Raw genomic sequence first — 72,089 nt, 5'->3', positions numbered from 1 at the left:
AATTGAGTCCGAGGTTCATCGGGCCGTATGAAATATCCGAACGAGTTGGGCTGGTCGCATACAGATTGATTTTACCCCCCGAGTTTGAAAAGATTCACAATGTTTTTTATGTTTCGATGCTTCGACGTTATAAATCCAATCCATCGTACATAATTAATCCATCAGAGGTCGTGATTCAGTCTGATTTGAGTTACGAAGAAGAACCGATTCGTATTTTGGCTCGTAAGGTAAAAGAATTACGAAATAAGAAAATCTCATTAGTGAAGGTACTGTGGCTTAAGCATGGGGTTGAAGAAGCTACTTGGGAACTTGAAGACTCTATGAAGGATCGATATCCTAACTTATTTATCGGTAAGATTTTCGGGGACGAAAATTCTTTATGTGGGGGAGAGTTGTGACAGCCCTAATTTGACCCTAGTCGAAAAGTGGTTTCGGGACCACAAAACCGAGTCACAAAAATAATTAACCGTTATATTATATACTTATTCTATGTGTAAATGCATGTGTGAAAGTTTTATGCTTTGATTTTTGTCATATGTATGTGAAATTTATTAAATAGGACTTATATGAGACATTTTTGAAATGTGATAGTTTAATGTGTAATGGTCTATTAATGCACGTTATAAAAGTAGGGACTTGCATGTCAAATATCCCTTTTTGTTATTAGTGGCCGGCCATGGTGATGCTTTATATAAAAATATATATATTAATTATCACTTAAAATGGCTTTATATTTTATATTATTAATGAATAAAAATAAAGGAAAAATGGGAGATGAAAACAAAGCTTTATCTTTGTTCTTGGCCGAAACGAAAGAGAGGAAAGGGGAGAAAACTCCATTCGGTCACCTTAGGCTTGAATCAAGGTAAGAATTCATATTAATTCTTAAAATTATAGTTAATTTTAAGTTAGTTACCAAGTTCTTTATTTAACTCATGTTAAAATTTTGGTTTTGGAGAGGATTTGAGTTCTCGGCCATGGTAGAAAATGAAAGGGATACATGGTTGTCTTCAAGTTTAATGAATAATTACAAATGAATGATGTTTGAGATAGTTTAAGGTGCTTGTAAGTAGTTTAGATGAATGAACAAAAAAAATAAAAATAAATCATCTTGTGTATTGGTGTAATTGCCGAATTTGAACTAGGGATATTTTTGAGTAATGTTTGTATTTTAAATGATGGAATAGAGTAAATGCTTGGAATGTGTTATGCATAAATTATAAGTTGGATTAAAGGTTGTTATATTGCCTTGTCATTTCTGAAAATGTGCTTTGTTAAAGAAATTGGGTGTTGGATGTGTAAGTGATGTAAGTATATGTATATTCGGCTTGTAGTTATGTAAGTGTAGTATGAGAAAATAACTCATAATTAAATGCAATGTATGTTTCGGTAAAATTGGTCTTGTTGGCTATTCATGTATGTATATATATATGCAATACTACATAGTGATTTCTTAGCTTATGTGTAAAAGTATATACAAGCATGATTATAATAAAATTGTGGTTTTTGAGAAGTTGAATATTAATATACTCAAATAGTCAGGTGAGTATTCGGCCAAGTAAATAAAAATGCAATTACGTGTATATATATATATATGTGCATTCAACATGGGTAAAACAAAGTGGCTGGTAAGTTGATTTAAAAATAGACAATGAGTGTATTTGATTATTCGGCCAAGATGATGATTAAGTGTAAATGTATTTATGTGGATGTACTTATAAGTATAACTTGAGATTAAATGGTATTTAGTCACTATAAATAACCATACTTGTAGAATTTATTAAATACATAATTGGTCTTATGTAGATATGCATATAATTATAAAGTTGTTAATGCATAGTAAGGTGTTTGGTTGTGCATGACTAGGGAATATATATATGCATATGGTGTTTGATAGTTAATTATTAAGCCATATGTACCTTAACCTTATAATATACATGTATTATATTAAATTGCCTATTTGATAAGAAATTAAATAAATTCAATTGTTTAAATCAATCTCAAGAGCAAAAGGGAACTAGATCATATAAGGGAAAGGAGAAATCAATTGAATAACCGCCACTGTTCAAAAATATCTGAGGTAAGTTTTGAGTAATTACAGTTGTTAGATAATTGATGTAATGAGATAAGTATGATAAATGAATTGCGACCTATTGTCTCTACTTGAATAAGGTAGTTTAATAAATAACTTGAGTATATGGCATGGAACCGAATGGATATTAGGAGTTAAGCTGAGATAGTGAAATGGTTATGTGTTCTTGCGTAAAAGTGTTGAACCGAAAGTTATATTGAAAGTGTGTTTTCTTTGTGTGCTTATACACGAATGAAGAAATTGAAGTACAAACGTGATATGTTATGTGAGCCGAGTTATCATGTGGGTAAATACGCTTAGCACTCGATATATTATATATCCGGGTTAAATCCCGCAGGCTTCGTGCTGGTAATATATATATATCCGGGTTAAATCCCGCAGGCTTAGTGCTGGTACTATATCCGGGCTTAAAGTTCCGCTGGCTTTGAGCTAGTGACTGGATTCGGGTTTTGAAACCTACCAAGCTTAACGTCGGTGATTGGAATGAGATTACAAATTCAAATGTTCAAAGCAAACTATTATTGATTATGTATGATACATGGTAATGACCAAGTACGTATTATGTATTTATATGTGAATTGATTGCAAGGTAAGTCATTAGTATCAAATAACAATAAAATTGTGTGGATGATTAATATATCTATGAATAAGAGAAATGACCTATTCGGTCGATGTCTGTCATTATATGAAAATATGTGAAGTAAATTTGTTGTATGAGCCATAAAGTAAAGTGAAGCATGTGCTAAAAATTTCTTTGTGTATTTATATTCGGCCAATAGGCTTTATATGTGGTATACTTGTGTATATTCGGCTGAGTGATTGTAATTAGAATACGAGTTTTGTGATATTTAATGTTCGTTTTATATGATACGTTTTGATTGTTTGAAATGCTTAAAACTTACTAAGCATAGTAATGCTTACTTTGTTGCCTTCTCTGTTTTATAGATCTTGTTCGTCAGCTACGGTCTCGGGAATCTCAAAGTCGAAGTCGTCCACACTATCTAAGCCTCTTGGTACTCTAGTAGTTAAATTTCGATAATGGCATGTATAGGCTTGACATTTTGTTGTTAAATAATTATCTTTTTGATGATGTATATATGTATAGCCATGCGAAAATGGCTTGATAAGTTACTATATCTGTTTCAAATGGTTAATGTGAATATGTGGTTGAGATTTGATTAATGTTTTCAATGTTTGATGTAAATTGAACTTAAGAATGAATCACTATACCTAATTATCTTAATATGACTCTTTTGTATAAGGTAATACTCTTTAACCCTCCGGCGACGGGTACGGGTTAGGGGTGTTACAAAATTGCTATTTTGATGGTAAAATGAAGTGTTATGAGATGTTATATTGTATTTTTGGTATTGATGAAATGTTACTATCGTGCTTATAGGATTCTTAATGAAAATGACTGAATTGTAAAGAATTCAAAAGTATGTAATGTTGAATATCAACACTAACTTATTGGAAAATAAGTGTAAAGTGTTTTGTTAGTAGGGACTGAATCTCACATTACCTAGGAACAAAAGAAAAGAGGGATTATGAGTCTACATAAAACCCATATCCCATATTTCTTAGTGATTTTTTGTAATTTGATACATTAAATAAGGTTCTCCATTTCACTTAAGGAGCTTATTCTCAAGTAATTTAAGTGTCTTTTATATGTTTTTGTTTATTTTTAGTTTTGTTGTTAATAGATTGTTTTTATTAGTTTTAAGCCATTTTTTGAGACCAAATTAGTCAATCTTGCCATTGGAACCTAACAAGCTGATTAAGTGTTGTAAGGAGTCGACAATGGCCTGAACGTGAAGGAAACATCAGCTAGAAGGGGAGTATCGCGATATCAAAGCATGAAAGTCATAGATACCCCAAATAGTGCTGAAATGAGGAGAATAGAGGCCACCTATAATGGTATTGCGATACTAAGGATTGGTATCGCGATACTGAGGATGGGTCTCGCGATACTGAGACCCTAAGTCTCCCAATTTTCGATACTGACTTGGGTATCACGACATCCAACCCCGAATATCATAATATCCTGCCTAACACGATAGAAAAATGATTGCAAGGGTTTTTTTTATTTCAATCAAAATTAGGGTTTGGGGGCATTTTGGTCCAAAAGTTAGGGTTGAAATAATCTATTTAAAGCTACTTTTGGCTGAATGAAAAGGAGAGAACTTTCACTTTTGTTTCCATCATCTTTTCTCCTTAGTTTTAGGTTAGGGTTAGGGTTTTTCTTTTCATTTTTAGTTTAGGTTTTCTATTTTCTTTTTAGGTTAGATTTTAGTTTTGTTGTTTACTTTCTTCCTTATTTTAAAGATTTTGTAAACAATGTTGGACAAACTTTTGGGCTTTAATGGAACTTCATCAAGTGAATGAGCATTTTCTTAAACCATTTGCTTTCATTTTATGCTTAAAATATGTTTAATAAAATGCTTATTTGGAATTTGAGTTTGAATATGTTGTAAATTTTTTGGATGGTTGATTGTTTGGTTGTTTGTTAGCTTAAATTGATGTCTATTCCTGATTGGTTGGTTGTTCTTTTATATCAAAATGCTTAATACACTAGAATTGACGCCTCTAGTGGAAAACTTAGATAAATGAGACCAATAGGAGAGTTTATCCTTAGATAGTTTGATATAATCGTGTCGAGTAGTGAGATCGAGAGGTAATCTATATGCCTAGGTGAGACTGAGAGGTAATCTTAGGTGGTGTCTTTTAGTCTAGGATGAGAACAATAGGATGTTTCTAACTAAGAGTGGCAACCAATATAATCGATATAGGTTCATTAGTTTAATTAGCACTCAACTAATCAATCGACTATCGTTTAATCATTTATATTATCTAAAACATTAGGAAGAAAGTTTAGCTTAGTTAGTTTAGTTAATAGTTTAATTTTAGTTTATAAAAAAATTATTTGGATTTTCACTAATAATTTTCGACTAGATTAGATTAGTAATTGCTTAAATTATATTAACTTGATAAACACATTTACCCACTTGGCAATCCTTTGGATTTGACCCTTTGGAATACTCTGGTATCCCATCTGGCACTATATGTAACACCCGCATTTCTAATAACCCAAAAAATTGAAATAATTGGAGGATTAAATTGAAAGATACTGCAAGTTGGCAGCCTCTATTGAAAAATCAAGAAAAGTTAGAAATCGAATTAGACATGGTTGAGATCCAATTCTGGTTCAGTTAGAATGGAACTAGCTGATTCCTTGGTGGGAGACATAATAATTAGTAATAGATGGTTCTCATAAGGTTGGTAATAACATGAGAAGGGTTATAAATAGTTGGGAAATGGCTTCCCAGGGATGATTTCCTTCCTGAATCTGTTTCATTTTCTTTTCTTCTTCATCTTCTTCGATAGATTGAGGAAGGAATAGCCATGGAAGGTTCTTCATGGGGCAGACTTCATGAGGATGTAGGTGGAAAAGTAGGGAAACCAACAAGCTGTATGGTTCTAAGCCCTTCTATGTGTGTAAGAATAGGTAAATAAAGTTATAGACCTTCGTAACCATTTTAGGGGTTCTACATGCTTATGAAAGTTTAAGCTTTTAAGATGAAGTGCAAGTTTAACTAGTAGATTTTTTGTTGTAATGCTCAGCTTCCAAGAGAATGGAAGCTTTGGTGTTTGAGAAAGCTATGCTTTGGAAATGAGGAAGCTTCAGGTGAGTTTCTAAAGCTCTAATTAAGGATGTTATGATCTATGTTGTCTGAGTATGCCATGTTTTCATAAACATGAAATATGATGATATGTGCGTGCATTACATGGCTATGGGAAAAACCTCTATTGGATAGATGAAATTAGGAAAGGAAATGGGGAGTGACCCTATTAGATTCCATGACGGGTGAAGCTCCGGGCCTTACGAAGGGAACACTGTAGTTTTTGAGCATCAAGGTTAGGTGGTGTAAAGGAGATAATGGGAGGAGGAGTCAGGAAATAAGAACCATGGAAATGTATTTACTGTGACGACGGTGTCGATTGGTCCTTCGAAATGAATGTGTGATGACGGTATATGACATAAGACCATAGATGAAAGACGCTATGGCAATCTAGTATAAGGTACGTAGTGTAAGACCCATGATAAAAGATACCATGGCAGCATGGTACAAGGTATAAGGTATACGGTGTAAGACCATAAATGAAAAAGGCTATGGCATCATATGATAGTACGCTAGTATGGTCTCGTTCATTCATGGTCATCGCTCCGTTACTCTATGGGTTATCTTGTACCTTGTACAAGGGAAATGAAAGAGTCTTTCATCTATGGTAAAAGGGAAATGAGATGAGAAGGATGTAAGACCATAGCTCAATTATGACAACCCATATAGTCTGCCAAGAAACCAATGTGGAAAACACTAGGACCTCAAGCGTGGGGCATAATGGTAAGGATAGATGTGAAAGCCGACAATGCATGGACGAAGACCTAACAAGAATGAGAGGAAGATAGACTGTGCAGGAACTAGTTTAATTTTGGAAATGTAAGAGGGGAAATTATCAAAGGATCACAAGAAAGGATCCAAAGTCAAGAGCCACCGGGAAGTGCTCAATAAAGATGTACATAAGAAGCAAATATCATGGGAGGGATGGGAATTCCACTTTCAAGATAAGGATTTTGTCCAAGGGACAATATGTCTGTCAAGACTATTCTTCCTTGAGGAAGGTCTATTGCCGGTACATTCACCATGACATTAGTGCCTTAAGGAGGAAACAAGCAAGTCAGGTGAGAGGCTCATGTAGTTACATGGACGATAACAAGTTGTTTTGGTAAATCAGACTGACCTTCATTTATGGGATGGGTGAGTTCTCAGGAATAAGAATGGGTTCACCAGAGTGGCGAGGCTTGTTGGAAGTTAGCACAATAAGGAAATGTGAACAAGTCCTTAAGGACTAGTGTGTGGGAAAAGGGAGTCCGTGATAAGTCGTAATTTATACATATTTTATCCCATGCTTAAGAACATTTTTGGATGAATTATCATTAAATTTATGGAATTTGATGCTCCTAATCCTTTAATTTCATGTCTTATACTTAGGTGAGCATAGAAGAGTAAAAAGAACGAGAAACAGGCCAAAAACGAAGAAAATGGGTCAACGTGGGAAATCAACACGGCCTGGACTTCCTCACACGGGTAGACCATACGGCCGTGCCTATTTAACAGACTCTAAACACGGCCTAAGCCACCCCATACAGGCATGCCACACGGGCGTGTCCCTGTCGAGCCCAAGTCTAATTCTATTCAGAAAAGGCCACTCTTGAGGGTTTTGAAGCATTCTAAAGCCTATACAAACACCCCAGGAGGTACCTAGAAAGGACACATGGAGTAGGAGGCAAGGAATTACTCGAAGAAAGCCAATTGATCCATCTCAGAAGCCGGATTCTTCTTCAAGACTTAAGATTTCCCTTCAATTTCCTTCAGAGGTTTTTGGGTTTTCTTTATGTTTTGTTATCATTATTCTTCTGAGATGTTTTCTTTTACATATATGAACTAAATCCCCTAAATACCTAGGGGGAATGAAACCTAAGACGGATCTTGTTATTATTTTCTGAATTATATGATAAATACTTGATTTCTTCTTAATTATGTGTTCTTAATTCTTGCTTTAATATTCCAGGATATTGATTTAAGTATTGATGTGCTTATTCAGAGGAGCAAAAGTCCCAATCTAAGAGTAGATCTAGCAAAATTAAGCAGATTTGATTGCACCCCTAGACATAGGGAAACATAAATCTGTCGGATTAGGGTCAAACCTAATAAAGGAATCCATATTTGAGTTAATGCAACACTAAGGGTTTTAATTAGAAAGAGATTTCAATTAATCAACCTAGGGTTAGATGTTGTTAGTTTCGAGAGAGATAATAATATAAATTAGGGATTTCTACAGATCAAGACAAGTGAATAAATCGTCTAATTCAAAGTCAAATAACAAGTGAAGTCTAGGTGGAATTTCCCTTGGGTATTGTCTAAATCAATCAGTTTTCCCAAAAGTATTTCCCCAATTTACTTCCTGTGCATTCTTAGTTTAGTTAATTAGTTTAGATAAAACAAATCCTCTTATTTTTAGGCTAGATAATAAAAAGAAAGTTAATACTAGTACTTTTAATTCTTGTGGGTTCGACATTTCGATCTTGCTATAAACTATACTACTGTTCGATAGGTGCGCTTGCCTTCATCGTGATAATAGTTAGTTTTCAAGTACGATCAATCACAAATATAAAACTTATCATGCATATATCAAGTTTTTGGCACCGTTGCCGGGGAACTAAAATATTAGGAACGCTTAATTTTTATTACTTTAGCCATTCATTTTATTGCAATTTAAATTTTATCTTAGTTTTGTTAATTTTACTAAATTTTGTTTTGTTTTGTTCTAATAGGTTTTTTATAGTTTATGACTAGAAGAAACCCGTCAGGACCATTACTCTTTGTCAGTGAGATTGAAAGCACAGCTCACAGAAATCAAAGAGAAATAAGGCGAAACCTAGGAAACATAGAGGAAGGACAAGAGGAAGATATTGATAAACCATAAATTATACATATTTTTACCCCATGTTTAATGCATTTTATGGATGATTTTCCATTAGAATTGGTGAATTCGATGCTTCTAATGCTTTAATTTCATGTTTTACACTTAGGAGAGCATAAGAGAGTGAAAGGAACGAGAAACGGGCCAAAAACGGAGAAAATGGGCCACAGTAAGAAATCAACACGGCCTGGACCTCTTCACACAGACAAACCACATGACCGTGTCAATTTGGCAGACTCGAACACGGCCTGAAGTAATCGAACACGGGCGTGTGCCACGGGCTTGTCCCTGCCGAGCCGAAGTTGAGTCCAATTCAGAAAAGGCCAATTTTGAGGGTTTTTAAGCATTCCAAATCCTATAAATATACCCTAGAGGAGGAGGAAAAAGGGGGTGGAGAATAGGGAGTAAGGAATTACTCCAAGGAAGCCGATCGATCCATCTCAGAAGTCGAATTCATCATCAAGACTAAAGATCTCTCCTCAATTTCCCTTCAGGAGTTTTGGGTTTTCTTTATGTTTTGTATTTTTTATTCTTCTGAGATGTTTTCTTATTTAGTTATGAACTAAAACCCCTAAATACCTAAGGGGAATGAAACCTAAGATGAATCTTGTTATTATTTTCTGAATCGTATGATAAATATTTAACTTGTTCTTAATTATGTGTTCTTAATTCTTGTTTTGATATCCCAGGATACTGATTCAAGACATGCTCTTATTCAGAGGAGGAATAGACCCTGTCTAAGAGTACATTTGTCATAATTAATCGGAGTTGATTGTGGGCCTAGACATAGGGTGACAAGATTTTGTCGGATTAGGGTGAAACCTGATAAGGGGATCCATAGATCGAGTTAATGTAACCCTAGAGTGTTAATTAAAGAAAAGTCTCGGTTATTCAATCTAGGGATTAGACGTTATTAGTTTTGAATAGGGATAATAACGTAACTTAGGGATCTCTACAGAACAAGTTGAATGAATAAATCGTCCGATTCGGAGCCAGAATAACAAGTAAAGTCTAGGTGAATTTTTCCTTAGGTATTGTCTTAAGTCAATCGATTTTTCTCAAAAGCAATTCCCTAATTCTTTTCTCCGTGCGTTCTTAGTTTAGATAATTAGTCAATTAACACAAAACCTCTTTATTCTTAGGCTAGATAATAAAAAGACAGTCATTACTAGTACTTTTAGTTCCTTTGGGTTCGACAATCCGGTCTTGCTACAACTATACTACTGTTCGATAGGTACACTTGCCTACATCGCGATAATAGTTAGTTCAAGAACGAGTAATTATAAATATTTAAAACCTATCACGAAATCATGCGATCAAGTTTTTAGCGCCGTTGTCGGGGAACTAAGATATTAGGAACGCTCAGTTTTACTACTTTAGCCATTTATTTTTCTTGCAATTTAATTTTATTTAATTATTATTATTTATTAACCTACTTTTTCTTTCTCTTGGCAGGATTTTATAGTTTATGACTAGAAGAAACCCATCGGGATCATTACTTTTTGACGAAGAAATCGATCGTACAGTTCGTAGAAACCAAAGAGAAATAAGGCGCAGCTTAATATACACGGAGAACGAGCAAGAAGACGATACTTAAGAGATGGCTGAAAACCGAGGCAATTAGCTACCTCCTGCAATTGCAGTTAATCAGAATCCTGCTCCACTCACTATGTATGATTATGCTAGACCTTCTTTAACAGGAACTGAATCTAGCATAGTTAGACCTGCTATAGCTGCAAATACTTTTGAATTAAAACCTAACACTATTCAAGTGATACAGCAATTTGTTCAGTTTGATGGTTTGCAGGATGAAGATCCCAACGCTCAATACATTTAAAATTAATGGCATTTCTGATGATGCCATACGTCTTTGGTTGTTTCCCTTTTCATTGAGGAACAAAGCTAAACAGTGGTTGAACTCGTTACCACGAGGGTCAATTACTACTTGGGAACAAATGACCTAGAAATTTTTACTAAAATATTTTTCACCGGCTAAAATGGCTAAATTACGTAATGATGTCTCTTCTTTTGTGCAGATGGATTTAGAAACACTCTACGATGAATGGGAGAGATACAAGGACCTTTTGAGAAGATTCTCCCACCACGGGTTACCACTTTGGCTCCAAGTTCAAACATTCCACAATGGTCTGAATCCTTCGACTTGGCAAATGGTTGACGTAGCTGCTGGCGGAACTATCAACAATAAAACAACGGAAGATAACTATGAGTTTATAGAGGAGATGTCACTGAATAACTAACAGTGGCAAGTCATGGGGAAAAATGAAAACAGCTGGCGTTTATAACGTCGATTCGGTCACCATGCTCTCTAATCAGGTAGAACTCTTAAATAAAAAGATTGATGGTTTTCTTAATTCTTTACAGGTTCACCCAGTAATGCAGTCCGAAGCAAGTAGCGGTGGAACAAACTATTCGGAATACCAACCTTATTGCCACAGCATGGATAACGAGCAATTAAACTACATGGGTAATAATCCTTGACCTCAAAACAATCCATATAGTAACACTTATAATGCAGGTTGGAGGAACCACCCTAATTTCTCGTGGGGTGGTAAAGGAAATCAAAGACCACAACATCCTCCGGGCTACCAACAACCACCCTACCAACAGGAAAAGAATCCAAACCTTGAAGAGATGCTCTCAAAGTTTATATCAGTGTCAGAAACCTATTTTCAGAACACTGAGATAGCACTTAAGAATCAACAAGCATCAATCCAAGGGCTCGAAACTCAGATAAGCTAGCTATCCAAACTGATCTCAGAAAGACCACTAGGAAGTTTAGTTAGGAACACCAAATCAAGAGAGCATGTCAAAGCAGTTATACTAAATAGTGGGAAAGCGTTAGCGGAATCTGAAAAGAAGTTAGCACAAGAAGCTGTGGAAAGAGAAATGAGGGAAAAAACCCGAAAATAGTGACAAACCAGTACCGGAGGAATATAAACCACCAGTTCCATATCTAGACAAAATTGAAAAAAGATCGCATTGATGCACAATTCAGTAAGTTTCTTGAACTTTTTAAGCAATTACATATCAAATTACCTTTTGTTGAAGCCATCTCGTAGATGCCTACCTATGCAAAATTTGTGAAGGAGTTTCTAACAAATAAAAGGAAGTTTGAGGACTTATCTACAGTAGATCTCAACAAGGAGTGCTCAGCCATACTCTAAAACAAGCTGCCAAACAAACTGAAAGATCTAGGAAGTTTTTCTATCCCTTGCTTAATTGGTAGTCTGAATGTTGAAAAAGCACTAGATGATTTAGGTACTAGCATTAATTTGATGCCATATAAAATGTTCAAACAACTTGGTCTTGGGGAACCTAAACCTACTAGGATGAGTATTCAATTAGCTGATAGATCTGTTAAATATCCTAGGGGTATTATAGAAGTTGTACTCGTAAAAGTAGATAAATTTATATTCTCTGTTGATTTTGTTGTGCTTGACATGGATGAAGATGTGGAAGTACCCTTAATTTTAGGATGCCCATTTCTAGCCACTGCTAGAGCTGTAATCGACGTGGGTGACGGTAAATTGGTACTTAGAGTAGGTGACGAGGAGATTATCTTTAAAATTTATGATGCTATGAGATTCTATAGGGAACAAGATGATTCATGTTATTTTATTGACTCTATTGATCATATTACTCAAGATTCTTTTCAGGAAATTGTACAAGAGGAGACAATGGAATCGTATCCAGCTCAAGGCGAGGAGACAGGTGAGGAACCTAATGACCATTCATCAAGACAAGTAGAATATGAGGGCATTATGATAAACGATAAACTTAAGCAAAAACCCTCTATGGAGGAGCCTCCCAGACTGGAACTTAAACAATTACCAAACCACTTAGAATACGCATTCCTTGGAAATAATTCTACATTACCAGTTATTATTGCTTCTAACTTGCAACCCAACGAGAAAGAGGAATTAATCCAAGTATTAAAAGAACATAAAAAGGCCATAGCTTGGAAAATTTCTAACATTAAAGGAATCAGCCCTTCTTTTTGCAACCCCAAAATTTTGATGGAAGATGAATACAAACCGTGTGTGCAAGCTCAAAGACGTCTGAACCCTAACATGAAGGAAGTTGTAAAGGCCGAGGTAATTAAACTTCTAGATGCTGGAATTATTTATCCTGTTTCTGACAGTTCTTGGGTAAGTCCAGTGCAGGTTGTCTCCAAGAAAGGAGGCATGATGGTTGTGACCAACGAGAAGAATGAATTAATCCCAACAAGAACAGTCACATGATGGAGAGTTTGCATAGACTACAGGAAACTGAATGATCCCACAAGAAAAGATCATTTCCCCTTGCCATTCATTGACCAAATGTTGCAAAGATTATCTGGACACATGTATTACTACTTTCTAGACGGACTCTCTGGTTACTTTCAAATCCCAATAGCTCCTGAAGATCAAGAAAAGACGACATTCACATGCCCATATGGTATGTTCGCTTATCGTAGAATGCCTTTTGGATTATGTAATGCTCCTGCCACTTTTCAGCACTGTATGATGGCCATATTCGACAAACTCGTAGAAGATATCATGGAACTATTTATGGATGATTTTTCGGTATTCGGTAACTCTTTCCATCTCTGCCTTAAAAATTTAAAACGAGTTTTAATAAGATGTGAGGAAACAAACCTTGTGCTTAACTGGGAGAAATGTCACTTCATGGTCCAAGAAGGTATTGTATTAGGGCATAAAATTTCTAGTAAAGGGATTGAGGTGGATAAATCTAAAATAGAAACAATTGAAAAATTACCACCTCCTAGTTCGGTTAAAGCTATTAGAAGCTTTTTAGGACATGCTAGTTTTTATAGAAGATTTATTGAGGATTTTTCTAAAATAGCTAAGCCTTTGACTAAATTGCTAGAAAAAGATATACCTATTAACTTCGATCAGGAATGTTTAAGAGCATTTAATACTTTAAAGGATAAATTAATTAATGCTCCAATCATTATTGCACCTGATTGAAATTGCCATTTGAACTAATGTGTGATGCGAGTAACTTTGCAGTAGGTACAGTATTGGGACAGCGACGAGACAAGCATTTTCAACCTATCTATTACGCCAGCAAAACCTTAACGGCTGCACAAGAAAATTATACTACTATGGAGAAAGAGTTGCTAGCTGTGTTTTTTGCATTTGATAAATTTCGATCATATCTCCTATTGTCTAAAGTTGTTGTTTACACTATCCATTCCGCGCTTCGCTACCTTTTAACTAAAACTGATGCAAAACCTCGACTCATTCGATGGATTTTCCTATTGTAGGAATTCGACTTGGAGATTCAGGATCAGAAAGGAGCTAAAAATCTCGCAGCTGATCACCTGTCCAGGCTCGAGAAATCCAATGCCAGAGAACTAGATGACGTTGAAATAAATGATTCGTTCCCTGAAGAATAATTTTTTGCTATATCTGACTCCGAGGTATGTTGGTTTGCAGACATCGCAAATTTTTTAGCTGCTAACATTATCCTAAAAGGGTTAACACACCAGCAAAAGAAGCGATTCTTTAATAATGTGAAAAACTACTTTTGGGACGACCCATTTCTGTTTCGCAGATGTGTAGATCAAGTCATTAGAAGATGCGTTACAAGATCAGAAACATCAAAAATGTTGGAACACTACCACTCAGGGCCAACCGGAGGACACTATAGTGGAACTAAGACCGCACACAAAATACTTGAATCAAATTTTTATTGGCCTTCATTATTCAAAGACGCTATCAGGTATGTTACTTCATGTGACAAATGCCAACGGACAGGTAACATATCTAAATGTCATGAAATGCCTCAAAACTATATGCTTTCATGTGAAATATTTGACGTTTGGGGTATCGATTTCATAGGCCCATTCCCCAGTTCATTTGGGAATAAATACATCTTAGTAGCAGTTGACTACATGTCCAAATGGGTAGAAGCCCAAGCCCTACCTACTAATGATGCTAGAGTGGTAGTATGTTTCCTTAAAAAACTCTTCTCGAGATTCGGAACACCTAGAGCAATTATCAGCAATAGGGGCACTCATTTTTGTAATACCCAATTTGAAAAAACCCTTAAGAAATACGGAGTTCATCATAGAACAACCACCCCATACCATCCTCAAACTAATGGACAAGTTGAAGTAGCAAACTGAGAAATCAAATGGATCCTTGAAAAAATAGTAGAATCAAACAGAAAAGACTGGGCAACGAAAGTAGACGATGCCTTATGAACTTACAGAACTGCTTTTAAGACTCCCATCGGGACATCACCTTACAGACTTGTTTATGGAAAAAGTTGTCATCTACCATTCGAACTAGAGCATAAAGCTTTTTGGGCTATTAAATTTCTAAACCTTGATCCTGAACTTGCAGGAAAAAACAGGTTGATGCAGCTGAACAAGCTTGATGAATGGCAAGCCAATGCATACGAAAATTCACGCCTATATAAGGAAGCAACAAAGCAGTGCCATGACGTTCGTTTAAAGCAACGAAAACAATTTGAAGTTGGAGATCTCGTCTTACTATACAACTTAAGACTCAAATTGTTTCCCGGTAAACTAAAATCACGATGGTTAGGACCCTTCGTAATTCAATCTGTTCTTCCATATGGCACAATAGAGGTAAGTCACCCATCATATGGTACTTTCAAAGTAAATGGACACAGTCTTAAACTTTATAATGGTGAGAATCTTAAAGTCAATGGAGAGGAGCTACGACTCCACAAACCGCCCTGAACAAACCAACAAGGTAACAGTCGAGCTCATGACTATAAACAAGCGCTTATCGGGAGGCAACTCGAATACTAACAGTTTTGAATTATTTACATTTCAAGTTTTAAACATTTAGGTCACTAACAGAGTACTTAAAGCACAGGTTCCCAACTCCACACGGCCTAGCACACGACCGTACTTAAGGCCGTGTAACAAACATGGATAGAAACACGATCGTGCAATATGGCCATGTAGAAATAGGGTAGAAGATTTCCCTAAACACAGGCTGCGATAAAACGCCACGACCGTGCGACATGGTCGTGGTCGAATCTTCCAAATAAATACGGGCGTGTGACACGCCCGTGTCTAACACCCGTGGACAACACTGTCAGAATGAAACAGGCGTTCAAAAACCTACACGACCGTGGGAGAAGCGAACCACGCCAGACACGACTGTACGACACGATCTTGTAGCCACACGGCCTATACACACGGGCGTGCGAGAAGGCCGTGTGACGACATCACAACTCGCGACAAACACGGACGGGACACGAACCACAGGGGCGTGTGCACCGGCCATGCCACTTGAAAAATTAGAATAATTATCTTATTTTATTTTTCTTTCATTAAGTTTTTAAGATTCAATTGTTTTTAAGATTCATTTGTTTTCCTTTTCAAAACGGCTTACCTTCAGAGTCAAGCTTGCCATCCAGGGTTATCTCTGATACTCGATCTCGTCAATCCAAAAATATCATCCATTCTTAATATAGAAAGTTTCACTTCTCTCCCTATCTTAATTTTATATACTCTAATATCTATCTTTGTACATTGAGGGCAATGTACGTCTTAAGTGTGGAGGAATATTTATCAAAAAAATCCCCGAATGATTGCCTTGTTCTCTTGAAAAGCTTTCATATCATATTTAGGATAAATTTTAATTGAATTAAGATTTTGATTGATATATCTTGAATTAAAACATAGGCATTTATGCATTGATTATTTCAACTTTAAGACATTAGAGAATCAAGCATGATAAGTTGATTTTTAAGAATTCAAAATCTTAGGATGTTTCCCCAAGTCTAAACATCAAAAAGCCATAATTTTTGTGAGATTTTTGAGCCTTTTGAGCATCTATTAATTCTTTCATACTCACTTTTATTATTGCTTTGAGTGCGTTAGTAATGAACTGTTATTCTAGAACTTGCTTGATTATGCATGTCGAGACCACACCATTTGATTTGATATATCAAAATGATTAAGGCACTTAGGATTAACCCACTCATGCCATGAAAAGCCTACCTCCATGGTTAACCCCTAGTAAACCCCTTTGAGCCTAACAAGCCATTCCTTATACTAACCTCAATATGAACCCTTAACCTATTATTGTTGAAATCCCCTAAATTAATCCCTATTTTTGTCGAGATTTGAGTTGAATGGATTGCTTGGCTATGTTTTGTTCTTAATAGTTAGTCTATATTATTTTAACTTGTTCTAAAAAAAAAGTGTATACACATTAGTAGTTATCTTCTGTTTGTAATCTTCAAAAGTTAAATTCCATAGTCTGAGAAGAAGCTCTGTTTTACGCAAGTAATAATTAACTCTTTTTCTAGTTAGGCAAATTTTCAATTCAATCTCGATTCTAACCCTTTCTTTCAGCTTGTGACCACACCCTCCTAACCAAGCCTCACTACAACCCTCTAAAGACCTTTTGATTGATGTATCTTCTTAAATTATAGTGGTAGAGATTTGATTTTCATACAAGCTTATGGTAATGACTTTTCATTATTGATTGTTGAGTGCTTCATTTATTGTCTTTAAACACCTCGAGTGATTTGAATGAATCTTTAGTAAGGATGTGAAACTGTAACACCCCTAACTCGTACCCGTCGCCGGAGGGTTAAAGAGTATTACCTTATACAAAAGAGTCATATCAAGATAATTAGGTATAGTGATTCATTCTTAAGTTCAATTCACATCAAACATTGAAAACATTAATCAAATCTCAACCACACATTCACATTAACCATTTGGGACACATATAGTAACTTATCAAGCCATTTTCTCATGGCTATACATATATACATCATCAAAAAGATAATTATTTAACAACAAAAAGTCAAGCCTATACATGCCATTATCGAAATTTAACTACTAGAGTACCAAAAGGCTTAGATAGTGTGGACGACTTCGACTTTGAGATTCCCGAGACCGTAGCTGACGAACAAGATCTATAGAATAAAGAATTAAGGCAACAAAGTAAGCATTACAATGCTTAGTAAGTTTTAAGCATTTCAAACAATCAAAACATATCATATAAAACGAACATTAAATATCACAAAACCCGTATTCTAATTACAATCACTCAGCCGAATATACACAAGTATACCACATATAAAGCCTATTGGCCGAATATAAATACACAAAGAAATTTTTAGCACATGCTTCACTTTACTTTATGGCTCATACAACTAATTTAATTCACATATTTTCATATAATGACAGACATTGACTGAATAGGTCATTTCTATTATTCATAGATATATTAATTATCCACACAATTTTATCGTTATTTGATACTAATGACTCACTTTGCAATCAATTCACATATAAATACATAATACGTACCTGGTCATTACCATGTATCATACATAATCAATAATAGTTTGCTTTGAACATTTGAATTTGTAATCTCATTCCAATCACCGGCGTTAAGCCTGCTAGGTTTCAAAACCCGAATCTTGTCACTAGCTCAAAGCCTACAGAACTTTAAGCCCGGATATAGTACCGGGACTAAGCCTGCGGGATTTAACCCGTATATATATATTACCAGCACGAAGCCTACGGGATTTAACCCGGATATATATATTACCAGCACGAAGCCTGCGGGATTTAACCCGGATATATAATATATCGAGTGCTAAGCATATTTACCCACATGATAACTCGGCTCACATAACATATCACATTTGTACTTCAATTTCTTCATTCGAGTATAAGCACACAAAGAAAACACACTTTCAATATAACTTTCGGTTCAACACTTTTACGCAAGAACACATAACCATTTCACTATCTCAGCTTAACTCCTAATATCCATTCGGTTACATGCCATATACTCAAGTTATTTATTAAACAACCTTATTCAAGTAGAGACAATAGGTCGCAATTCATTTATCATACTTATCTCATTACATCAATTATCTAACAACTGTAATTACTCAAAACTTACCTCGGATATTTTTGAACAGTGGCGGATAGGCTATTCAATTGCTTTCTCCTTTCCCTTATATGATCTAGTTCCCCTTTGCTCTTGAGCTTGATTTAAACAATTGAATTTATTTAATTTCTTATCAAATAGGCAATTTAATATAATACATGTATATTATAAGGTTAAGGTACATATGGCTTAATAATTAACTATCAAACACCATATGCATATATATATATTCCCTAGTCATGCACAACCAAACACGTTACTAGGCGTTAACAACTTTATAATTATATCCATATCTACATAAAACCAATTATGTATTTAATAAATTCTACAAGTATGGTTATTTATAGTGACTAAATACCATTTAATCTCTAGTTATACTTATAAGTACATCCACATAAATACATTCGCACTTAATCATCATCTTGGCCGAATAATCAAATACACTCATTGTCTATTTTTAAATCAACTTAGCAGCCACTTTGTTTTACCCATGCCGAATGCACATATATATATATACGTAATTGCATTTTTATTTACTTGGCCGAATACTCACCTGACTATTTGCTTGGCCGAATACTCACCTGACTATTTGAGTATATTAATATTCAACTTCTCAAAAACCACAATTTTATTATAATCATGCTTGTATATACTTTTACACATAAGCTAAGAAATCACTATGTAGTATTGCATATATATATACATACATGAATAGCCAACAAGACCAATTTTACCGAAACATACATTGCATTTAATTATGAGTTATTTTCTCATACTACAATTATATAACTACAAGCCGAATATACATATACTAACATCACTTAAACATCCAACACCCAATTTTTTTAACAAAGCACATTTTTGGAAATGACAAGGCAATATAACAACCTTTAATCCAACTTATAATTTATGCATAACACATTCCAAGCATTTACTCTATTCCATCATTTAAAATACAAACATTACTCAAAAATATCCCTAGTTCAAATTCGGCAATTACACCAATACACAAGATGATTTATTTTTATTTTTTTTGTTCATTCATCTAAACTACTTACAAGTACCTTAAACTATCTCAAACATCATTCATTTTTAATTATTCATTAAACTTGAAGACAACCATGTATCCCTTTCATTTTCTACCATGGTCGAGAACTCAAATCCTCCCCAAAACCAAAATTTTAACATGGGTTAAATAAAGAACTTGGTAACTAACTTAAAATTAACTACAATTTTAAGAATTAATATGAATTCTTACCTTGATTCAAGCCTAAGGTGACCGAATGGATTTTTCTCCCCTTTCCTCTCTTTCGTTTCGGCCAAGAAAAAAGATAAAGCTTTGTTTTCATCACCCATTTTTCCTTTACTTTTATTCATTACTAATATAAAATATAAAGCCATTTTAAGTGATAATTAATATATATATTTTTATATAAAGCATCATCATGGCAGGCCACTAATAATAAAAAGGGATATTTGACATGCAAGTCCCTACTTTTATAACATGCATTAATAGACCATTACACATTAAACTATCACATTTCAAAAATGTCTCATATAAGTCCTATTTAATAAATTTCACATACATATGACAAAAATCAAAGCATAAAACTTTCACACATGCATTTACACATAGAATAAGTATATAATATAACGGTTAATTATTTTTGTGACTCGATTTTGTGGTCCCAAAACCACTTTCCGACTAGGGTCAAATTAGGGCTGTCACAGAAACTCTGTGATATTCTTAATCAAAGGTAATTACTTAAATGAGGGGAGACACTTATGTTTGCATGATTAAAATGCTCAACTTGGAATGTTTGAAACTTTTATGTTCTTTTAGTTGAATTCTCAATGTATGATTACTTATGGATTAATGTGAGATATTATCGATAGGAATTATAAGTTGAGAAGAATTTATTTTGATTATGAGTTGAGAATTTTGCTCGAGGACAAGCAAATGCTTAAGTGTGGGGGTATTTGATAAACCATAAATTATACATATTTTTACCCCATGTTTAATGCATTTTATGGATTATTTTCCATTAAAGTTGGTGAATTTGATGCTCCTAATGCTTTAATTTCATGTTTTACACTTAGGAGAGCATAGAAGAGTGAAAGGAACGAGAAACGGCCCAAAAATGGAGAAAGTAGGCCAAAGTACGAAATCAACATGGCCTGGACCTCTTCACACGGGCAAACCACATGGCCGTGTCAATTTGGCAGACTCGAACACGGCCTGAAGTAATTGAACACGGGCGTGTGCCACAGGCATGTCCCTACCGAGCCCAAGTTAAGTCCAACTCGAAAAAGGCCAATTTTGAGGGTTTTTAGGCATTCCAAAACTTATAAGTACACCCTAGAGGAGGAGGAAAAGGAGGGCAGAGAATAGGGAGTAAGGAATTACTCCAAAGAAGCCGATTGATCCATCTCAGAAGCCGGATTCATCATCAAGACTGAAGATCTCTCCTCAATTTCCCTTCAGGAGTTTTGGGTTTTCTTTATGTTTTGTATTCTTTATTCTTCTGAAATGTTTTCTTATTTAGTTATGAACTAAAACCCCTAAATACCTAAGGGGAATGAAACCTAAGACGAATCTTGTTATTATTTTCTGAATTGTATGATAAATATTTAACTTGTTCTTAATTATGTGTTCTTAATTCTTATTTTGATATCCCAGGATACTGATTCAAGACATGCTCTTATTCAGAAGAGGAATAGACCCTGTCTAAGAGTACATTTGTCATAATTAAGCGGAGTTGATTGCACGCCTAGACATAGGATGACAAGATTTTGTCGGATTAGGGTGAAACCTAATAAGGGGATCCATGATCGAATTAATGCAACCCTAGAGTGTTAATTAGAGAAAAGTCTCGGTTATTCAATCTAGGGATTAGACGTTATTAGTCTTGAATAGGGATAATAACATAACTTAGGGATATCTACGGAACAAGTTGAATGAATAAATCGTCTGATTCGGAGCCAGAATAACAAGTAAAGTCTAGGTGGATTTTTCCTTAGGTATTATCTTAAGTCAATCGATTTTTCCCAAAAGCAATTCCCCAATTCTTTTCTCAGTGCGTTTTTAGTTTAGATAATTAGTCAATTAAAACAAAACCTCTTTATTCTTAAGCTAGATAATAAAAAGACAGTCATTACTAGTACTTTTACTTCCTTTGGGTTCGACAATCCGGTCTTGCTACAATTATACTACTGTCGATAGGTACACTTGCCTACATCGCGATAATAGTTAGTTTAAGAACGAGTAATTATAAATATTTAAAACCTATCACGAAATCACGCGATCAGATATCTATAATACAACCGAGGAGATGGTTGAAAATCAGAATAATCAGCTTCCTCCTGTGGTTGCTGCAGATCCAATAAATCAGAATCTTGCTCCTTGTACTATGTATGGTTATGCTAAACCTAATTTAACAGGAACTAAATCGAGTATAGTTAGACCTGCTGTTGCTGCAAATAATTTTGAACTAAAATCTAACACGATTCAAAATATACAACAATTTGTTCAGTTTGATGGTTTGCAGGATGAGGATCTAAACGCTCATTTGGCAAATTTTCTGGAGTTTTGCGACACTTTTAAGATCAATGGCATTTCTGATGATGCCATTCACCTTCGGTTGTTTCCCTTTTCGTTGAGGAATAAGGCTAAACAATGGTTGAACTCGTTGCCACGAGGATCGATCACCACTTGGGAACAAATGACTGAAAATTTTTTGCTTAAATACTTTCTGCCGGCTAAAACGGCTAAATTAAGGAATGATATTTCTTCTTTTGTGCAGATGGATTTAGAAACACTCTATGATTCATGGGATAGATACAAGGATCTATTGAGAATGTGCCCTCACCATAGGTTACTCCTTTGGCTACAGGTTCAAACTTTTCACAACGGCTTGAATCCTTTGACTAGACAGATGATTGACGCAGCTGCTGGTGGAACTATCAATAATAAGACACCTGAAGAGGCTTATGAATTTATAGAAGAGTGTCACTAAATAATTATCAGTGGCAAGTCATGAGGACAAAACTAACAAAACTAGCCGGTGTTTTCATCCTCGACGCAGTCACTATGCTATCTAACCAGGTAGAACTTTTAAATAAAAAGATTAACGGTTTATATGATTCTACTCAGGTACATCTAGTGATGAGGTGCGATGCAAATGGAGGAGGAGTGCGCATAGAATATCAATATTTCAACCCTAGCACCGAGGAGGAAAAAGTTCAGTATATAGGTAGTAATAATCCTCGACCTCAAAATAACCCATACAGTAACACTTATAATGCAGGTTGGAGGAACCATCCCAACTTCTCGTGGGTTGGCCAAGGAAATCAAAGGCCACAACATCCCCCAGGCTTTCAACAACCATCTTACCAGCAGGAAAAGAAACCGAACCTTGAGAAGATGCTAATGAAATTTATCTCGGTGTCAGAAACTCATTTTTAGAATACCGAGACAGCACTTAAGAATCAACAAGCGTTGATCCAAGGGCTCGAAACCCAGATAGGCCAACTTGCCAAACTGATCTTTGAACGACCACAAGGTAGCTTGCCAAGTAATACTGAATCAAACCCAAGGGAACAACTCAATGTGATTACCGTTCGAGATAAGGAAGGGTTAGCTGAACCTGAACCAGAATCGAGGCAAGAAATTGTGGTAAGTAAAGGTAAAGGTAAGGTGGACCACAATGAGCAAAAATCGGTAAGTAGAGAGTACAAACCTCGTGTGCCATACCCCAGTGCGACAAGGAAAGACCACACGGATAAACAATTTGGTAAATTCCTTAAATTATTAAAGAAATTACATATTAATTTACTGTTTATTGAAGCTCTTTCGCAGATGCCAAACACAGTTAAATTTTTAAGGGAGCTTTTATCAAATAAATGGAAGTTGGATGAGGCGTCACATGTAGAGTTGAATGCAGTTTGCTCAGCCATTCTACAGAATAAGCTACCCAACAAGTTGAAAGATCTAGGGAGTTTTACGATTCCTTGTTTAATTAGTAGCCTAGATGTTAATAATGCATTGACTGATTTAAGGGCTAGTATTAATGTCATGTCCTATAAAATGTTTAAACAACTAGGTCTTGGGAAACCCAAACAAACTAGGATGAGCATTCAATTGGCTGATAAAACCATTAGATTTCCTAGGGGTATCATTGAAGATGTTCTTGTAAAAATCGATAAATTTATATACCCAGTAGACTTTGTTGTTATAGATATGGAAGAGGAAAGTAACATACCTTTGATTTTAGGACGACCCTTTTTAACAACTGCTAGAACCATTATTGATGTTGGTACAGGTGAACTCACACTTCGTGTGGGTGATGAAACAATCACTCTTCAAGCTCGTAATTTGAGTAACACATCGAATATTGAGGGTGGTTGTATAAATCATGCTACTAATACTAATCATATGGTGCAACCTTTTTTGCAGGAAACACGTTCGAAGAGCATGCATGAGCCATGTTCAAGTAACAACAAAGGACCCATCTATGAACAACGAAGACTTTAGATCGATGAACTAGATGAATGACGAACATCTGTCAAGGAAAAACTAAAAGCACACGAAAAATTGACGCGACACCAAGATGAGCATAGGGATGAAACAAAGAAAATTAAAGTTGGGGACAAAGTATTGTTAGATGAAAATGACCCCCGAATTGCTACTTCAGAGCACAATACGAATAGAGCGACTCCCTTCACAGTAATGAACATCTTCCCACATGGTACAATCGAGGTAACACATACTGTAGTCGGAACTTTTAAGGTAAATAAAACTCGACTCAGACCTTATTTTGATCAAATTGATTGTAGAGGTGAGGAGTTTCAACTCTTTAATCCACCGTAATCACACGAAAGTGAGGTAAGTCAAGCTTGGACTATAAATAAGCGTTTCTCGAGAGGCAATTCGAGCACTAACAATGTAGATTTCTTTAAAATTTTAGTTTTTAACATCTAAATCATTAACTGAGTCCTTGAACACAGGTTTTTCCAAATCCACACGGCCAGACACATGGTCGTACTTTAGGCCGTGCTCATGCCACTGGCAGTGACACGGCGGTGCGATATGGCCGTGTGAAAACAAAGTAATTTTTTCCCAAAACACGGGATTCGATACATTGCCACGGCTGTACAACATGGCCGTGGGCAATCCTGCCAAATCAACACGGGCGTGCGACACGCCTGTATCTATAAGCTGTGGTAGAAACTGAGAAATTAACACAGGCGCGCGACACACCCTTGCCCAACACTCGTGGTTGAAACTGTCAACATAACACATGCGTGTGCACATATACACAGGTGTGGGAGAAGCGAACGAAGCAGGACACGACCGTGTGACACGGCTGTGTGCACCAACACGCCCAAGGAACACGGACGTGGGCCGAATTCTAGACACGCCCAAATTTGAAAATCACGAAACACACGGGCTGAAATAAGGGCACATGGGCATGCCACATGGCTGTGTACCCCCAAAATCTATATAAGCCCCCACTATTCATCATCCCCTTCCCTAAAAAACCCTAACCCTAGCCGTCGTAATCTTTCTCCCCACCTACCGGCCACCCCTAACTCCCCTTTGTTCTTCCATTTGCTCCCCTCTCTTGCCTCTCTTTCCCCTTTTCTCACCCTTGCGCACCCTCACTGCGAAGAACATGGCCTCACTACCCACGCCCGTGGCTGTCGCACTAGCTCCACCACCGCTGCCATCCTCTGCACACCTCCTCCGTCAAGCACCACCATCGTTCATTCGTTGTTTGTTTTCCTTCCACCCGATTATATTTTACTTCTTTCTAATTCTTAACTTATACTTGTTTTATTCTTAGTAATTTGCATGCTTAATAATTCTTATTTATGTTTCATTGTTTTATTCATCAAGTTTTTAGTAATCACTATTTCTAGTATTAGCTACTATAACTTCATTGATCTTTTAGCATTCTCTTGGTTTAGCTTGAACACTCTATCCATCTTATATTTAGCCCATTGATATCACCATGTTTTTAGCGTGCTTGAATGTGTACCTATATTATCTTACTAGCAAGTCATTATTGTGGGAATTATTGTTGACTTAATCTTTTCTTCTTGCAGGTATACCATGTCAAATCCACATGGTAAGAAAATCGCCATCCCCGCCTCGAAGAAGCGAAAAGGAGCAGCATCCTCCTCGGGTCCTACCACCGAGATCTGACACCTATTCCTCCAATTTCCACCGGGACCACAGAAAGAACTATTTCAGATATTACGGGCCCAACCCCTAGGTGTGGGCCGTTGCATTGATTGGACCGCCCTAGAGTAGATCTAACTTGCTGATGCAGTCCAAGCTCTCCTAACTACTAAACCGTAGGGGCTCTTCTTCGAGATTATTGAGCGATGTACCTCAAGCTCACACTCGAACTTTGTTCAACCTTCCACCTTTAAGTCGTTATGACAGAGTTTGATGATCCCGGAACAGTCCAGTTTCGTGTTGGCAGTTTAGTTCGCCAGTTGAGCATGCCTGAGTTCGGTATCGCCTTAGGACTATACACAAAGAAGTTCATGGACGACGACGACTTCGACAGCCTCCATCGCCACATCCACTATTCGCCTTCAAATTACTAGAAGGCCCTAGTCCATGCTTCGGCCACTTATGACCCTAGTTGCTCCAAGGCATCGGCTCTCGCCCCATCCCTGAGATACTTACACGCCATTCTAGCCCATACCCTGATAGGACAGCGGGAGAGTACCGATGTCGTCAACACTAATGACGCCTTTTTTTTTATAGAGCATGACGCATGGGCACGTATTTGACCTCGCTTATTTCATCGCCCTCGCCATTCACCATAAGATAGAGCGGCATAGGAAAGGAGTCATTTCCATTGGCCTTTATGTGACTCGCCTGGCACAGTACTTCAATCTCCTCAACACGACAGCGCAAGCATCTTTCCTCACCCTCATCGGTCAAATGTCCCCACAGGGCATCTCGGCTATGCTCCATATGAGGATGATCGAGCGACGATGTGGATTTGATCCTCCTTAGTACCGCCTCGTCCAGTCAGCCGAGCAGGAGGACCTAGAGGACATTACTGATGATGTCCCTCCACCTCACGAGGATCTACCATCTCAGACACCACCTATTCATTGTCTAGTTCATGCGGCTATTTCAATCTTTGACATCTCTGAGTGCCTCACTCGATTCGAGCAGCAATGTTTTTAGTGCTTCGATCATATTGATGCAATAATACATCAGATTTGTCAGCACCTTCACATCTCATTGCCACCCCCACCTTGCGAACCATCCGGCGATGAAGATTTTTAAAGACTTTACTTTATTTTTATTTTTATTTGTTTACTTTTATCTTTATTTATCTTTTTAAATTACTTTTTATTTTTAAGACCATTTTTACTTCATCTTTAGGTTTTATAATTTATATTAAGTAATTTATATTTTCGGCCATTTCTTTACGAGTAATCATGCTACTTTATATTTCCTAAAGAGTTAATGATTCTATCGCAGTTATGAAGAGCTCCAAAGCTCACTATTACTTAGGAATCTGTAACTCCACTGGAAAAGGTCCTCCACGACTACCATGCCCTGCTCGACCACGACCATAGCTACCACTAGTTATAATATTCTTTTGGCGCAATACTTGTGGACTACCAACCTCTACCACCACCGGAGTATCCTCCTCCAAATCTCACCCTTGCCTTAGCCGATTACTTTCTATTTCAAGGATTCTATTTAACATTTAGGAAGTTTCACTTCTCTCCCTATCTTGTGATCCTATATCTATATTTTTTAGTAAATCTCTCTTTGTATATTGAGGACAATGTACATCTTAAGTGTGGGGGGATATTTATATCATTATCAGAAAAATCCCTGAATTTTGTCTTATTCTCATGTGACTCACTCATATCACTATTATAATGAATTTTGATTAATTTATGATTTTTATTGATATGTCTTGAATTAAAACATAAGAATTTATGCATTGATTATTTAAAATTTAAGTAATTAAAGAATCAAGCATGATAAGTTGATTTTTGAGAATTAAAAATTTTTTAGGTTGTTTCCCCAAGTTTAGGTATTATCTTGAGTTGAAATTCATAGGTTTAACATCAAAAAGCCATAATTTTTGTGAGATCTTGAGCCTTTAGAGCATATATTATTTCTCTCATGCTCACTTTTATTGTTGCTATGAATGCATCAATATTGATTTTTTATTCTAGAACATGCTTCAATTATGCATGTCAAGACCACACTATTTGATTTGATATGTCGAGATGATAAAGACACTTAGGTTTAAGCCACTTACTCCATAAAAGTATACCCTCATAATTAACCCTTAGTGAATCCCCTTGAGCCTAACAAGCCATTCATTGATTTACCCTCAATATTAACCCATAACCCATTATTGTTGAAATCCCCTCATTTGATCCCTATTTTTTGTTGAGATTTGATTTGAATAAATTGCTTAGCTATGTTTTATTTTTGATAGTTAGCAAAGTTCTATGTTATTTTGATTTTTTCTTAATATATATACATACATACATATTAGTAGTAATTCTTTGTTTTTGAGCTTAGGTATTTAATTCTATATTCCATGAAGAAAAGCTCAATTCTAGGATCTTCTAATTAGGAATGTAATTTGTCAGTTTTAGTATTTTTCTAGTTAGGTAAATTTTCAATTCAATCTCGATTCTAACCTTTTCTTTCAGCTTGTGACCATACGCCCTAACCAAAGCCACATTACAACCCTCTAAAGACCTTTTGATTGATGTATCATCTCAATATATAGTGGTAGAGATTTGATTTTCACGCAAGCCTATGGTAATAACTTTTCATATTGACTATTGAGTGTTTAATTTCTTGTTCTTAAACACCTCGAGTGATTAGAGTGAATCTTTAGTGAGGATGTGAAACTCTATGATAGTTTGAATCAAGTGTGATTACTTATATGAGGGGAGACACCTATGTTTTCATGAGAAAATGCTCAACTTGGAATGTTTGAAACTTTGATGTTCTTCGAGTTGAATTTTCAATGTATGATTACTTATGGATTATTTTGAAATACTATTGATGAGAATTACAAGTTGAGAAGAATTTATTTTGATTGTAAGTTGAGGATTTTGCTTGAGGAAAAGCAAATGCTTAAGTGTGGGGGTATTTGATAAGTCGTAATTTATACATATTTTATCCTATGCTTAAGCACATTTTTGGATGAATTATCATTAAATTTGTGGAATTTGATGCTCCTAATCCTTTAATGTCATGTCTTATACTTAGGTGAGCATAGGAGAGTAAAAAGAATGAGAATTGGGCCAAAAACGGAGAAAATGGGTCAACGTGGGAAATTAACACGGCCTGGCTTCCTCACATGGGTAGACCACACGGCTGTGTCTATTTAACAGACTCTAAACACGACCTAAGCCACCCCACACGGGCGTGCCACACGAGTGTGTCCCTGTTGAGCCCAATCTAGTTCTATTCAAAAAATGCCACTCTTGAGGGTTTTGAAGCATTCTAAAGCCTATATAAACACCCCAGGAGGTACCTAGAAAGGACACACAGAGTAGGAGGCAAGGAATTACTTGAAGAAAGACGATTGACCCATCTCAGAAGCTGGATTCTTCTTCAAGATTGAAGATCTCCCTTCAATTTCCTTCAGAGGTTTTTGGGTTTTCTTTATGTTTTGTTATCATTATTCTTTTGAGATGTTTTCTTTTACATATATGAACTAAATCCCCTAAATACCTAAGGGGAATGAAACCTAAGACGAATCTTGTTATTATTTTCTGAATTTATAATAAATACTTGATTTTTTCTTAATTATGTGTTCTTAATTCTTGCTTTAATATTCCAGGATATTGATTTTAGTATTGATGTGCTTATTTAGAGGAGCAAAAGTCCCTGTCTAAGAGTAGATCTAGCATAATTAAGCGGAGTTGATTGCACCCCTAGACATAGGGCGACATAAATCTGCCGGATTAGGGTCAAACCTAATAAGGGAATCTATAGATCGAGTTAATGCAACACTAGGGATTTTAATTAGAAAGAGATTTCAATTAATCAACCTAGGGTTAGACGTTGTTAGTCTCGAGAGATATAATAATATAAATTAGGGATTTCTACGGATCAAGTCAAGTGAATAAATCATCTAATTCAAAGTCAAATAACAAGTGAAGTCTAGGTGGAATTTCCCTTAGGTATTGTCTAAATCAATCAGTTTTCCCAAAAGTATTTCCCCAATTTACTTCCTGTGCATTCTTAGCTTAGTTAATTAGTTTAGATAAAACAAATCCTCTTATTTTTAGGCTAGATAATAAAAATAAAGTTAATACAAGTACTTTTAGTTCCAGTGGGTTTGACATTACAGTTTTACTATAAACTATACTACTATTCGATAGGTGTGCTTGCCTTCATCGTGATAATAGTTAGTTTTCAAGTATGATCAATCATAACTATAAAACTTATCATGCATACATCAGTCCGCCAAGGGCTGGTCCGACCAAGGAAGTCTGCTAAGAAAGGTATGTCCTAAGAGCCTTTAGGCGAAAAGTCGAGAAAGCAAATACAGAGGTATAGTATTCGAAAATAGACATACAACCAAGAAAGTTAGAGATCATCGAATACCTTGTATGTGGGGTGTATGAAAGAAAGTAAAGATGAGAGTTAAGAATAAGACTTGATGATATGGCGAAGTGTCTAGATTACAGGCAAATAGAGAGTTCGACTAGAGGAAGGTCTTATAATAAGTCGAGTAGCTTAGAGGATCGGGTGGAGTCCGCTACCATGATAAAGAACGCTCACTTTGAACATGTAGAGAGTTAAATTATATTTAGTTTATTTTACATTTGTTAGCCGTGTGTGACTGGGTTTGAATTATGGTGTAGTGAAAGAACTCACTAAGTTTACTTGAACTTACAAAGTTGTCTGATGTTCGCAGGACCTGGGAGGTTGATCAATTACTCAGAGGAGGGGTCCAACCTATCAGTGATAAGATCGGGGATCCCTGTTGGATCAAAGTCATGCACAGAGGAAGGGGGTACCATCAGAGGCTTCGCCTTAGGAATTGTTATGTTGTATCCAAATAAGTCCCTTAGAATCTAGGTAATGGGATAGTTTGCCTTGACAAGAGTTGTAAGAGTTTCATTGTAAACAAAGAGTCTGATAAGAGATAGAAGCCGTGAAGATTTAAACATTCAGTGGCTTGAAATCTTTGCTATTAGAATTATTATTAGCTTTCTTTTAGTCTGTTTTATAGTAGTTAATTCAGCCAAAATTAAGGATATGTGAACCCGGCCCATTATGACACTCCTTACTTAGATCCGATCGATGGGTCAGTTAGGGGTGTTACACTCTAAATGTTAAAACTAACATTGTCTACTTTCAATTAATACCACTCAAAAATAGTTTTTCCAAAATCATTTGTTTTAACGTGCACATGGACGAGTAGTCACTTAGAAAACTAATGGTAGTAGGACCTTGGGTCTATATAAAAGACATATTGTTATGTGCACCAAACCAAATATTGAATCTTCTGTTTGATTCTTTAAATCCCTTCTTTATTTTATTATTTTGGAGTTTTAGGAGGTGTAGCCAAATTTTAGTTTAGTGGTGTCGTGGGTCCCTTCCTCGAGAAACTGTTTATGCCCACTGTCAGCCAGTTGATTTTCAAGTTGCCTTGAAGCAGTATAAACGACTAAAAATGGAGTATGTGCTTGAGCTAGTGGAAGTTGTTATAGTTAGAAATGTCTTCTAGTATTGCCTGCAAGACCTGAGTCTAAATGGTCTTCAAGTGACTAACCTTTTAATCTAGTTGGACAACTTTAATATCCCTTCATCTTTAGAAACGTGGCCTCACAATGCCACTAGTAATTTAGCACAAGTTTTAACAGGGCGAAAAATGGCGCCTTCCTTTTTCTTCTATGATGTTTGTGGAATCTCTTCTCACAATTGGATTATCACAACTCTTGGTGCTCTTTCTTTTTATTCTTTGAGTCGGGCTAATTCTCATATTGATGGTGCAAGATCTTATTCGAATTCTCATTCTACACCTGATTCAGCACCAAACATGGATATCACAGCTCTCTTGAGTAAGGCCCGTGCAAAGGAAAGAGCTATTATTGTTCCCTCAAGAAAACCAAAAGTGAAGAAAAATCAAAAGAGGCCCAGAGTAGATGAGAGTACTCAATAGACCAAAGAAAGTGAATGCCCACAACTATAGCGGCATAGACTTAGGAAGGGGCTCCCTACTCCTGAAACTCCTACCTCTCTAATTCCTACACTTCTTGTAGTACTTGTAGTTCCAGTGGAGTCTGCTCCCTCCATAGACTCTCCAGTTCACAATACTGATCCTCCACTTACTGAGGTCCCAACAAAAACATTGCACCCAGAGCAACCAGTGGTTCCTTCAAGTTCTCAGCCCCAACTGGTTTCTTCCAATGAAATAGATGAGTTCTTTCTATGGCGTGATCCATTAAAATCAGGGCCATCATCTATTTCTTTAAGCTCTATTTTTTAGTAGCAAAATAATATGATACCTCATTAGATAAAGGAAGCTATCCAATCTTATCTCTTCCCTCCGGAGTCATATCTTCTTACACTTATGGTGAAGTCTTCACAAGCTCAATGTAACACCCCGTACCCGAGACCGTTGCCGGAGTCGAACACGAGGTGCTAACAGACATAATACATTTATTTTCACAGTCCATTTGAAAATTTTCCAGACAAGCTGGTTACTGCATCACTGTCGTCTTAAAAATCATATCTTGATTTTCAAAACTCGAAAACCAGTTTCGTAAATTTTTCCTGAAACTAGACTCACATGTTCATCTACAAATTTTTTTCTAGAATTTTTGGTCAAGTAAATTAGCACATTTTATTAGTTAAAGTCCCCCATGTTTCAGGGTTCGACTACACTGACCTTTGCGCATTACGACTTGGATATCTCCCTGTACAGGGCTTCAATACTGATGCTGTTTGTTTCTAATGCAACTAGACTCAACAAGGAATCTATACATGTAAGGAATGACTTCTAATTATCTCTGGTTAATTTATAATTAATTTCCAAAGTCGGAACAGAGAATCCAGAAACCGTTCTGGCCCTGTTTCATGAAAACTTTAACATCTCATAATATACTGTTCATATGACCATTCTGTTACTTTCCTATGAAAATAGATTCATCAAGGTTCGACTACATAATTTATTCGCTATTTAATTCCATTCCTACTATTTTTAGTGAATTTTCACATCCACATCACTGCTGCTGCCAGCATCAGCCTTTAGGGTAAACTTTACCTATTACGTAGTTTCCATGATTCAACTAGCCCTTTAGCATATATAGCACAAAATATGATCATGATTAACCATTCCAATGGCTAATCGTTCCCAAAAATTTCCATACCTCTTAATGAACATCATACAAGACGATTATAATATTAACCTCAAAGTGTATGTAAGCCATTTTCGCATGGCTATCCAAATTTATACAAAACCAAAGGGTCCATGATCAACAACAAAAAGGGTAGTCCTATACATGCCATTTCAAAGTTCAACCAAAAGTGTACCAAAAAGGGGCTTTGATAGTGTGGGAGACTTCGACTTCAATAATCCCGAGTCCGATAGCTGACGAACCCAAAATCTATAAAACAGAGAATCAAAGAAACGAGTAAGCATTTAATGCTTAGTAAGTTTGAGCCATGAAATTAGACACAACCAAAGTATAGCAATCATATGGCTAAACAGATAATCTCATATGCGCAAATTCTCAATATCATATTTACTTCACATTACCAACCTTTATATTCATACACAAAAGATCAACTTAGCCAAGGCCGGAAGCTCATTAATTTACTGAGCGAATATTATTTAAACGGAATCACCACCCTAATGCATATACGAAACGTACCTCATCGTTGGGTTTTACGAGCGTATCAATTTAAATTATTACAGCAAGATCACTCGTTCCCAAACCAAGTACCTTCGGAGTTTAGCCGGATATAGCCACTAGCTCAAATGCCTTCGGGACTTAGCCCGGTTATAGTAACTTGCACAAATGCCTTCGGGACTTAGCCCGGTATAATAACTCGCACAAATGCCTTCGGGACTTAGCCCGGATATAGTAGCTCGCACGAATGCCTTCGGGACTTAGCCCGGAATTAGCCACTAGCTCAAATGCTCTCGGGACTTACCCCGGTTATCATCCAAACATTCATGCACATATCAATAAATCATGACACATCTAATTTCATTTTCTTAATTAGAGTTCAAACACAAGTCACGTATTAAGCATTCCCATTTCGGCTCACTAGCCACATACAAACAGCATGGTGTAGTTTGCTTTATAACACGATCTCTATGCACATACATTATGACTTAATCAAATCATAAACTAAGTCTCATTGCTCGAAAACTTACCTTGGATGTGGTCGAACGTTTTCAGCGGCTATTCGATAACTTTTTCCTTTCCCTTATCCAACTGTGGTCCTCTAAGCTCTTGAGCTAATTCAAACAAATTTAACTTATTAAAGTCTCATTATGCTAGCTTATGGCCGAATATGACAAGGAGCTTGTTAGGTCATATGGCCACCTTTTAGCTCAAATACACAATGGTCATGCGCTTTTTTAATCACATTAAGCAATTTAACACAATTCATTTGAACATCAAAAGAGAACCTCAAGGTACTTAGCCCATATATACATTAGGCATTAAAGTCACATATATATATGGAAATCATGAATCAAACTCAACATTTTAGCCCACACTCTCTTTTAGCCGATTATCTAAGCCAAGATAAAAGCATCAATATGTTTGCCTCTAACCGAACACATGCAACACCAACCTATCTCATGTGGCCGAATATACATATCTAGGTTGAGGCCGAGTATATGCTTAATACTTCCTACACATATGGTTACTTGTATTGACTACATACCATTTTGTTTCAAATTCAAAACTCGGCTAATACACATATACACACTAGTAAATCAAACACTAACATTTGCACTTCACCTTACTACCATTTCTCATCTAAATAACGTGAACAACAACCACATTTCTCTTCTACTTCCTACCATGGCCGAATGCATCACAACACCATACCATTTCAATTTTGGTCATGGTTAAACAAAGAACTTAATGTCTCACTCAAAAATGCTAAAAAGAAGATTCAAGAGTCATCAATCCACCATCACATGCATCATTACAAAGCTTCACTTTTAGCATGGAAATGACATCAACACCAATCCACCTTAGCCGAATATCATCTCCATGACATAGCAAAGATTTGAACCATGGGCTAGTTAGAACTCAAGCTAACAACTAAAAACATGCATGAGTCTCATGGCACAACATCAAACATACCTTATCCTAGACACAAATATGGCCGAACCTCCTCCTAATCCTCTTCCAAGCCAAACATGAAGCAAGAGCTCCTTCCTTCTTCCTTAGAACTTTCGGCCAAAAGAAATGAAAAAGGATGGACACTTTTTTTTTCTTTGTTTTCATCATATTCCCTTTCATTATTTTATTACCATGCTCCTTATTTTATTTTTCCTAACATACATCACTAATATAACATGTTTGTGACATGTTTCCACCCATAGCATGGCCGGCCACTATGCTTTAATTTGGCTAATTTGACATGCAAGGACAAGCACTTTCCCACATATATTAATAGGCCTCTTTAACACTTGCCTAGCATATTTCTAAATTGTCTCACATAAGTCCCTACTAATAAATTTCACATACACTGACCAAATTAAAGTATGGAACTATCACACAAGCATTTACGCACATCATAAACACAGAATATAACCTTTAATTATTTATAAAACTCGATTTCGTGGTCCCGAAACCACTTTCCGACTAGGGTCAATTTAGGGCTGTCACAACTCTCCCCCACTTAAGAAATTTTCGTCCCCGAAAATCTTACCGATAAATAGGTTTGGGTATCGTTCTTTCATGGCATTCTCGGTTTCCCAAGTAGCTTCTTCGATCCCGTGTTTGAGCCATAACACTTTCACTAACGAAACCCTTTTGTTTCGTAACTCTTTCACTTCACGAGCCAGGATACGAATCGGTTCTTCTTCATAACTCATATCAGGTTGAATTTCCACCTCTGATGGATTAATTATGTGCGATGGATCAAATCTATAACGTCGAAGCATCGAAACATGAAAGACGTCGTGAATCTTTTCAAGTTCAGGGGGCAAAATCAATCTATACACAACTGGACCAACTCGTTCTGATATTTCATACAGCCCAATGAATCTCGGACTCAATTTGCCCTTACAGCCAAATCTGAGTATCTTTTTCCAAGGTGAAACCTTAAGAAACACTTTGTCTCCCACCTGATACTCAATGTCTTTTCGTTTCAAATCCGCGTACGACTTCTGGCGATCTGTGGCTACCTTCAGACTTTCACGGATTACTTTTACCTTCCGTTCAGCATCTTTAATCAAATCAACTCTGAAAATTTTACTTTCACCGAGCTCGGTCCGAAACAATGGTGTACGGTATTTACGCCCGTACAAAGCCTCGTAAGGTGCCATCTTAATACTTGATTGAAAACTATTGTTGTAAGCGAATTCAATCAAAGGTAAATACCGCTCCCACGAGCCACTAAACTCGAGGATGCAACATCTCAACATATCCTCAAGTATCTGAATTATCCGCTCGGATTGACCATCGGTTTGTAGATGAAAAGCGGTGCTAAAATGCAGCTTGGTACCCAAAGCTTCTTGCAATTTCTTCCAAAATCGCGAGGTGAATCTCGGATCTCTATCCGACACAATAGAAATCGGTACCCCGTGTAATCTCACAATCTGAGAAACAGACAATTCAGCTAGTTTATCCAATGAAAAATCCGTATGTACGGGGATAAAATGAGCCGACTTAGTCAGTCTATCAACAACAACCCAAATCGCATCTTTCTTACTTGTCGACAATGGCAACCCAGACACAAAATCCATCGTGATTCTATCCCATTTCCATTCAGGTATCATGATCGGCTGAAGTAAACCTGTGGGCACTTGATGTTCCGCCTTCACTTCGAGATATTGGAAATGTCTATGCCATGCCACCAAAACTGACGTCTCAGATCGTTGTACATTTTCGTACTCCCCGGGTGAATTAACATTCGGCTACAATGAGCTTCGTTCAGAATCATCGAAATGAGTTCTGAATTTCTTGGAACACACAACCGACTTCTAAACCTCAAACAATCGTCATCATCAATTTGAAACTCTGATTCCATATTCGGAACACATTCAGCCCGTTTTGCAACCAATTCATCATCGACTTTCTGAGCTTCACGAATTTGATGAATCAACAATGGTTTGGCCTTTAATTCCGTCACTAACACATTGTCGGATAGAACAGACAAGTGTACATTCATCGCTCGTAAAGCAAATAGTGATTTACGGCTTAAGGCATCCGTAACCACATTAGCCTTTCTCGGGTGATAGTCAATGACAAGCTCATAATCTTTTAACAACTCGAGCCAACGTCTTTGTCGTAGATTTAAGTCTCTTTGAGTCATCAAATATTTGAGACTTTTGTGATCCGAAAATACATGGCACTTCTCACCAAATAAGTAATGTCGCCATATTTTCAAGGCGAACACAATGGCAGCTATTTCAATATCATGGGTCGGATAATTTTTCTCATGTGGCTTTAATTGTCTCGACGCATAGGCCACAACTCGACCTTCTTGCATCAATACGCAACCCAACCCAAGTAGGGATGCATCACTATAAATGACGAACTCCTTGCCTGATTCGGGCTGCACTAGAATTGGAGCTTCAGTCAAATAAGTTTTCAGTTGATCAAAACTTTTCTGACATTTTTTCGTCCATTCGAACTTAACATCTTTCTGAAGTAGTTTCATCATCGGTGTGGCTATCATCGAGAAACCTTTTACAAACCGTCGGTAGTAACTGGCAAGTCCCAAAAAGCTCCGAACCTTAGTAATATTTCTCGGAGGCTTTTAGTTAAGTATGGCTGAAATTTTGCTCGGATCAACTCGAATACCCGATGCGGATACCACATGACCCAAGAAGCTAACCTCTCTTAACCAGAACTCACACTTACTGAACTTAGCATATAACTGCTAATCCCGTAAAATTCGCAACACTAATCTCAGGTGCTCAGCATGTTCGGTCTTATCTCTTGAATAGACCAAGATGTCATCAATGAACACAACTACGAACCGGTCCAAATACTGTTTGAAGATCCGATTCATCAAATCCATAAATACCGCAGGGCATTAGTGAGCCCAAACGGCATCACTAAGAACTCGTAGTGACCGTATCTCGTTCTGAAAGCAGTTTTGGGTATATCCGAATCTCGAATTCGCAACTGGTAATAACTCGATCTCAAATTTATCTTTGAAAACACCGAGGCTCCCTTTAGTTGATCAAACAAATCGTCAATACGCGGTAACGGATATTTATTCTTTATTGTCACTCTATTCGGCTGACGATAGTCGATTCACAACCTCATGGTTCCGTCCTTCTTTTTCACAAACAATACTGGTGCACCCCAAGGAGAGAAACTTGGTCGAGCGAAACCTCTATCCGTCAATTCTTTCAACTGAGCTTTCAACTCTTTTAACTCGGTTGGTGCCATACGATACGGAGCTATTGAAATCGGCGTAGTCCCAGGTACAAGCTCAATACCAAACTCTACCTCCCGAACAGGTGGTAAACCTGATAATTCCTCGGGAAAAACATCCGGGTATTCACAAACCACCGGCACAGAGGGTTTCTTTTCTAACTCTTTGTCATCAAGTACATACGCAAGGTATGCTTCGCACCCCTTTCTTACATATTTCTGGGCCAACGTTGATGATATTACAGCTGGCAACCCCTTTAAGTCCGTAGACTCCACTCGGATTATCTCGTTTTTTGCGCACCTCAATTCAATAGTCTTGCTTTTGCAATTCACAACCGCATCATGCACGGTCAACCAATCTAAACCGAGGATAACATCAAATTCATCAAACGGAAAAAGCATCAAGTCCGCCAGAAAACAGGAACCTCGAATTACTAGAAGACATTTCTTATACACTTTGTCGACAAGCACGTAACGACCCAAGGGATTTGACACCCGAATTACGAACTCAGTAGACTCAATAGGTAAAGTCTTATTGGATGCTAAGGTTTCACATATATAAGAATGAGTAGAACCGGGGTCAATCAAAGCAATCACATTAGAATCAAAGAGAGTAAAAGTACCGGTAATAACGTCTGGCGAGGAAGCATCCTCGCGTGCGCGTATAGCATAAGCTCTAGCAGGAGCACGAGCCTCAGATCTGGTCGTTGCATCTCTAGATCCTCTCTGACCACCACTAGCATTGCCCGTATTTCTAGATGGTCTACCTCGAGCAGTGGTAGCACCCGGTTTCCCACTCTGATTTACATTCTGTTCAGACAACCTCGGGCAATCTTTAATAAAGTGGTCAACTGACCCGCACTTGTAACAGGAGCGGTCATGGAATCTACAACTCTCCGAATGCCATTTACCACAATACTGGCACTCCGCTCTGTCTCGATGATCAGTTCCAACACTGGCGACCGAAGTGACTCGTGCACTCACAGGGGGTCGATCGCGATCTCGTCTAGAAAAGCCCGAAGTGTTTCCAGATCAGCCTAAATCATCTCTAAATTTCTTCGATGACTGTTGAAAGGGCCTCCCCGAAGACCTCTTATGAAACTCCTTTGCTCCCATATCAGCTTTTCTTTTCTCTATACTGAGCTCCTCAGCTTTGCAAGCTCGCTCGACGAGTACCACAAATTCTCAGATTTCTAAAATGCCAACACACAGCTTTATATCATCATTCAGTCCATCCTCGAAATGTTTACACATCACGGCCTCTGAAGAAATGCATTCTCGCGTGTATCGGCTAAGCCTCACAAATTTTCGTTCATAGTCGGTAACCGACATGGAACCTTGTTTGAGTTCAAGAAATTCCTTTCGTTTTTGGTCGATGAATCTCTGACTGATATACTTCTTTCGAAACTCGGTTTGGAAGAACTCCCAAGTTACTTGCTCTCTGGGCACAACAGAAGTCAACGTATTCCACCAATAGTAGGCAGAATCACGTAGCAAGGAGATAGTACACTTTAGGCACTCATCGGGTGTGCAAGATAGCTCATCGAGTACCCGAATAGTGTTGTCCAACCAAAATTCAGCTTGCTCGGCATCATCGCTATCCGTAGCCTTAAATTCAGTAGCCCCGTGTTTTCGGATTCTGTCAACTGGGGGCTTATTTGACCTTATTTGGTCAGTTGCTAGAGGTATTGTAGGTGCGGGGGTGGCATTAGTCGGGAATGGAGGTTGTGGAACAGCCGTATTAGTTCGAATGTATTGGTTGAACCAATCATTCATCACGCTATAGAAAGCTTGTCTAGCTTCATCATTCGGATTACTAGCAATAGGTTGAGAGTCAAACGGAGTTGTCCCTTGTGCGGGAGCAGGCGCTACACTCTCAAGATCATTAACTACCGCTCGGTCAGGATCGGGATCCATTACTATAAATACACACATTTGCAAATGTCAGAAATCACCACACTATCAAATAATCACATAATGGCATGTATAGCTAGACCCAAACGTAGTACGGTAGTCCTAGAATCGACTAAACCGTAGCTCTGATACCAATTTAATTGTAACACCCCATACCCGAGACCGTTGCCGGAGTCGAACACGAGGTGCTAACAGACATAATACATTTATTTTCACAGTCCATTTGAAAATTTTCCAGACAAGCTGGTTACTGCATCACTGTCGCCTTAAAAATCATATCTTGAGTTTCAAAACTCGAAAACCAGTTTCGTAAATTTTTCCTGAAACTAGACTCATATGTTCATCTACAAATTTTTTTATAGAATTTTTGGTCGAGCCAATTAGTACAGTTTATGAGTTAAAGTCCCCCCTGTTTCAGGGTTCGACTACACTGACCTTTGCACATTACGACTTGGATATCTCCCTGTACAGGGCTTCAATACTGATACCGTTTGTTTCTAATGAAACTAGACTCAACAAGGAATCTATACATGTAAGGCATGACTTCTAATTATCTCTGGTTAATTTATAATTAATTTCCAAAGTCGGAACAGGGAATCCAGAAACCGTTCTGGCCCTGTTTCACGAAAACTTTAACATCTCATAATATACTGTTCATATGACCGTTCCGTTACTTTCCTATGAAAATAGATTCATCAAGGTTCGATTACATAATTTATTCACTATTTAATTCCATTCCTACTATTTTTAGTGATTTTTCACATCCACATCACTGCTGCTGCCAGCATCAGCCTTTAGGGTAAACTTTACCTATTACATAGTTTCCATGATTCAACTAGCCCTTTAGCATATATAGCACAAAATATGATCATGATTAACCATTCCAATGGCTAATCGTTCCCAAGCATTTCCATACCTCTTAATGAACATCATACAAGACGATTATAATATTAACCTCAAAGTGTATGTAAGCCATTTTCGCATGGCTATCCAAATTTATACAAAACCAAAGGGTCCATGACCAACAACAAAAAGGGTAGTCCTATACATGCCATTTCAAAGTTCAACCAAAAGTGTACCAAAAAGGGGCTTTGATAGTGTGGGAGACTTCGACTTCAACAATCCCGAGTCCGATAGCTGACGAACCCTAAATCTATAAAATAGAGAATCAAAGAAACGAGTAAGCATTTAATGCTTAGTAAGTTTGAGCCATGAAATTAGACACAACCAAAGTATAGTAATCATATGGCTAAACGGATAATCTCATATGCACAAATTCTCAAATCATACTTACTTCACATTACCAACCCTTATATTCATACACAAAAGATCAACTTAGCCAAGGCCGGAAGCTCATTAATTTACTGAGCGAATATTATTTAAACGGAATCACCACCCTAATGCATATACGAAACGTACCTCATCGTTGGGTTTTACGAGCGTATCAATTTAAATTATTACAGCAAGATCACTCGTTCCCAAACCAAGTACCTTCGGAGTTTAGCCGGATATAGCCACTAGCTCAAATGCCTTCGGGACTTAGCCCGGTTATAGTAACTTGCACAAATGCCTTCGGGACTTAGCCCGGTATAATAACTCGCACAAATGCCTTCGGGACTTAGCCCGGATATAGTAGCTCGCACGAATGCCTTCGGGACTTAGCCCGGAATTAGCCACTAGCTCAAATACTCTCAGGACTTAGCCCGGTTATCATCCGAACATTCATATTTACGCACATAAGTCCCTACTAATAAATTTCACATACACTGACCAAATTAAAGTATGGAACTATCACACAAGCATTTACGCACATCATAAACACAAAATATAACCTTTAATTATTTATAAGACTCGGTTTTGTGGTCCCGAAACCACTTTCCGACTGGGGTCAATTTAGGGCTGTCACACTCTATCTGTGGAGTATCGGTTGTGGAGTTGGCTACTCCAAGAAACTAGTGATTCTTATTCTACCAAAGTTGTAAGCTTATAAAAGGCAGTCAAAGTTGGTGAATAGACAATATCCCAACTATGCCATACTCATTAGTTGGATGCAAACAAGATTGAACAAATTGACTCCTGTGTTTTTATTTGGGAGGCTAAATACAAAGATACACAAATTAAGTGCACACAACTCAAAGAGGAGATAAGATCACTGAAGGAAATAGAATCCTCTCTAGAGGAGTAACTCAAGGCTCAGGAGCAATGTCACAAAGCCTTTAGAAAATATATAAAAGGCACCACAAGGAATTAGACTAAGGCCTTGCCCGAGTAAATGCATAACATGGTTTTTCATACTCAAGTAGTTGTTGGCCCATTGGATCTAAGTCAGATAGACTTCAACTTTTTTCACGATATCTCTACTGAATCTTTGAACTTTAACATTTATCACCCCAAGGGAAAAAATTGGGAAGACTTTCAAAAGAAGTGGAAATAAATAGTTGGTTTCTTCTTTCGAATATGCCTAAAGTAGAGAAAAAAAGAGGAGAATTCAGAAGATTTTATTGACTTGGAGAAAGCTCTAGAGGATTGTCCATAAACAGAATAAGTCCCTGTTGAACCTATATACCATCATGCTGAAGGAGGAAACTAAAATTTTCTTGTTGTTCTGGCTTGTACCTTTTTCTTTCAATTACTTATGTAGTAATTTCCAGACATCATTAATGAAACTATCCTTTGTTCCCCTACTGCCTCACTTATCACAATATTACATACTAGCATAATAAACATCTTTCACACAAACATAAATTTCAACAGACTTGAGGGACTAAGCCAGACTCGATGTAATATGCATAAGGGCCGACTCACTTATCTTTCAGAGGATCAAAAAAATAGATAGCTTTAATACCAACTTGTAACTTCCTCAACTCAACTCGATTCACCAGGTCCGGATCTCTGGTGTTACTGCACATACCAGTTAACAAAATTTCAAAATAGTTGACAAATACTTCTTACTTGAAACATTTTTCTTATTATTTTATTTAAAGACTCAACTTCAGGGAATCAAAAGAAAGTATTTAGAAACTAAATATTAAATACTACGTCAATTTTCCACTATATGCATAATATCCCAATTTGCCTCTTTTTTGACGTATTCCTGGAGTTGTCCCTCTTGGTGCACTCAAACAGATGGCCACACCTGAAATAAGAACAAACTTTGTAAGTTCAAGGAACTTAGTAAGCTTAAAAATAGCATACCTTGGTGGGTGCTTTTATAAAATGTGTTGAACATCTATACGCTAGCTGCCCTTCTTCTTACTTCTGTTCAGGGAAAATACTTTCACAATTTTAGGCTTACACTTACACGCCAACTATCATACTCTTCGCGTATCAGTTATCTCTTAACTACTTGACTAACTTAAGATCTTTCCAAACATATATCAATATCATCTTTCTCTTGAAACTGAAAAAGTATCTTTCGAAAGAATATATTTTCAGAGTCCACTTCATATAGACCATCTCTTCACACATACACTTATTCCAGAACGGCTATTCACAGATATTGTTTATTAGTAGATTCTTACACATTTGACATATTCCCATAATGAATTGAATACCATCGGTTTACTGAATCAAATCATATTCTAGTTCAAACTCAATACATGCTTATATTGATAATGAGTTACCCAGATCATTCAGAATAATTACTCACATCTTTTTTACAAAGCTTAAATCTACCTCAGATGACAAACAACTCAGATTTCCACAAGATTTTAGAGTAAGGCATAATACTATTCGTATATGGTGGATACCAGATACTTAGATTTCAATACTGTATAACACAGACAAACTTAAATTTTCAATTTCTTATGTCTTTCATAACTACAAAACTGCCTATATTCAAAACTAACAGGTTACCATGATGGATACCCCTTTTGTTAACATACTGATACATACTTCTTTCAAGAACTTCCCTTAAAACTTACTCAATTACATCATAGATCTAATTCAACCAATTTAACTTTGGATGTATTATAACCTTATCATAGCAATATTTATCACAGAACACTCAAAATTTATCCAAAATTTACCATAAAGGTGAATAACCACATTTTGCCATACAAACTTAGCAAAGTATGCCATAATGACCAAACAGAACATGCCATAAAGGCAACATATAGAGTCACGTGTTTACTATCCTGGAGGACTTTCACAAAAAGTGTCATGGGTTTCTTCTTATAGACTTATACTCTTTCATGTATCGTGATCTACTAGACCAGTTTTCGTCTTAATGGAGGCCAAACCATGAACATTCATACAGTCATATCATGCCGTGGGTCTCAGCCACATGGACCTACACACTTTCATGTATCATGATCTATCGATCTAGTTTGCATCTTACAGTAGACTATTCCATGAGTGTTTTCATATCATAGTATGCCATGGGTCTCAACCTCTTGGTCTTACACTTGTTTCATATTGTGATTTGCCAATCTAGTTAGCAATGTAACTGCTCTTCCAGAGGCATCAGGGAGGAACATTTATACAACAATCACTTACCCTTATTAGTTCAAATATCTAATTGATTCATATCTTTTCTACATCAAACTATACATGCATACTTACCCATCAACATTCCATTCCAATAGAACTTCATACAAATCTTCCTAACACATATATCATTTTTACTATGTTTCTTACATTTACCAATTAATAGACATATCATCATTATTTAGATATACTTCTATTCTTACAATACACATGCAAGAGTTAAGATAGAAACTCACCTACTATAGCTCAACGTTCCAGACTTAGACATCCTTCTTGAACTAACAACAATAATTGCCTAAAGAACATAGATCCACTATTACAACACTTATTTATATAATTTACTTAACATCTAAACCATTGATAAGCCCCATACACAGCCTTGTACTAACAACTTATTGTTCATATACCTCTTACAGGCTTACTTTTTCAATCTTAACATGTAGAGCAGTGATACTTACCCAGAGATGGAATGAAAATTGATTTTAACCAAGTACTTTAGCATCCAACATAATGGAGAAGAGATTCAATTAGATTTGAGAAGAAAGAATTAGAGAGTAATATATTGAAGAAAGAAGAACCTTTCTCAAAAACCTTTTCACACATATTTATATAACCTAACCCTACTTAGTAAAACTAAAAGAGTGTCACGAAATTTAGAAATTTTCTTTCTTAGTGGCCTATAGATTCTTAGAGAAATATAAATGAGAATCTTCCATAATGTATATTAGGTCCGTAAATCTTGTTGGTTCCTAACCAGGTCACATTACAACCCAACTAGTATAGTACTAAGACAAATAGGGCATGCTATACTCATACCGCAATTACCTTTTTTATTAAAAAATCTTTAAATAGAAGAATAATCTAAAATAGAATATTCACTTATTTACACGAAGGTTATTATACGCCCATAAATATTCACCAAAAAAAGCAATTGGGCAGATTACACTTCACTAAGTAGATCATTTCACTATTACACGCCTTAATCTTGATTCTCCCAAACTTGGGGTGCAACAAGGTATGGGATCATCTAGTGTTTTGGTACTATTTGAATCATCTTTTGGTTCTGTCATCTCATCCTCATCAATCTAGATTATTTTTCCTTTCTCTAGTGATGTCATCCACCGCCCCTAGAAACATCATAGGCAATAATTATACCTCTGTTATAATGATTTTCAATGTCTTGCATTGGCATGTTTACTTGGTGACATAGTAGAGTGATGAGTGATGGCAAATAGCAATAAATTTTCTTTCCTATTGCACATTCCCGAATTTCCTTAAGTATTATTCTCCCTACATTAATTGACTTTCTCGTCAATATACAATTTACAAGAATCATTTCATTTATCAAAATAGTGCAACTAAAAATAACATGTATAATACTTTTCCGAATTAATTAGAACCATACCTTTGCCTCTCTGGTTGGACAATCCCTTTGGCAATATCGAGTACCTTGTCTCGAGATTGTCCATTTGGCTCTAGGAATCATGACCTTTCTCAGAATGTCTTGAATCGTCTCTTTACTGGCATTTACTACCATGGTTGAATAGCCATCATCATCAACATCGAGTTTGTTAGTAAGTGGCATCTCATTCCTCTTGGACACATTCCAAATCGTTGGCATCAATCGCAATATTTCATGTAGGCATATGCATCTTTAAATGGAGCAGGCCAAAAGAAATTGGCTTGCAATACTTTTGCTACAGTGCGTGATCCTTTATAATGTCCCCCACTTGGGGATGAATTAAAGTGGTACAAAATATGGGCTAATTCGATCTCAACTATACACCTTCTAATCATTTGGTCTACACATTGCTTAAACAAATATGGTTCCTCCTTAAAATAATATCTAACATCATGACGAAATTTCCTCCATTTTTAATATGTCATTTTGGGCAACATTAAACCACTAGCTAAAAAATTAGCATAGTCAGCAAATCAAGGAGTATTATGGAAGCGAATTACCTCAAAGATGTGTTTGTCTGGAAAGTTCTCATTAATAGAAGCAGAGGAGTGGATATCATTTTGTTGCTTCAATTTGGACAGATGGCCTGCCACTTGGTTTTTTACCCCTTTACTATCCTGTATCACCAGATCGAATTCTTGAAGTAACAAAACCCAATGAATCAATCTTGGTTTTGCATCTCTCTTTGATAGTAGATATTTAATGGTAGAGTGATCAGTATAAACTGTCACTTCAGAACCAACAAGATATGAACAAAAATTTTCAAAAGTGAAGACAACAGTAAATAGTTCTTTTTCTGATATCGTATAGTTTAATTATGCTCACGTCAAGGTTTGGCTTGCATCGTAGATGGGATGGAAAATCTTATTCCTCTATTGTCCCAACAGAGCTCCTACTTTATAGTCACTTACGTTGCATATCACCTCAAATAGTGAACTCCAATCTTGGGTAATGATGATAGGTGTTGAAATTAATCGTTTCTTCAAATCCTCAAAAGCTTTTAAACAATCATCATCAAAATTAAAAATTGAGTCTTTCTCCAATAATTTCCAAAGTCATTTAGAGATTTTGGAGAAATCTTTAATGAATTTCCTATAAAACCTGGCATGTCCCAGAAAACTCCTAATGCCTTTTACAGACACTGGAGGTGGGAGTTTCTCGATAACATATATCTTTGCCTTATCGACTTCTATTCCTTATCTCTTCGTATCGTTTGAGTACTTTGGCCAAATTATCTAAACAATCATCATAAGAGTCTTTAAACACAAAAAAGTCACCCATAAACACTTCCAAAAAATTTTCAACATTGTCAGTTAATATAGCCATCATACACCGCTGAAAAGTTGCAGGTTCACTACACAAACAAAAAGGCATATGCCTGAAAGAAAACGTATAATATGGGCATGTAAAGGTTGTATTATGCTGATTTTCTAAGGCTACAATGATCTAGTTGTATCCCGAATGTCCATCTAAGAAACAGTAATAATTGTGCCTTGCAAGTCTATCTAACATTTGACCCAAAAATGGCAACAAAAAATGATCCTCTCGAGTTACCTTATTTAACTTATGGTAATTAATACAAATCCTCTAACCTATAATCATCCTAGTTGGAATCAGCTCATTATTCTTATTGTTTACAACTGTGAGGCCTCCCCTTCTTTGGTACACATTGGACTCGACTCACCAAGGAGCTACCTGAGCACTTTATAATTTCCTTCTTGACCACCTCTTTCACGATTAGGTTTAGCCTTCACCATCTTCTAGTATGATTTTGTGCATGCAAAAATATGGGCTTATACCTCGAATATCAGTTATCGTCCAACTGACTGTCTTCTTGAATTCCTTTAAGACATTAATCAACTTCTCTTCTTGACTCTCAGTTAATTTAGCTGAAATAATCACAGGTAAAGTAGAAGAATTACCCAAAAAAACATAGTTAAGGTGAGAACTACGTACTTTAACTCCATCTTGGATGTTTCTTCAATTGAAGCTTTCAACTACTTATACTTACGAGGTTCCAAATCCAATTATTCAAAACAAGGTTGTAAAATGAATCCCTTTAATTCGACTTCCAGTTTAGTATGATTTCCATCATCCTCATCTCACTTAGCAACTTTGGTGCTAAGAGTTGTTCCAATGGATCATTAGTAGGAACTGAAAATTTTGTCTCATCCATAGCAACACATTCTTCTTTTATATCAGGTTATCTCATAGCTTTGAAAACATTAAAGGTTACCTGATCGTCTAGGACTTGCACGGTAAGTTCTCCTTTCTAAACATCAATCATTATTCTTCCGGGTTCTAAGAAAGCTCTTCCCAAGATGATAAGGACTTCTTTAGCTAGTTCAAAATCTAAAATAATAAATTTAGCAGGAAAAATAAATTTATCAACACATGTTAGAATCTCTTCAATTTTTCCTTAAGGACGTGTTATTGATCTGTCTGCCAGTTGAAGTGTCACTATTGTTGGTTTGACTTCACCAATCCCCAATTGTCTAAACATAAACATAGGTATCAAATTTATGCTTACTCTCAAATCTCATAAAGCCAAAGCACAATATGAATTATGAATGTTGCATGATATGGAAAATCTTCCAAGGCCTTTCATCTTTGGTGGCAGCTTATTTTGTAAGAACGCACTGTACTCTTTTGTCAGAGCCACTATTTCAAACTCTCCCAATGTTCTCTTCTTCGATAAGATATTTTTAATGAATTTTACATAATTCAACATTTGTTCTAGACCTCTACCAATAGGATGTTCATATGCAACTGCTTAAGTACATCTAAAAATTTCTTAAATTGTACCTCTTGTTGTTACTTCTGGAATCCTTGCGGGTAAGGAGATGGTGGAGTTTTAGCCTTAACTGGGCATCTTTTTGGAGGTAGTGTTGGTTTTGCATTCACCGTATGTGTTGATTCTTTAAAACTACTCTGTTGTGGTTGTACTCCAGTAGGGGTCACAGGAATAGTATTCTGCACTATGGGAGTTTCAACTTCTGGTTGAACTTTTTGATTTTGGAAAACAACAAGGTCATCTTTAGTTTCAATAATTGTTTAGGTTCCAACACTTTTCCACTTCTCAAAGTGACAGTTTTACACTACTATTTGCCTGTTCTTCTGGGATTCTCCGTATCACTTAGCAAAGCACCCTGAGGTTTATTTCTTAGCTCGTTGGCTAACTGTCCCATTTGATTCTCTTGATTCCTTAGATTCAAGTTGTTTTTAGCCAAATTTGCTTTCAATAGGTAATCCAAACTACTTGAAGACTCGCTTAGCTAAGGTTTTTGCATCTGTTAACCTGGAAAATGATTTGACCAATAAGGTATGTAGGAATTACCTGGACTCGTCCCTTGATTACTCCAGGAAAAATTGGGATGATTTCGCCATGAAGGATTATAATGATTAGATTATGGACCTGGACCATTCCTATTTTGATGTTGGTTACCAACATTGTAGATAGATTCTGGGTTTGATGGACAATCTTCAAATGTATGACCATCTCAACAACATATACATGCAATGTTTTCAAACTGACTTGGTTGTTGACATGTCATGTTAGTGTTGCAACCAAAAATAATAATATCTTTAAACATAGAAGTCATAGTAGATACCTAAGCTGCTAAAGACGTAAGAGCATCAACTTTATGATCTCTTGCCACTTTTCTTCCTGTGGAAGCTTAATTGGCCGGCCACTATTAGTAATTACTTGAAATTATTTCAAGAATCTCATACGCCTCATTGTATGAATTTGAAAGAAAAGCTTCGTTAGCTGAAATGTGTACAACATGAATTTGAAAGAAAAGCTCCGTTAGCTGAAATGTGTACAACCATTCTTGTGTGGGCATTAAAACCATTGTATGAAGTCCTAATTGGATGCAATGAGAAATACCATGATGAGGGCATTTCCATAATAATTCTTTAAACCGTTCCCATGCCTCATACAAGGACTAATTATCAAATTCCTGAAACAGAACATGAAGGTAAGGAATTCCTTAATTCTTGCTTAAAACATTCCACCAATTCTTGCCATGTGGAAAAAGAACCAAGCAGTAAGGAATTCAAACATGCTCGTGCTCAATCTCGCAACAGATATGGGAATAACTTCAATCTTAAGGCATCTTCAGATACTCTTGTTCACTTGAAAGAATCGCTTACTTCTATAAATAAGTGGTTGTGTAAATTTGGATCTTTAGTAGGCATCCCACTAAATTGTCCCATTGTTTGTAATATCTGGAACATTACTGGTTTAAACTCAAACTGAGGGGCCTTAATCTTAGATCTTGCGATCCCTGAATTAAGTTCATTGAATAAGGGCATAGCATACTACCGAATAGCGTGATCTCGATCATCAGCAACAAGGATCAGATTCTGAGTATTATAAGTTATGTATTCTCTTGGATTTTGATTCATTTCTTCGACTTGTCTTTGGGTTGATTATCCCCTTCTTCTTTGCTTAAAAGTACATTTAATTTTTGGGTCAATTGGCAATAGATCGATAATTTGGTCTATTAAACCCTAGAAAATAAAAAAAATGTTAAAATTGATAACAACAAAAATAAAAATAAACCAAACTAAAAAAAATTACCTTCACAAATAATGACAAAATACAGTCCTCGGCAACGATGCCAGAAACTTGTGTGGAGTGATTACGTGCAATTGTACAAGGTCATACAAGTAATAAGTAATAAGTAAATACTATTGCCTCCACAGGTCTGTTATGTAAATTATTTGCAAATATACCTATAAAAAATTTGGAAGAAATTAAGTAAAGAAAAATATTGTCAATGAAGTAAAAAATAGTGTTAAGGTTGTAATCAGATTTGAAGCACCCATAAAATAAAACAACATACCTTGTAGAAAATTATCACAACAGAAAGATTAAACACAAGATTTAACAAAACACAACATGAATAGACTAGAATAAATATTTCACTTAACAAGAGTTCATTGGCAATCATAAATGGAAAATCACGAAGGATTATGGCAATATGAAAACTCATTAAACCAAATTTTAATTAAGGCATATGCTTTTCTTGAAGTCCTGTTATGTCCCTAAGTTATTCTACATATGTCTATGTCAAAACTAACCTACAAATCACCCTTTTAGGCATTTACTCAGTTTGTGCATACAACAATCATCTTTCGATGTCAACATGATATGCACTATTTAGGTCCTTTTTTCTAGTAACAATTACCTCTTCTCATATTAAATAGTTCATTAACCTACAAAATTTGGCCATACATTTACAAGTATAATCATGAATTAAACCTAAATGAATGAAATAATTGTTTGCATAAAATATTCACAATACAAAAACCAATTAACTTAAATCATGATTCATAATTATTATGAATAAAAAAACTAAGTCATGTAATATTAAATTGAAAACATAAAGATGAGATGCAAACTTGTCTTTCAACACAGAAAACATCAATTAATAATAAAGAGAAAGGAAAGAAGAGTAGCCAAGGGGTTATCCACGACCAACTCACAATAAGAAGAGAAACAGTTGAATTGTAGGGGGTTATCTACGATTGCTCCGTGTGGCTTCCCATGGTGGCTCTCCTCCTTATCTTTACATTAAATCACCAAAATGCTCTCAAGTCATCCCTTTCTAATTGCTTTCATTTTCCGCAAGTGAATTGCCCTACTTTGTGGCAATCCATTGTTCAGCAAGCCGTGAGAAAGACAAAAACAATCAAAAGATGTTTTTTTTCTAAAAACTGGTGTGTGTTGATGAATGAGATAAAACATCCTTTTATAGCCTTCTTGCCCCTAACATCCCTTGCTATTTTTAGAAAAGGAATCCTTGATTTCCACCCCCTTTGATACCATCCCTTAATGTGAGGAAGAGTTGATGGAGACTTGCTAATTTTAGCAAGGAGGTTAGCTTATTTCTCTCATTGAATGGCTAGCCTTTGAATTGTAAAAGGGGAGGTGGTTTTGACTGCTATTTTTAGTAGGGAAGTGGACAGTTTTGAGGCTTGATTTAAGGGAAAATTTTTTTTGATTTTATTTGATGGATATTGGGGTCAAATTTGATTCTTTTTGGGAGATGAGTGGCTGATTATGGACTGTTAATTTTAGCAGTGGATGTTGCCATTTTATTTCATATAAAATTGGGTAAATGGAATGGTTTTGGGCCTTGAATTAGACAATATTGGGCCTCTATGTAATTGAATCCAAAACAAATTCATTTTGAAGCTTACATGGCTGCCTCTTGAATCTTTCAACATGTACCTATTTAAGACCCAAATACATCCAAAAAATAATAAAATAACATGCAGTTAACATAATTTTAACAAACTCATTCACATGGAAATTATAAAATATCACAAAATTGAGTACAAAACCATAGAAAGTGTTATTTATTTACTTGAAATTAGAATAAATTGTAAATAAAAGAGTGTTAAAATATCATATATTTTAGAGCCTACACGCAACATGACATGACAATCTTAATATTTCCACAAGGTGAAGTCGTTATGCTGAAAGATTGGTGATTTGGATCCACAAGCTCTGGTCAGTGACTCCAAGGTGAAGAGGATAATCATCCATGGTTTGAGACCAGAGTTCAGAGGCTTTGTTGCTTCAGTACAAGGATGGAAAACCCAACCATCACTTGTTGATTTAGAGAACTTGTTGACTGGTCAAGAGGCACTCTATGCCAGTAAAGGTGAAAGAAAATTCAAGCAACATGATAAGGGCAGGTAATGATGAGAAGTCAAAAAGTCATCAAGATGAATAGAGCATTCGTGAAGGGGGAGGTTTGAACAACCGTGGCAATAATAAAAAGTTTGAAGGAAAGTGTTGTAATTGTGGGAAAAAAGGTCAAATGGAAAAAGCTTGTTGGTCGGCGAAAAAGCTTATGGAGAGTAATGCAATTACTTCCAACAGTGAAGAAGATTGGGATCTAGACGCATTATTTACTATCGAAGAGGAAGGTGTGGTGGATAAAGAAGGTGCTATGTAAAGGGATAAGAAGGGTGCCTTGAGGAGTAACGGAAAGGATATGGCGTCGTATATAGAGACTAGGCTTGTGAAGGTACAACAAGCCATAACGTGTGTCCTTGATCGGGTAGAGGACACCGAGGGTCGCATGGATGGACTAGAGATGGGTAATGGAGAGTTTTGTGTAAAGCCTAAGAAAGAGCTAATGGAAAAGCTTCAAGGGGTCCTCAATGCAAAGATAGGTGATTTGAACCATAAAAATGAAACACTCGAAGACCTGGTGGAGGTCATGTGCAACGAGATCGTGGAGCTTAAGAGGGAGCTCATTAGGCTAAAAAGCATTAGAGGCATGCTTGGAACCTCAATTCATCATTGAGACATTTCAAAGCCTAAAGAAATCAAGGGTCTGAAAGATGTCAAGAATGTGGAAAAATTTCTAAGGGACACGAGGAAGTATTATCGGGTCCTAGGTATCGACAACAAGCTAACCATGCCGAAGTTACAATGTCAAGGTGTCCAAGACATGAAACAAGCAATGATAGTCGTCAAGTCTTAGTAGAACTAAAAAAGGATCGATTCAAGTACCACGAGCATCGAAGCTCAAGATTGAGTAAGAGAGGATCGAAAGAATTTGAGGGCAAGGATTCTTCAAGTGAGGATGAGGCTAATGAGAAAAGGTCATGCTAAAAGAGGGGCAAGACCATGACAACTATGAGAAAGGGTGAACTAAAACCCTTGAGTTGTTTCTTGTGTGATGGACCACACCATGTAAGGGATTGCCCAAGATGAGCAAGCCTATCAGTCGTGGTAAAATCCTATGAGGAATCAAAAGCCAAAGGTAAGCACCATGTGAAGCCACGGAGGTTGTGCTTATTTGATTGTGTTGAAATAACTTTATCGAGCCAATGTAAATGGGAGCAAAGTACCATGAGTCGAGCCACAGAGGCATCGATAAGGATAGGATCAAAGGGCAGAGTTCCATCAAGCAAAGAGATAAGGGTGGTCGCAATAATCAATATGAGGTGTTGGGACATGTTGTAACAACCCATTTTTCAGTAAAATCAGAACAGTAGTTCTGGGACCACAAATTCGATCTGAAAATAAGGTATGTTTTTATTTCATTATATGGTCTGTATTATAAGAGGCATGTCATGTGAAAATGTTGATACGAAAATTTTATCAATTATGTGTTTAATTACGAGAATGACTAAATCGCATAAAATGGGAAAGTTGAATTCTAGTAGCTATAAGGATTAAATAGCTATGGAATTCAAAACTAGAGGTCCTTGTATGGTAATTAGACCATTAAAGAAAAGTATGTAGATTTTTGGTTACTCATCCATGGAAAAATTAGAAAAAATGAGGGACTAAATTGGAAATTGAAATAATTAATTAATTAAAAGATGATAAAAAGAAAATATCATCTTATTTTTATCATCTTCAACCTAAAATTCTATGAAAACCCTAGGAGAGAGAGGGAAAACTTTCAAGGCTTAATTGGGCAAGTTTTCTTGTCCCGTTTTTAGTAATTTTGATATTTTTGAAACTGGGATAGCTTAATCTCTCTATTTGAGGGATTAATTTGAAAAGGTATCAAAGTATAGAAAATGGGTCAAGGATGTATATGCTGAAAATTAGAAATTTATGGTAGAAAATGAAAGGTTGTAGATAGATAAACTTTTTCAAAGTGATTTTTGATGGAAACATGATTTAGGGACTAAAATGTAAACTTGTGAAATTGAAGAAAAATTCTAAATTTTTATGAATATATGTGCTATAAAATTTGTAATGGGATTTTGATTAGGCTTGGAATAGGGAGTAAATTGCACAAGTTTCATTTTCCGAGCCTAGGGACAAAATCAAAATTTATGGAAAAGTTAGGGGCAAAATGGTAACTTTGCCTAGGACATAAATTGAGTCCATTTAAATATGAAATGTGTGAAATTGATGGTTAAACTCATTTATATAGATCCGGACAACACTAATTCGAGGTTAGATCGAGGAAAAGAAAAGGTTTCAGATTAGTAGACTTCTAACATGAATGAGTGTCGAGGTAAGTTCATGTAACTTAATCCGGCATGTAAATATGTTTAATTGAATGTTGTGTTATATGGAATGTGATTTATATTGATGTAAATTACTTGAATTGCTATCATGAGAAATTCAATACATGCTTGAAATGGTGAAAAAGGATTAAGTCCCGATTGAATATTAGATTCCGATGATTATATGAGCTTTCCCTAAACGAATAAAGTCCTGCATTTGTTGTGGATGGGATTTAGCTCAGATGAGCAATCCTGTTGACCTTGTTATGGATGGTTAATCCTAATATAATACCTTTTGAGTATATGTTAAAATTAGGGTTTAGCTTATATTGGTAATCCTAATTGAACTCTTTTGAGCATACGTTCTATAAAGGATTTAGCCTGGACTGGTAATCCTGTTATATGATATGTGGCTCGAGAGTGCGTTCCTTGATTAAGTACCCTAATGGGTACCATCGAATAAGAATTGACAGATTATGGAATCATATACCTCAAGTGTACTACTTGAGCATCCATCGAAATTTCAATGATTCATCGGACATATAACTCTAGACATGGCATGAGAATTATGAGATGAAATGATAATTTCTTGAAAGAGTGTTGCATGATGAGCTCATCTATTTTTACTTGATGTATATGTAAACTTTGTGACTAACATGTTTGATTGGATGCATATGTTTAGGAAATTTAGCCAAATGGATGGAAAACTTGTTATTGTATGTTTAGACTTAATAAACGGGATTGGTAAGTTTAGTTTCCGTTATGTAAACTTACTAAGCATGTAATGTTTACTCTGTTTTATTTTCCCCCTATTTTATAGTACTCGGAAGCTCGTGAAGGTTGGATGTAATGGCCTAAATTCAAGGTTATCGGAACAATGGTTTCGTAACCATAGATCCAATTTAAAGAGAAATTTATTTCAATAATTTTGCTTGAAAATTGATATGATAGGAAAATCGTATGAAAATATTGATCGAAAAATTTTACCGATTTAGTGATTAGATAGAAAAAGAAATTATTGAAGAAATTGGGTAAAAACAAGGTATCGAGACCTCTATCTCGTAAAACCGAGTCGAAAATAATTTTATAAATATTTATGAAATGTTATTAATGTGGTATTAAAATTTCGTTAGGAAATTTTAATGTTTGGGTAGTCAATTAAATGAAAAGGACTAAATTGTAATAGGTGTAAAAGTTGCTAGAGTGATTAAATAGCTTAAGAGTCTAATGAGAAAGGATTTAAAAGGAATTAGACCCAAAAGTTATTTGGGCTGGACGGCAAGGGTCTGAAATCAGCAGAAAAATTGATAAATTAAGGGTAAAATTGGAATATTGCAAAATTAACTAAATAAAACTAGGACTAAATAGGAAATATCTAGATTTCTCTTCATTTCTCTTCAATTCCAGCAGCTAAAAACGCCATAGGAGGGTTCTCTAAGCTGGTATTTCATAATTTTTGCACCAAGTGAGTTAATCCTGGCCTTTTTCTTGTAATTTTTGTGTTTCTAAGACTTTTACAACTAGGTCCTACTATTAAATTCATTAGTTTTTTATTTCATGGATGAAATTGAAAGTCACCATGGTTGAGTGCTGTAAATTTATGATGAAATAGAATGAAATTAAAGCTTTAATTTGTTTATGAGATGATTTTATTAGGCAATTTCAATAGAAATTGATTTTTAGGACCTAATTGTGAAAATGTTTGGAATTAAAGCCTATTGCTGAAATTCTGATTCCTAAAGGTTGTAAACTAGTTTAAGGTGATAGAATAAAATGTTAATTGAGAAAAATCAGCTCAATTGAGAGGCTAATTGAGTAGGGACGAAATTATCATTTATTAAAAGCTTAAGGGAAAATGGTAATAAACAGCTTGCACTAAAACAGTTTGGACAGCAGCAGTAGACTTACTTTGAAAAATCACCAAAAATTGTAGGAATCGAATTAGAAGATGAAAAAAATATGTAATTAAAGCTTATTGAGTCTAGTTTCTCATAGAAGAAATATTGTAAGCAATAGAGTTGTAAATTTTGAGATATAATGAATTTTGTGAGACAAGGTCAGAATGAATTCAGGTTCCCCTGTTCTGACTTTGAAAAATTATAAAAGATTGAATAAAAATAATTAGGGACTTAAATTTATATGTATAGAATTATTAATAAGTCTATTTTTAATAGAAACAAAGGAGAACATCATTTTAATTTTTTATAAAGAGATAATTTATTTTTAGTGAAGAAGGGTCAGAACTGTTAGACAGCAGAACAAGGGTGACTTTGAAGAATAAACTGTACTGATTGGATAAACCAAAAATTCTAAAAATTTTATGGTAAAAATATATATGAGTCTAGTTTCAGGGAAAATTAACGGATCTTAATTTGGAGTTCGGTAGCTCAAGTTATAAATAATTTAGTGACTATCACTGGAGCATCGTCACACTATCAACTAGTCATTTTGGGTATACTTAATAAAATCATTTTGGTATAATTGCATGTATAGGACAACTTGACCATTAGTAGGTTGATAATGATGTTTTGTAACCTAGCCATTGGAATGGCTAGTAATGGTTCATTTTGGTATTACTAAGTAGGTTATCATGATATATATATATATATGTGTGTGTGTGTGTTATGTTAAGTATATGTGTACAAAGGATGTGATTGCATAGTTAATTCAAGGTAAGATTTTAAGCACACATGCATGTAATGATATGCCTAGTTGAATGATGAAGTTTGTTCAATTTGAATGCTTGGATTGGTTGGTATTGGATGTGTGTTTCAAGTGCAGGTCTTGGGTGAAATTTTGGGTGAGAAATGAAGTTATAAATGGCTTCATTTTGTCTATACGGGCAGACACACGAGCGTGTGTCTAGGCCATGTGTGACACACAGCCTGGTAACATGGGCATGTGGTTAGGCCGTGTGTCCCCTGCACCTTAATTTTGAGAAATAGAATGCTCAGAATTGGGCTCACGGGCAGAGGCACGGGAGTGTGTCTTAGTCGTGTGATTGACACTCTAACACCCCTAACCCGTATCCATCACCGGAGTAGGGTTACGAGGTATTACCGATCAATTCATAACATATAGCATACATTTATCAAACATAAAGTATTCATTCTCTTAAATCATTCGACACAATCAAATTGTCCCTTATAAGGGCTTTCGAGGCCTTAAACATGTTTTAGAAGTGGTTCGGGACTAAACCGACGACATATGAAATTTTTGGAAACTTAAAAAATTTTCATGTAAACAGAGGTCACACACCCGTGTGACCAGGCCGTGTGCCTCACATGGTATCCAGACACGCCTGTGTCTCAGGCCGTGTAGAAACAGGGCATACATACTGATTTGCATCACACGGCCAAAGACACGCCCATGTTCCAGGTAGTGTGAAAACTGGAGGGTATATAGACTTGGTCACACGGCCGACCACAGTGTGCTAGGCCATGTGCCAATTAGGGGGTATATTGACTTGTACCACACGGCCAGTCACACGCCCGTGTGTGGGACCGTGTGAAGCATACTGACTTCACCTCAATTTCAACACTAAGGGACATACGGTTGTGCAACATAACCGTGTGTCACACACGGCTGAGACACACGCCCGTCTCTCTGCCCGTGTGGCCAAAAATAGGTTATTTACCAAGCCATTTTGCCGCCCATTTTACACATACCTATTCAAGCTCAAATGGTACCATTTCAAGACACTGATATGCATCTGAAAACCATCAATACCAATCACAAATATGCTATAATTTTCCATCTAATGTCATACCTAAATTCACATATACAATTCAATCTACTAACCATTCCACACATATATTATCAAGCACAAATTCACAATACATATCTTCTCAAATTATCAACTTCAATCACACAATATAGGTCGATTACCAAACTCAAAACATAACCATTTGCACATTTATAAACATCATAAAATTCATCATCTTATGCCACCTCAAATGACCAAAATACATGTCCATCAAACATACCAAAATGACTCAAGCCTATACATGCCATATACAATATATACACAACTCAAAAGTACCAAATAGTTGTTCGATAGTGCGATGAAGCCTCTGACGATCCCCCGGATCCGAGCGAGCTTGATATCACTATAAAACACGAGGAAAATAAACAAAGTAATCTATTAAGCTTAGTAAGCTCTTATGAGATAAACTTAATGCAATCACATAAACATAAATCAATATGTAACATTCATTAACTATCAAACCTTTCAAGTACTCATTCACAAAACTATATACTCTCATCATCATTTCTTCGATTCAAAGCTAAAATGGTTTATTCACATACCTGTACCATCTCATACCAATCTCATATACATTCTCATCTTTCATTTACCCATTGAACCATTTGGAATAAAATTCGGATACTCGAGGTTTCATACGATAAGTACCTATACCATGGCCTGAAGCCAAATCAAGGTAACTTATCTGAAATTATGATATCATGGCCCGAAGCCAAATCAGCTGATATGCATGGCCCAAAGCCAAATTGGTATCTCTCGCACCAGAAGTGCTATATCATGTCCCGAAGCCAAATCAAGTATACCTAATGACATGTCACTAGCATCCCAAACTATTCCTAAGGTTCAACCGGGATTCTAACCGTCGAATCATTTCCAAACTTGTCCGTAATCACATAATCATAATTCATGCTATATCAAAGCACATAAAATACATTTGAAATGAATTTATAACATACGAACTTACCTCGTACTCGGAATTGACAGATCAGTCGACTACTCGATAACTTTACTTTTTCCCTGATCTAAATTTGAATTCTTTCTTTCATGATCTATATGAATTCATAATTAACTTATTAAATCAACCATTCTTTCAATTTAGTCCAAAACATACATTTAGGCCTACATGCACATTAGCCCCTAAACTTTCACATTTAATCAAATTAGTCCGTATTTCTCAAATACACAAAATTCACACAATTCAACAAAAGCCATGCTTGGCTGAATTATATATAGGTCCCTAGCAGCCCAAAACTTTCATTTATTTCACATTTCAACCACACAATTTATACATTTCACAATTTAATCCTTATTATGCATTTTCATCAAAAATAACTTTACAAAACATGTAAAATTATCATCAATCTTTCATATTTCATCTTCAAACACCAAAGAACACAAAAACTCATCAATGGCAACTTTTAAAATCTTTAACAGTTTCAAAATTAAAGGGATGGTTTAGCTAAATTGAGCTGCAACAATTACAGAAACATAGAAATCATCAAAAATCGAGCTAAAATTGTACCTTAATCAAGCTAGGAGTGTGCCGAAACTTAAAAAGCTTCAAACCCTCTCTTTTTTTTCTATTTTTGGTTGCCAAGGAAGAATATGAACACAATTTCATCTTTTGATATAATTTAATTAACTTAATTTATCAATTTACTATAATAACCTTTGTTATAAACATATAAAAACATAAAACGGATGGCCATAATTGTCCATTAACACTACCAATGGTCTAATATCATCATAAGGACTTTAAATTTAATAAATCATAGTAATTAAACACCTTTAACAAGTAGAATGCAACTTTTGTATTTTACGCGATTTAGTCCTTTTTCACAAATTAACCAAGCAATCAATAAAATTAGCTCACGAAATTTTCACACATATCAAATAACATGTTGTAAATACAAAAAATAATATTAAAATAATTTTTTGACATCAGATTTGTCATTTTAAAACTACTGTTTCGATTTAGCTAAAATCGAACTGTTACAACTCTCCCCCTTTAGGGATTTTGGTCCCCAAAAATCTTAACAGTGAATAGGTTCGGGTATTGTTTTCTCATAGCATCCTCAGGTTCCCATGTAGCTTCTTCAACCCCGTGCTGATGCCGTAATATTTTCACTAATGCGATTCTCTTATTTCTCAGTTCTTTGATCTCACGAGCTAAAATTTGAATCAGTTCTTCAGCATATGACATATCAGAATGAATTTCAACCTCGGTCAGGGAAATGACATATGAAGGGTTGAATTAATATCATCGAAGCATCGATACATGAAACATGTTATTTATCTTTTCTAACTTAGACGATAAGGATAGCTGATATGCCACTGGTCCAACTCGTTCAGTAATCTCATATGGTCTGATGAATTGCGAACTCAATTTCGCTTTTTGACCAAAAAGCAATATCTTTTTCCATGGTGACACTTTCAAAAACACTTTATCCCCGACCTGGAGCTCAATATCTTTCCGTTTCAAGTTTGTGTCTGTCGATCTGAAGCTACTTTCAAACTATCGTAAATTACTTTCATTTTTTCTTCATCCTCTCTGATCAGATCAACCTCGTAAATCTTATTTTTGCTGAGCTCACTCCAATACAACGGTGTTAGAAATTTACGATCGTATAGAGCTTCGTACGGTGCCATCTTTATACTTGATTAGAAACTATTATTGTAAGCAAATTCAATCAGCGGTAGATATTTCTCCCAGCTACCTTCAAACTTAAGAATGCAACAACGCAACATATCCTCAAGTATCTAAATAACTCGTTCGAATTGACCATCCGTTTGCTGGTGAAATGCAGTGCTAAAATGCAACTTTGAACCCAAAGATTCTTGTAATTCTTCCAAAATCGTGAAGTAAATCTTGGATCTCTATCCGAAACAATAGATAGTGGTACTTCGTGCAATCGAACAATCTCTGAGATATACAACTCAGCCAATTTATCAAGCGAGAAATATGTACATACCGAAATGAAATGAGCTAATTTTGTCATCTGTCAACAACAACCCAGATTGCATCTTTCTTTCTTGGAGATAAGGGCAAACTCGACACGAAATTTATTGTTACTTTATCCCATTTCCACACAGGAATAATAATAGGCTGTAATAAACCTGACGGCACTTGATGCTCAGCTTTGACTTGCTGACAAATCAAACATTTTGAAACAAATTTTGAGATATCTCATTTCATGTCGTGCCACCAATAAAGCTATTTCAAATCATTATACATTTTTGTGCTTCCCAGATCTACTGATAAACAACTACTGTGTGCTTCACTTAGAATCTTTCGAATGAGCTCAGAATTTCTTGGTACACATATTCTATCACGAAACATCAAATAGTCATCAAGCCCTATTTGAAGCTCTAAATTAGAAGTTGACTCACATTGAGCTCGTTTTGCTTGCAATTCATTATCAAATTTTTGAGCCTCACAAATTTACTGTAAAAATAAAGATCTCGCTTTCAACTCGAGTACTATCAAACTATCATCAAACAAAGCTAATTGTGTGTTCAAAGCACGTAAAGCAAATAAGGACTTTCGACTCAATGCATCAACAACTACGTTCACTTTCTCCGGATGATAGTCAATCACTAATTCATAGACTTTTAGCAATTCCAACCATCTCCGTTGTCGCAAATTCAAATCATTCTAAGTCACTAGATATTTCAAGCTTTTGTGGTCAGTATAAATATGTCATTTCTTGCCAAACAAGTAATGACGCCAAATTTTTAATGCGAACACTATCGCGGCTAGCTCTAGATCGTGCGTTTGATGATTCTTTTTATGCGGCTTCAACTGTCTCGAGGCGTAAGCTACAACTTTGCCTTCCTGCATGAAAACACAACCCAAGCCATTTAACGATGCATCACTGAAAGCTACAAATTCTTTACCTAACTCAGGCTGAACTAACACTGGTGCCTCTGTCAATAATGTTTTCAACTGTTCGAAGCTCTGCTGACACTTTACTAACCACTCAAATTTAACATCTTTTTGAAGCAATCTTTTCATCAAAGTCGCAATATCGAGAAGCCTTTCACAAATCTTCTATAATAACCGGCTAGTCCCTAAAAACTACGGACTTCGGATACATTTCTTGGAGGCTTCCAATCTATAATCGCAGAAATTTTGCTCTGGTCAACTCGAATACCCGTGACTGGCACTATATGTCCCAGAAAACCAACCTCTCGTAGCCAAAACTCACATTTCCTGAACTTTGTAAACAACTGTTTATCTCTCAAAGTTTGTAACACGATTCTCAAATGCTCGACATGTTCAGATTCATCACGAGAGTAAATTAAAATATCATCAATAAAAACAACTATGAATCGGTCTAAGTACGGCCTGAAAATCTTGTTCATCAAGTCCATAAAAATAGCAGGTGCATTTGTTAGTCCGAAAGGCATAATAAGAAATTCGTAGTGTCCGTACCTTGTTCTAAATGTAGTCTTTGGCACATCTGAGTCTTTAACTCACAACTGGTAATAACCCGATCTCAAATTAATTTTTCAAAACATTGTTGCCTCTTTTAACTGATCAAACAAATCATCTATTCATGGCAAAGGGTAATTATTCTTGATCGTCACTTTGTTGAGTTGTCAATAGCCTATACACATTTTCATCATGCCATCTTTCTTTTTCACAAATAACACCGATGCACCCCAGGGAGAGAAACTCGACTAGCAAAACCTCTATCTCTCAACTCTTGCAACTGAGCTTTCAATTCTTTTAACTCTGTCGAAGCCATTCTGTACGAAGCTATCGATATCGGCGTTGTTCCCGGTACTAATTCAATACCAAACTCAACCTCTCTGATAGGTGGTAAACCCGATAACTCTTTGGGAAATACATCTGGATACTCACACACAACTGGTAACATAGGCGTGTGTAGTATACGGCCTGACCACACGGGCGTGTGAGCCCTACAACATGGAAAATTTTTTGAAATTTTGCAAAAAATTTTATAAGTTTCTGATTAAGTCCCGAATCGACTCTAATACTAGTATTGGGCCTCGAGGGTCCAATTAAGGGACGTTTTGAACGATCTCGGTAAATAAATAGTAAATTACATGAATTATTTGTAAAATTTCCTGAAAGTTTTGGTAATGCTCCAAAACCCTGTTCAGGCGACGGATACAGGTTAGAGGTGTTACACATGTTAAGGTAGAAGACCAAGTTACAGACTTATTTATAAAAAGCTTGTGTGGCAATAAGTTTGAAAGCTTTTGTCGTTAGTTTGGCATGGTGAAAGTTGGTGTTGAGGGGGAGTGTTGAATATCAACACCAACTTATTGGAAAATAAATGTAAAGTGTTCTGTTAGTAGGGAATGAATCCCATATTTCCTATGAACAAAAAACAAAGGGATTATGAGTCTATATAAAACTCATATCCCACATTGCTTAGAAAAACAAGGGTAGTAAGACCTTGAGTCTATATAAAGACCTATGTTATAAGTGTTGGAAAATTGAGTTTGGAAAACGTAACAGAATATAAGTTTAAGAAAAATCAAAGTTTTAAATTTTTTTTCCAAAACTAGAACTTGGTTGTGTTATCTAAAGTAATAAACACTTAATCAAAATCATACCTTGTAACACCCCGAACCCGAGGCCGTCGCCGGAGTCAAACACGAGGTGTTAACAGACTTCAAACCACTTAAAAAAAATTTCCCAGACAAGCTGCCAGTCTGTGTACTAGTCGCTTTAAAAATCATATCTTGAGTTCTGAAACTCGAAATCCAGTTCCGTAAATTTTCCCTGAAACTAGACTCATATACCCATCTACATATTTTTTTCTAGAATTTTTGGTTGGGCCAATTAGTACAGTTTATTAGTCAAAGTCTCCCATATTTCAGGGTTTGACTGCTCTGACCTCTGTGTATTACGAATTGGATATCTCCCTGCACAGAGCTTCAATACTGATTCCGTTTGTTTCTATAGAAACTAGACTCAGATAGGAATCTATACATATATGGCATGACTCCTAATTATCTCTGGTTAATTTATAATGAATTTCCAAAGTCGGAACAGGGAATCCAGAAACCGTTCTGGCCCTGTCTCATGAGAACCTGAATATCTCTTAACATACTGTCCATATGATCGTTTTGTTACTTTCTATGAAAATAGATTCATCAAGGTTCGTTTACATAATTTATTCATTATTTAATTCCAATCCTACTATTTTTAGTGATTTTCCCAAATCTACATCACTGCTGCTGCCAGCATCTGCCTTTAAGGTAGACTTTACCTATTTCATAGTTTCCATGATTCAACTAGCCCTTTTAGCATAAATAGCACAAATTATGATAGTGATTAACCATTCCATACCAAATGATTATAACATTATGCTCAAACATATATAAGCCATTTTCGCATGGCTATATACATTAACCAAAATATTCTTCTGCCACTAGTCTATTTTATGCATGCCATAAGATAATCCAAAACATAGCAGTACCAAACAGTGGATAGTGATAGTGTGACTAGTTGCTGACGATCCCTGAGCCTGTAGCTTCGCAATGAGATCTATAAAACAGAGGAAACAGAGTAAACGGAGTAAGCATTACAATGCTTAGTAAGTTTTAAGCAGTGTCAACAGATAACAATCAAATTATAACATAGTTGTTCGTATTTTTATTTCACTCTTCCTTCGGGCATACCATCCCTTTACCGAATATGCACATCTCATCATATACAATAGGCAGATAAACTTTCACATAAAAGTGAGCTCATGTGACATAGATATATCGTATGATTTCACATCACCTTTCACACTGATCCGATGTCACATAATCATAGGAATAGTCTCATAGATTGCTCTCGTATGCATCACATAACTACCTTATGATTTAGTGCAAATCAAGCTCACATATAAACTTGGAGTACATACCTGTTTAACCTTTCGCATTGAATATATTTATAAGCAATTCTTATTACGAAGTCTTACCCGGACATAATCTCCACACGAAGTTATCGGGTCTTACCCGGACAAAATTCCCACACGTAGTCATCGGGTCTTTAGAGCTCGGATATAGTACGAGCACGAAGCTTACGGACATTAATCAGTGATAATATTCTCGCATAAAGCCTTCGGGGTTTTAACCCGGATATAGTACTGACACAAATGACCTTCGGGACTTATCACATTTATGCACTTTCACATCCATCACGTTGGCCACTCGGCCCCGTCACATATATACACTTTCACATTCATCACATCGGCCATTAGGCCTTATCACATATATACACTTTCACATTCATCACATCGGCCATTAGGCCTTATTACATATATACACTTTCACATTCATCACATCGGCCATTAGGCCTTATCACATATATACACTTTCACATTCATCACATCGGCGATTAGGCCTTATCACACATATACACTTTCACATTCATCACATCGGCTATTAGGCCTTATCACACATATACACTTTCACATTCATCACATCGGCCATTAGGCCTTATCACATATATATACACTTTCACATTCATCACATCGGCCATTAGGCCTTATCACATATATACACTTTCACATTCATCACATCGGCTATTAGGCCTTATCACACATATACACTTTCACATTCATCACATCGGCTATTAGGCCTTATCACACATATACACTTTCACATTCATCACATCGGCCATTAGGCCTTATCACATATATATACACTTTCACATTCATCACATCGGCCATTAGGCCTTACTATCATTTCATATTCGAATACTCATAAACTTACAATATCACGATTTAGAATTCAAGTATGGGTTTAATCAATAGCTTATGAGCAACTAAAACAAGTTTATCAAGGTTCACAACATAATCTCAAATTCAGCACAAGCTGTTTTTCCTGAGCAATAGTCACTAAATTATTTATAACTGGAGCTACAAAACTCCAAATCACTTTCCGTTAATTTTTCCTGAATATAGACTCGTATATCTTCCATCCATAAAATTTCCAGAATTTTAGGTTTGGCCAATCAATACCAGATTTTTCTTAAAGTTTCCCCTGTTTCACTGTTTGACTAATCTGACCACTCTTCACTACGAATCAAATTTCTCATTTTACTGAATTCAAAATGTGTTGTATTTGATTTCATTTGAAACTAGACTCATTAAGGAGTCTAAGCATATAAATTTTATCTTATAACCATTTTTGTGCAATTTATAATGATTTTCTAAAAATAGAACAGAGGATTACAGTGTCATTCTGCGCTGTCTCACACAACTTTAAGTATCTCATTATCGGAAATTCCTTTGCTTACACGGTTTCTTTTATAAGAAACTAGACTCATTAAGCTTTAATTTCATGTCTCATTAAGCCTCTAATTCAAATCCATAAATTTATGGTGATTTTCTAAAGTCACGTTACTGCTGCTGTCCTAATCAGACTATTTCAAATTACCCTTGAATTCCCAAGCTCAAACACTTAAGAACTTACCATTTGAGCTTAGAACATATCATGGCCACATCATATCTTATTAAATCAACTCATCATGTCCTATTATAATTGAATTTACTCAACGTTTAATCACTTAAAACTTACCTCGGATGTGGTCGAACAATTTCGGCGGCTATTCGATCACTTTTTCCTTTCCCTTATCCAACTGTGGTCCTCTAAGCTCTTGAGCTAATTCAAAAAAATTTAACTTATTAAAGTCTCATTATGCTAGCTTATGGCCGAATATGACAAGGAGTTTGATTGGTCATATGGTCACCTTGTAGCTCAACTACACAATGGTCATATGCATTTTTAATCACATCAAGCAATTTAATACAATTCATTCGAACATCAAAAGAAAACCTCAAGGTACTTAGCCCATATATACTTTAGGCATTAGAGTCACATATATATATGGAATCATGAATCAAACTCAACATTTTAGCTAATATTCCCCCTTGGCCGAATTTTCTAAGCCAAGACAAAAGCATCAATATGCTTGCCTCTAACCGAATACATGCAACACCAATCTTCTTCCTATGGCCGAATATGCATGTCTATGTTTAGGCCGATTATATACTTAATACCACACATAAATGGCATACATTTTACTAACTAATGCATTACATATTATTTAACCATGTATATCACCAATCAATTTCATCACAATTTCACTTAAGCCTATTCTCAATACAATACATCGTGCTCAAATCATGATTCAAGTTCAAATTCGGCCAGCACACATATACATACTAGCAACTATGTATTAACATTGCATTTCATACTATAACCGAATGTATAGCTCATCGAAATATATTTATTCATGTTCCCTTAACACATATTGGTCAACTAGATCATGCATTATTCTTTGGCACATTTGGTCATTAAAGCAATCACCTATTTAACTTTCAAGCATTTTTATACTAACATTTCTCCCAAGGCCGAATTTATATACAACCTTTAGTACTCATTTAAAGTTTATATTTTAAGTAATTAATATACACAATATTAACCAAATATCCATTTACTAAGCATTTTAACAAATTTTCCTTCAACTATCCACACATTCGGCAATCACATAATCAAACACTAAACCTTAACTTCCAAGCCAAAACAACTAGCAAATTCAACACATCCAACATAAATTTCCATGCTAATGACATCAAAACAACTACTAAGAATTTCAAGCTCCTTGGCCGAATTTCAATCTTCCAAAATAACAAAAATTTGAGCCATGAAATAGGTAGAATTCAAACTAACTATTCAATTTATGCATGAATTCCTAGCTACGGCAATGGAGGAATAAACCAACTTTGGTTTCTCCTCCCACTAACACATTATTTTTATTACCCATACTCTTTTATTCATCTTTAATTCATCTAATACATTTTTTATTACATATTTCTCACCACTAATAAATATAATAATATTAACCCATGCATATAATGCCCATACTTATAAGCTTGGCCGGCCACTAGCATTAAAAGTGGCAAATTGGCATGCAAACCCACTTATTTGCATCATTCAATAATTAATCACTTAAAATAAGCCACACATATATTCAAAGCTTCTCACATAAGTCCTTTTTATTTAGAAACACATTCAAATTGACAAAAATCAAAGCATTCAAATTTCACACATGCATGATCACATATTTTAGACATAAAATATTATATTCAATTATTTCTGTAACTCGGTTTAGCGGTCCCGAAACCACTTCCCGACTAGGGTCAAATTAGGGGTGTCACATACCTTTTGATTCGTCTAGAATAAACGCTTCGACCGAGTAGTCTTCTCCGCTATCCTCAAGATAAATTTTAGATTAAATTTAATATTAAATCTACTAAATTACAAGAATACTTATCTACAAGATAAATATTAAATTAAATTTAATATTAAGACAATCCCTTTAATATTAAATTAATAAAATACTATCAAGTTAAGTATTAAATTTAATTTAATATTAAATTTATTAAAATAATGCTATTTTTGGAATAGTTAATTTGAAATCAAATTATTTGGTAGAGTCCTAGTGGGAGTGTAATTATTCCACTGCTCAACCATCGAAGAACTGCCACCACCGACCATCTACTGGCCACTGGAATACCGTCGTCGTAGCCGTTGACATCGCCGTGCTCGGGGGTGCCATCCTAGGTGCGACATCCTCATGGCACCCCGAGCCATTTCAGCTGTTACCCATTCAATACGAGCCAATGACGGCTCCACCGGTCTAGTCCAGACACTGATGTGACCATTTGCCCTGTTTCACATACCAAACTCAGTTTGGCCATTTTTTGGGTCTCGATCTCGGTTTTGGGTTCTCGAGGCCAATTTTCGATCTCAGGTCCAATTTTTAAGTTTAATTACCTATTGGACAAATTGACTGACTTGAAAATTAATTTCCAAAAATATCATATTGATTTTAATTAATTTGATTAATTTAATTTTACTTGATCAAAATTAATTTTCCCAAAAAGCACTTAGAATTTCCAAATTAATTTTTCAAAAAATTCTTTAATCAAATTCTCTAGTTGAATAACTCTCATGACCATCTGATTTAATTCCACATCGAATAAATTGACTCAATTAAATTATTTCTAAAGTCATACTGTAACACCCCTAACCCGTATCTGTCCTCAGACAGGGTTTCAAAGTATTACTGGAACATTTAGAACATTTTTCAGGTTTACTATTCATCTACCGAGATCATTCAAAACGTCCCTTAATTGGACCCTCGAGGCCCAATACGAGCGTTAGAATCAAGTCGGGACTTAAACGGAAGCTCATAAAAATTTTTCGTGACATTTCAAAAATTTTCCAAGGTGCAGCGCTCACACGCCCGTGTGGTCGAGCCGTGTACTACACACGCCTGTGTTCCTAACCCATGTAACTCCCTAACTTTTAAGGCATAAAGAAATTGAAGTCACACGGCCAAGTCACACAACCGTTTGTAAGGCTGTGTGGTGAATTTTATTTTCGAAATTTAGGTGCAATTTTCACACAGCTGTGTAACACGCCCGTGTTCAAGGCCGTGTCAACCACACAGCTGAAACACACGCCCGTGTGCCCAATTCTGAGCATTCTGTTTCTCATTTTTAAGAATATAAGGGACACACGGCTGGATCACATGCCCATGGGACAAGCTGTGTGGACAAAATAAAGCCATTTCCTTGCCTCATTTGTCACCCAAAACTTACCACTTTCCTGCGCCAAAACTCAGAAACATGTATCCACCAATCCAAAATCATATTCACAGAAATTTAGCCATCAACCATGTGGTATTATCTCATGAATCAAAAGATATAAAGTTACTCTTATCATACATTTATGTGATTACCAAAATATTACTTCAAAAATAGCCAAACTTAGACCACCAATTACCACCCATCATTGGCCAAATAAGCTTATACATGCCATTATACCAAAATGAGATTTCTATTTGTACCAAAATCAAATAGTGATAGTGTGATGGTTGCTCCAACTGACTTCCAATGTTCACGAGCTTTGAGCACTATAAAACAGGGAAAATTAAACAAAGTAAGCATTTTATACTTAGTAAGTTCGTATAACAGAAAATAAACTTACCGGTCATATTTATTAATGAAAGCATACATAAATTTTCATTCCATTGATTTTGGATAAGTTACCTAAACACATACACTTATTCAACAAGTTAGTCACATAACCTCATATGATTATCAAGTAAAAATAGATGAGCTCATCACATTACAAGCTTCCATTAATTTCATCTTTCCACACTTCAAGAGTCTTTTCTGTCGAACTATTGAAATCTCGATGAATGTTCGAGTAATATACACATGTGTAAAAGATACCATGTAACAGTCTGATTTAAACCCTAGTCGGAACAGTGGTTTCGAGACCCCATAACCGATCCTAAAAAAAATATTTTAATATTATTTTCTGTGTTTGTGATATGTGAATTTATATCTGCGAAGTGTCTGTGATTTAATTTGTCTGTTTCTGTACTTAATTATGAAAAAGGATTTAATCGCGTAAATGATAAATTTGCATGCCATATATTCAATGTGTTTAATTGGCATGGATTTGGATTATTATGGCCTTATGTGGCAATTACTCCATTGAATTAATGAGTGGTCATAAATGACCTTGTTTTATGTAATTGATATGTTTATTTATGAAGGATACAATGGTAATTCATGCTTTAACATGAAATAAAGAAAACAAATTGCATGAATGTGTTCAAAAACACATATTATATCCGAAAATCAAAGAAAATAAAAAGAAGAAAGCCATTTAGGTTTCGGCTAGCTTAATCCTTGTTTAAGGTATGAATTTTCGTCTATTTTTTCATAATTTCTACGTTTTTGTGATCGTTGCTTCGTGTTCTTCCAAACCCATGTCTAAGTTTCTGTTTTTGTTGAAGATTATGAAATGTGCCATTGATGATTATATGAGCTTTGTAATGTTTTTATATGGATTATGAAAGATATATGTGAGATTATCATGCTTTGTTCTTGAATTTTTGATGGAATAGAGATATTTGGGCTAATTTGTGAAAATGAGATTTTGAAGGACTAAATTGTGAATTAAATATCTTATTTGGGCTTGTATGGAAGCTATGTATATTCGGCCAAGCTATAGTCTTGGTGAATTTTGCATATTTGTGATTTTGTGAAAAATGGACTAAATTATCAAAGTGTGAAAATGTAAGGGCTAAAATGCAAAGTGCCCTAAATATGTGTTCATGGATTATTATGCATGAAATGAATGATTGAATGGTTTAATTTGAATTGTATTAGATTAAGAACAAAGAAAATTGAACTTAGATCGAGGGAAGTCCAAAATAGTTGAATAGTCAAC

The 72,089-nt window shown here is 35.9% G+C and overlaps 1 non-coding gene and 1 pseudogene across 1 annotated transcript; one reads left to right on the top strand and one right to left on the bottom strand.

Annotated features, from left to right (window-relative positions):
- Nucleotides 1–22,334: 22,334 nt before the first annotated feature.
- Nucleotides 22,335–22,441, bottom strand: LOC121208962 (small nucleolar RNA R71). Its single transcript, XR_005904083.1, has one exon. It is a non-coding gene; the product is annotated as a small nucleolar RNA R71 (small nucleolar RNA).
- Nucleotides 22,442–49,928: 27,487 nt separating this feature from the next.
- LOC121208779 (uncharacterized) lies at nucleotides 49,929–50,012 on the top strand (annotated as a pseudogene).
- Nucleotides 50,013–72,089: the final 22,077 nt, after the last annotated feature.

This window comes from Gossypium hirsutum, chromosome A10, assembly GCF_007990345.1.
Source record: "Gossypium hirsutum isolate 1008001.06 chromosome A10, Gossypium_hirsutum_v2.1, whole genome shotgun sequence".
NCBI lineage: Eukaryota > Viridiplantae > Streptophyta > Magnoliopsida > Malvales > Malvaceae > Gossypium > Gossypium hirsutum.
The sequence above is the reverse complement of the archived record's forward strand: the minus strand, read 5'-3'. Positions and strand labels throughout refer to the sequence as shown.